This window comes from Pyrus communis, chromosome 15, assembly GCF_963583255.1.
Source record: "Pyrus communis chromosome 15, drPyrComm1.1, whole genome shotgun sequence".
Lineage (NCBI taxonomy): Eukaryota > Viridiplantae > Streptophyta > Magnoliopsida > Rosales > Rosaceae > Pyrus > Pyrus communis.
Window position 1 is genome coordinate 5,123,930 of NC_084817.1, and position 72,089 is coordinate 5,196,018.

At 36.8% G+C, this 72,089-nt stretch overlaps 3 protein-coding genes, 1 long non-coding RNA gene and 1 pseudogene across 31 annotated transcripts; 4 read left to right on the top strand and 1 right to left on the bottom strand.

Moving 5' to 3' along the window:
- Positions 1 to 4,976: 4,976 nt before the first annotated feature.
- On the bottom strand, positions 4,977 to 41,870 carry LOC137717524 (uncharacterized). Of its 23 annotated transcripts, none has more exons than XR_011065792.1 (11): positions 41,119 to 41,528; positions 40,647 to 40,821; positions 39,021 to 39,522; positions 7,671 to 7,840; positions 7,474 to 7,549; positions 7,327 to 7,395; positions 6,795 to 6,854; positions 6,627 to 6,688; positions 6,429 to 6,538; positions 5,278 to 5,498; positions 4,977 to 5,182 (listed from the first exon to the last, which is right to left on the bottom strand). It is a non-coding gene; the product is annotated as an uncharacterized lncRNA (long non-coding RNA). The 23 variants fall into 23 exon arrangements; XR_011065804.1 differs by lacking the exons at positions 4,977 to 5,182; positions 5,278 to 5,498; positions 6,429 to 6,538; ... (3 more) ...; positions 7,474 to 7,549; positions 7,671 to 7,840 and adding exons at positions 36,195 to 36,394; positions 36,490 to 36,710; positions 37,658 to 37,767; ... (2 more) ...; positions 38,556 to 38,778; positions 38,870 to 38,900 and having other exon boundaries at positions 39,021 to 39,081; positions 39,457 to 39,522; positions 41,119 to 41,538; XR_011065802.1 differs by adding an exon at positions 41,594 to 41,752 and having other exon boundaries at positions 6,627 to 7,549; positions 40,647 to 40,780; positions 41,119 to 41,162; positions 41,280 to 41,331.
- On the top strand, positions 14,670 to 15,456 carry LOC137717999 (WD repeat-containing protein ATCSA-1-like; annotated as a pseudogene).
- LOC137717344 (probable disease resistance protein At4g27220) lies at positions 18,568 to 30,601 on the top strand. Of its 6 annotated transcripts, none has more exons than XM_068456671.1 (9): positions 18,568 to 19,124; positions 20,299 to 20,477; positions 20,945 to 21,061; positions 21,641 to 21,790; positions 22,307 to 22,387; positions 25,433 to 27,813; positions 28,109 to 28,474; positions 28,601 to 29,263; positions 29,384 to 30,601. In XM_068456671.1, exons 6-9 carry the CDS (start codon positions 25,438 to 25,440, stop codon positions 30,188 to 30,190), a joined length of 4,212 nt encoding a protein of 1,403 aa, XP_068312772.1. In that variant the 5' UTR covers positions 18,568 to 19,124; positions 20,299 to 20,477; positions 20,945 to 21,061; positions 21,641 to 21,790; positions 22,307 to 22,387; positions 25,433 to 25,437; the 3' UTR covers positions 30,191 to 30,601. The 6 variants fall into 6 exon arrangements, with proteins under 6 accessions (XP_068312772.1, XP_068312771.1, XP_068312776.1 ...); XM_068456670.1 differs by having other exon boundaries at positions 25,436 to 27,813; XM_068456675.1 differs by having other exon boundaries at positions 21,641 to 21,737.
- A 5,603-nt stretch (positions 41,871 to 47,473) lies between the features above and the next one.
- Positions 47,474 to 48,429, top strand: LOC137716760 (WD repeat-containing protein ATCSA-1-like). Its single transcript, XM_068456141.1, has one exon. The coding sequence runs from the start codon at positions 47,507 to 47,509 to the stop codon at positions 48,095 to 48,097; it is 591 nt and encodes a 196-aa protein (XP_068312242.1). The 5' UTR covers positions 47,474 to 47,506; the 3' UTR covers positions 48,098 to 48,429.
- A 12,837-nt stretch (positions 48,430 to 61,266) lies between these two features.
- LOC137716815 (probable disease resistance protein At4g27220) lies at positions 61,267 to 71,191 on the top strand. The gene is made up of 2 exons (XM_068456187.1): positions 61,267 to 63,453; positions 70,412 to 71,191. Exons 1-2 carry the CDS (start codon positions 61,267 to 61,269, stop codon positions 71,012 to 71,014), a joined length of 2,790 nt encoding a protein of 929 aa, XP_068312288.1. The 3' UTR covers positions 71,015 to 71,191.
- The last annotated feature ends 898 nt before the right edge of the window (positions 71,192 to 72,089 follow it).

The following is a 72,089-nucleotide window of genomic DNA, read 5'->3' on the forward strand; positions in this document are numbered from 1 at the left end:
ATTTTGTCTCGGTGGCAGCTTATATGTATTTACATCAGTACTTGCATTAGTTACATAATCATCCACAATACTTACCTCAGGTTTATTCAGAGAAGAATCATTAGGCATCACCGTGGAGCTAGAGAGAGAGGGGGTTACACAAGTAGGCTCGACAATGAACTGTCCTGACTACGGATCACTCTCGGCATCTTTTGCTTCTGACCGCATGCTAGCATCTTTTGCTTCTGACGGCATGCTAGCATCTTTTGCTTCTGACGGCATGCTGCTCTCGGCAGCAACTTCTGGCACGGCATGTATGATCACTGCCGCATTAGGCACGGCACCAGCATGCACGGCCTCAACATTAACCACAGTATTTTCTCCCAAGTCCAACCATTCCAGATCACCACTAGAGCTCTCCCCCTGGTGATCTGAAGATGAAGATACGGGGGCATAAAAAAACTCCGATTCAGAAAAGGTCACATCCATAGTAACATACATATGCCGAGTCTCAGGGTGATAACATTTATATCCTTTTTGGTGAGATGAGAAACCAACAAACACACATCGAAGGGCACACGGATCCAACTTAGTGCGATGAATTTTCGGAATATGGACATAAGCCACACAACCAAATACCCGGGGCTTGAGAGTATGAGTAGACATCACCTGAACATGTTGAGTGAGAACTTGAAGAGGAGTTCGAAAGTCAATCACCCGAGAGGGCATACGATTAATCACGTAGATCGCATAAGTAACTGTTTTAGGCCAAAAAATCTTAGGAACAGACGCGCCCAGAAGTAGAGCACGTGCCGTTTCTAAGATATGGCGATTTTTCCGTTCAGCCACTCCATTTTGCTGTGGAGTATAGGGACAGGTTGTTTCATGGAGAATGCCTTGATCACAAAGAAACTCCGACAACTCACAATTAAGATACTCACCACCATTATCAGAACGAAGAACTTTAATTACAGATAAGTATTGTGTCCGAATCATTTGAGAAAAGGTTCGGAATACCATACCAACATCACTCTTATTTTTCACCACATATAACCACGTCATACGAGTGCAATCATCAACAAACGTAACAAACCACTTAATCCCAGAAGAAGTAACAACAGGAGATGGTCCCCAAACATCAGAGTGCACAAGTTCAAACGGTAAAGCTCTTTTATGCATACTAGGAGGAAACGAAGCCCGATGGCTTTTAGCAAGAATACATACTTCACAATGTAAGTCTGATTCATTTATTCCACTAAATAGACTAGGTAACATATGCCGTAAATACCCAAAAGATGCATGCCCTAACCGACGATGCAACAACCACACTTCTTGTAAATTACTAGACCGGGACGCTCGAACCGCATTAGCTCTGCCAGAAACGACGTCGTCCACATAGTACAACCCCTCTCTCTTAGTGCCACGCCCAATTATCTCCTTGGTCTGAATATCCTGAAGGAGACAAAATGATGGATACATTAGAACAACACAATCCAATTGTTCAGTAACCTGTGGTATGGATAACAGATGATGGGATAAAGAAGGAACAAGCAAGCAATGATGTAGGGGAAGTGTAGGGGTAAGATGCACAGTGCCGGCACCACACACGGGTGCCAAAGTACCATTGGCAGTTGATATATTTTTCCTGTGAGATGTGGTCATGTATTGAAACATATTTTTATCATATGTCATATGATCCGTTGCACCAGAATCTAAAATCCAACCTGTATTTGCCATTTAATAATACGCAAAATGACAATCACAAGTACACGGCAATCACAGCACCCTACCAATTACGGAACCACAATTTGCAAGAACAAACAAGCAGCAGCCACTCACGGCAATTACCCACGGCAAAACAGACAGCAAGCAGATTGCAACAGTAGAGCAATATTCCCACGAGGCACAATACGAAATATAATACACGACACACTTGCTGCAATAAATACAGCAGCAAAGACACAATACGCTGCAACAAAAACACACAGCACACACACAGCAGTTGTCTCTTCCTGCAGTCTTTGTTCTCCTTCGTTTCTCACGACACCAGCAGCACGCAATACACAGTAGCACGCAGCAAGTAACAGACACGGTACAATTGCAGAAAAACACAGCAATTTGTACACAACCCTCACGGCAGCAGCAAGGTATTGTGCTGCACAGCAATATACAACAACAGACTGCACACACAGCAGTACCACACCCACACGGGTCAACACAATACTTCGTACACGCAACCACACCACACAGACAAAAAACTGTGCAGAGAAGTTGCTCACCAAATCACCAAAAAACACCCTCACGGCCCACACCTGTTTTTGCAGAAAAAATTGCAGAAAAAAAAACCACAGCAGAATCGCAGCAATACCACACACACAGCAACACTGTTTGCTGCAGAAAAATTGCAGAAAAAACACTGCAGAAAACCACACTGCACTGCTGCACACGCAGCAAGATTACACACACACACGGTACCACTGTTTTCTGCAGAAAATTTGCAGAAAAACAGTCACCCAAGCACAGCGGAAAACAACTAGGGTTTCGGCGCTCTTGATACCAAATAGAACTTTTACGGAATCAATAATTCTATTACTTGTTTTGAAATATATATACATCAGTACTATTATAGTTTTACAAGGAAACAAATAACATATACACAAACCTACTTAATAAAGGACTCCTATTATTTACATTCCCTATTTTTCCTAATATTGACTCACGCTAACAATTACGTATGGCATTTTATCTCGTTTAGCCCAAATTCTCTTCTCAAAGTAGAATATCGTTAATGAAAAAAAACCCCTCAAAACATCACAAGAATTAAAAAGGGTCATACTAGAAATCCACATTGATACATAATCACGAGTTAGAAAGAATCGTTCTGAATAGAAAAGAAAAAAACATTACAGCCTACATAAATACTGCTAATAAGGCCACTTGATAATCTTCAACATCCAACAAATTTGGGTACTGAAACTGGATTTTTGGCTCTCAAACTCTCAATCTTAGACTTAAAACTCCCTGTGGAAAGACATAACCGACGTCTTCCGATAACCAAATGTGACACTCAACTGTTTGATTTTTTTCTTCAAGGTCTTTCCTTCTCAATAACTCATGATTCAAATCCTGTAGTTTCTGTCACCCATCCAATCCGACTCATCATTGCACCACTTCCACTAACTCATCATTGCCCCTTTAGTGAAAAAGTTAAATATTTGATCAAAATCCATGAAACATTATGTCCATGTATATTTATCTGTTCTCCCAATCCCAACTAAATTTGGTTCTTTCATGATTTCATTGGGTTCAACTAAAACTTAGCATGCCAGAGTGCACATATGAGTAAACTGCAAGAAAGACTATAAAAAGCAGACATATACACAAAAATATGAAACATAATAAGCAATTATAGCAGCTTGAATCATTCCCATACATAGATGGCATCCTAAAATGTCACAAAAATTTGAGTTTCTTTGGCTACATTGGAACCGATCGTTCCTATTCTGTCACAAAAAATCTTTTGAATATCCATTTAGAACCCTGAGAAGTTGACCAAAGTTTTAGGTCTAGGTATATAATTGAGTTTTTTGTTCTGTTTAAATTGTTCTTAAATTCTTAGTGAATGAACTTATTGAAAGCAGGATCCATATCTCGTATATCTTACACCAAAGCAAGATTTAGCTATCTTTAAATTAAAAAAAAAATTAAAAAATTAAAAAAAAAAAAAGTCTGATCTTATACCTATACTAAGATCATCTCCAAATAAAGGGACAAAAAAAATTAAGTTTTAACCCAAAAACAATTTTTCTGTTCCAACCGTTCTGAGTTAAATTTTTAACCAAAGATTATTAAGAAATTAATTTAGGCTCAATTATGTCCATTAAGCAACCTTTTAAAAAGTAAAAATTATGTAGATTATCCTAATTTATTTTTATGAACATTTTAACTTAAAAAGTTAGATTTCGATATATAATGAAAAATCACTAGACTGACTATTCTCTTGAAATGTCATCCTATACCTTCAACACCACCAAAAGCCACATTGCCAACAAGACGTCAGATGTGTCAGATGTGAGAGAGTACTTTGATGTCTATACAAGTATAGGTACAAATGTGTCCCACACTAGTTTCGGTATGAATGTATCCCACACAACGTAATTAATATTCAAAAATTACAATTAAATGCCAAGAAACTAGAGTTAGTGTCCCAGAAGCAGGCCCAGTTTTTCCAAACTTGGAAGTTCTACGAGTGGTGGATTGTTCTGCATTGAAGGATCTAGGGTCATCTGCTATTCCCTTCAAGAATTTAACAACTTTGAATGTAGTTGGTTGTCACAGCTTGAAATATTTAGCAACATATACGATAGCCAAAACTTTAAAGCGGCTAAGAGAAATGATCGTTGGGAGTTGTGAAAGAATGACAGAAATAGGGGCAACGACATCAGATGGAGATGATGCAGGAAATGATGGTGAGATTTCTTTTTGCCAGTTGCAACGTTTGAACCTTTTATCTCTACCAAGTCTGCAAGATTTCTTCTCTGGAAATTGCATTGTCAAATTCCCATCCTTGAAAACTGTAAATATATATGAATGCCCTAAGTTGAAGATTAACCACTTTGAGTGGAAGAGTTCCCCAGAACTACAAGGAGTGCAGATAACAGAGGAAGAAGTATATTATAAATGGTGGGATGAATTAGATGATGCTTTATTTTACCAAAAAAATGAAATAATTAGATGATGTTTTATTGTACCAAAAAAATGAAATAATTAGATGATGTTTACTAGTGTTGGTGTTGGAAATGATGTTATTGATGACGGAATCTTTGATGATTCTAAAGACGAGAGTGAAGGTGAAGGTGATGCAGATGTTGCTGATGGGTCGTGGTGGTGGTGATGGCAAAACTACACTCAATGTATATAAAGAAACAACAACTTTGCTGCATAGTTAGTTCTCTTGTTAACATGTCTGTTATTTTTGTGTGTACTGGTTTTGGGTTTGGGTTTTACTGAAGACAATTTTCTGCACATTTTAAATTAAATTTCGAATACTTTAAAATAATTGTTTGCTTATGATATTTAGTTTTCAAATTAAATTTCTGAATAGGTAATATTATATCCTCAAATAATGACCTAACAAATGCTCTCCCTGGACGGCCTCCAAGATCATCTTGACGCAGTATTCCCTCCCAGACGCCAATTTCAGCTTCAAAACGAAAAAATTAAATTCATCAAAATTAAGGATTGCTCACCTGACTGCCAAAGAAACACAGTACAAACTAAGCATTGCTCAAGCAGTACCAACAATTCTCCGCAACAAAAGTTCGGGAGTCTAGGAAGAGACTTCCGTTGTGGCTTCTTTGGATACACAGGAGAAGGCCCTCTAGCAGTGTTCTGAGGTACTTTCTCATCCAGACTAAACCTGCTAGACTGACCATTGATATTACGGTTTGCTTCAGAAACTGCAGGAAGTAAGCTCTTCTTACGTCCGAGCTTGGGAGATTGGCTCTTGTTGCTGGTATCTGCATCAATTGCACTAAAGTCGTCAAGGCCAAAATAAAGCAGATGCTGCCAAATAACACTATAACAGCCAAGTACAGTGAAGCAAGATTATCACAATGCAGTGCCAACTTAATTAATCGTAGTAGGAATGCGTGTTTAGACTACATATTAGTCAAGATACTTGACATCGATTTTTTTATAAGCTTTCAGTATACTAACAAAGTAAGAACTGTAATACACAGTGCAAATTTTGGTAAAACAGTTGTTGGCAGCATCAAAATACGCCTGCGGTGCCTCCTTTCCAATCAAATGGAGCATGGTAGCTGTAACTGTCAAAAATAACTCAGATACGACCACCATTCCGACCAACAGACTGAATGGGGTAGGATTGTGAGAGTATGATTAAGTGATTGATAACTTGAAGGATTGGCTTGATTAACATGTTCAATTTGCAAAGAATGAAAAAGGTGCATGAACTCAGAAGTACAAGTGATAAAAGATGCACTCTCTTCCTGTCGAACCTGAAGGAAAATTACCTGTACAATATTGAAGAATGGGAAAATAACTTAGGACCAGTTAAAAGTTGCACATCCTACTAAAATAAGAAATATAAGGGGAAAATCTACCAAAGGCATCCTACACAGACAACTGTAATATAAGAAAACATGCAACCAGCATGTGTCCAACAGGATCATGGCCTTCTGTGATCATGATGAAGACATGCTCAAGGTTAGAGAGCACATGCATCACAAATTTATAAACTAAACTAACCACCATTTAGAAGTCCATCAATACTGTACTTGCACGCCCCACCACTTTTCTATATATGACAAAAATAAGAGTTTTCCAAACTAAAGCGTGGAATCAGATTCACCAGAGAACTGGAAATTGCACATGAACAAAATAATATACATCATGCTATTTGTGATTTTGAAGGAAAAAAGATATACCTTCTTCAGGTCCGCTTTAGGAGGTGGAGGCTCCTGACAGAAGATTGGCATTGGAGTTCTTTAAATGTCAGTTTCTTCCTGAACATTCTAATCTCAGCTTCTAGAGTTTCCTGTAAAAGAACAGACAACATTCATAATAAGAACATAATTCACACACAGGTTTCGGTTGACCACCATCGATTGAATACCACCTCATACCTGGCTTGCAAATTATTCTCCATCTCCTTTGCATGTATCTTTTCCTGCAATTTAGTATAGAACTGCCCAAGGTAATTGTAAACGTTACTTCGATAACAGAGTTAGTGTTGCAGGACTCGGCATAAGGAAAAATTAGAAAGATGCAAAAGCAGGAAACTAAATTAGCACCTATAACACATGGCACCTCACTTTCTCACAGTGGCTTAATCTGTCCACCAATTAAGCAACCTGTTTAATTCCAGTTAGTATTACTTCCAAAATCCCAAATCTACATAATGGATAATTCAACATATCAAACCACATATTTATTTTTTGAAGCCTTAATAAGTAGAAAAATTTACAACCACCAAAATCATATCAGGGTTCAGAATCTGGAATTTAATAAAACTATAAAACGATCAAACGTTAACAACACATTTAAAAAATCAGTCATTTGTACAATTGAGATTTGACTTTGAGAAAAGATCTGTTTGACCATTATTTTTTCAGGTCCAAGTACTATCAGTGTGATCTAAGTAGTGTTGGTACTTCGTATAACTATTTGGGAATATATAAACATTTTGTAAAACAAAGAAGGTGTTCAGCAAGTACATAAAATTGAGTGAAATCGGAAGTTGAAACACGAAAGAAAACATATGAAGAAAAACCCCTAATTAGCATTGAACTTAATGAAAGCTAAAGGGCAAACCAAAATCTTCACCTTAACTTTGCTTTCTCCCATTAGAATTTTCTTTGCTTTCTCACATAACATTCACAATAGTAACACTGCCTGACGGTGTTATGATCACAAATTGATAAACAACATACTAAACGGAAGTGATGGCTTGAATCTGGAATCCATGCATACCTGAAAAGCTGATTTAATATTGGTTATGCCTTTCCCATGCTCGTAACATTTATCATTTGCGATCGGTAAAATTTTCCTGATACGGGAAATACTAGGAGAGTAAGTTATAAGCAAAGTTGACAGACAAAACAGATCGATGCACAGAGAGAGAGAGAGAGAGAGAGAGAGAGAGAGAGAGAGAGAGAGAGAGAACTTACATCAGCTGTGCTCTCAAATACATATGGTAATCTGCATACAAAGAAGCAGTTCTGAATCATCCATCAAACCATTAAAACAGTTAACATTATCTGCACCAGTGAAGCAAATTCTATAAAAGGAAACTTCAAATGAAATGTATATAGATTACCTTAATTTCAGATTCTATGATCTTAATTTCTGATTCTATGATTCTGCATTTGACTCCAACGAACATGCATGCGAGTAAAAAAGATATCATGCATATAATTCGTTTTAACAAAAATCTATTGTATACGTGTGTACTTTATCTCTTAAAAAAAATCAACACACACATAATATTTATTTCACAACACTACACACATGCATATAACTACTATCAAAGACAAATAGTATTTCTTAAACTGGTTGTTAACCCTTTGTACGTATTTTTGTTAAATTGTAACTTAATTGATGATTCAAGTACAATATTCTATCTGAAAAACACTTATTCTCAAGCCACCTGATTTTGGCATTTGGGTTGGGGGGCACAATTTTCCCAAGAAGGAGCCATCATGTTTTCCACGGGTTCCCCGTTATTAATAGAAGGATAAATGACAATTGGAGTCCTACAGTTCGTATCACTGAGTAGGACTGCCAACCAAATAATTTTGAAAACATCATGCTTTTCAGTCATTTGTCATTGTTCTTAACTAAATTTGGAATTCGGAGACAGTGAGTGATGTTGTAATTATGTATTATGAAATCATGTTGTAATTATGCATGAAACAAAGAAGAATGCAGAAAGACGGTTTTCTAGTGCTGTTAATAACAATTCTTAATCAGAAAAAAGAATAGTTTTCTCGAATAATAGGACTATAATGTTTGATTGAATAAATATAAATGAAATTGTATTTGAAAGTGTGCTCTTAATTCAGTTTAACATAAAATGTCAAATATCTCATGATTTCACAATCCTGCTTTTTATATTGGTAGACAATACTCTGATTCATAACTCTGAATTAGAACACAAAATGAGTTGATTGAGTAAAAGACACATACTTTTTTTTTACCTAGTGACAGAACAGATGTCAGCATGTTATCTTTCTTATTCACATTTTGAATTCATCCTTTACCAAAAAAAACGTGAAAATGTTGAAAAATTGTTGAATCGTATGATTATCTTCCATGACACAAAACTTCGGAAGCACACTTGATCACTTTCTCATTCTGAGATCCCTTCAATGGCCAGATTACATCATTGTAGAAATATGCAAAACATTATTTGGCGTTGGGTTAGGTAGGTTGGAGAAAACATTATTTTGGGGTTCTATTTATTATTATATCTTCGTAAAGTTATTCTCATTTTACATAATGAGTTTTAGTGATCGAAACTATGTTTATATTTAAACTTCATATTCAAGAGTTATTCTCGCAAACAATCATTCAAATCCTAAAATATACACAAAATCATGACTCAGTAGACAAAATTGTGATGAAAATGTCGAAACAATCGAACACCTAATCAATTGTTGGTTTAGCTGATTATTTGTATTCTTGAAAGAAAGTGAACAATTCGGATCATTGATTAACTACGCATTGAAAATAGGATGATCATTTTGTAGAAAACCTGTATATGGGTGAGTATGTGTATGAATTTTTTGTAAGTGATTTGCTAAAAGCATTCTTTCCTTTTCTAAAAAAATTGGTTTACTCAACAAAAAACTAATTGGTAAAAATATTACTCAAAAGGACTGGAAGCTCATAATCATTCGGCTTGTCCGCAAAGGAAGACAGAAGGTTTTATCGAATGTGCAATTCTACAGCTTTATTATTTACCGAATGTGCTACACATGCATCTAGAGAATTGAATATTAGTATCACTACTATGCATTTAGTTTCGTGAAAACAAAGCACATTGAATTGAATTACACAAAGAAATGGACAAATGGAAGCAGAGCATACCATCTGAATCTTCATCGCCGTCGAAAATTGAGCCAAGTCTCCAGATGCATAGAGATATTGTTGACGAACACGAGAACTTCCTGGGTCACAGCAAGAGCAGTACTAGCTGCCTCTGCCTCCTCTTCTGATCATAACTAAAGCAAATTCGAAGCGATTTTGGTGAACTCCCGAACCCCTCTTAAACATGCATTAAGAGAAATCAAATAAAAAATAAAATTCGAAATTTGAGGATTAATCTTACACGATTCTCCAACTACCTTCCATTGGTGGTGATTTGGGGACGCATCGTGCCCAATTTTGACTGGAAATTCATCGGAAAAGCGAGAGTGAGTAGCGATGAGAGAGAGAGAGAGAGAGAGGAAGGCTGAGAGAAGCAAATGGAAACCGAAAGAAATTTGGAGAGATCCAATTGAAGAAGACCTATCCAGGATGATCGACGCATGGCAAGACAAAGGAGGACGAGTGGGCAACGCTGTGCAAAAGAAGAAAAACAACGGGCAGCCCGGGCATCACGAATAAGACAGGAGCAAACACATAATTTCATCGCACAACAAAGAAGGGAACCTGAAAGCTGTATCTCACACGATGGAAAGTGATTTTCTGCTGGCTTTTAGTTGATAGTAATATGCCTTCAAGCATAACAGAGCCAGTAGACACTCATACCACCACCAGCACATACAAACTCAAAAATGCAAGTAGAATTTTGATAAAGCTCGGTAGTTATGAAATATCACCTGTGTTTCGTTCTCAGCAACATTGTCTTGTGAGGAATAGCAACTTTTATGGTTCCGCTCAAGAATTTTGATGGAGATTTGTAGCTACAATTCCGATAGGCTATTAGTTTATGTCATATGTTGGTTGCTTTGATTGCTAACACGTAACATTTTCATTACTTTTGCTGATTATTTCATTACTTTTGTTGGGTTTGAGGTTTTATGCGATTTGTTTGTTTGAGGTTTAGAATTTTCTTTCGCGAATTGTGAGCGACAGAAACGAATTTCTACCGGATGAGGCGAAGAGGGAGAGGGTAGAAGCGGTGAAAACCACGGATCACCATTCTGTTCTCCATTTGACAGCAAAGCAACATGGCAAAGTTGAAAAAACAAAAATGAAACGGGGGTAAAATTGGAAATCCACTGTTACTAAGCTACGGTGATTTTTCTAGCTGCCGATTTAGTCTCTAAATTATTTTTCAGAAAAATCAGTCTTTAAAAAGAAAATGTGTGTGTGTATATATATATGTATGTATCAAAGTATTTTTAATTTGTGCTTTACTCTAATATTTAATCTACTAAGTTCTTTTCTTCGTTAGTTAACTCATACATATATATTTCACTATATACGAGAATAAAGTAAGATCTACCGGAAATGTTTATTTGTAGACTGCATTGTTAGGCCTATTATTTATCATTTACATGCCAATAGAATTGATTCACCTTACTAGCCTTTTTATCATAGTTTAAAGTGTAACTAACAGCAACGGGCTAAGAGTTAAGCTTGAAGTGAAATAAATCTAGCTAGAATTGGTATGATATTTTAACCAAATGGTGAGGTGGCAAATTATGAGTTAATGTATGGTGATGATTACTCCCCAAAATTGGAAGGGTGAAATTCTATATCCCTTAGAGTAGGACGTGGCTTTTGGGTAGTTGTCCACATCCACGGTAATAATTATAAACATGATTAGTTACTGATGCTTTCAATGCTTGATGTTCCAAGTGTTGCAAAAGAATTGAAATGTGTCATTGAAGACTTAATTGAGGATTCCATTGATTTCTTCATAAAGGCAAAAGGAGGAAAGAACACGTACAGGAGGAACAACACCACACCAACAACAACGCAACAGCTACAAGAAAGATCTCTCATTCTCAGACCACCCACCCACCTTCCCTTTCTTTTACCTTATGTAAAGGCTCTAGACCATCTTCATTGTGTTTTGTAAATCTCCCTTATATAGTGAAATCCAAATGCATATGCAACTCTAGTGAACGTAGCCAAATTGGCGAACCACTTAAATTCGGTGTGTCACTGTGTTTTACTAGATTTATACTACTCTATGCCTCTATCCTTTAACCATGAAAACACACCACCAATCAACCAAAACTAGTAACTTTTGTGCAAGTAGATTAGACGTGAATCACAAACCAAAGGGTGAAGAAAGCATTTGAAACCAAAGAACCAACACCAACACATCAAATTCCTTACAATGGATTCTTCTTGTCATCACGTTACTTAACAAGCTCACCATGGCCAACCTAATTTCTTATATATCTTTATTCATCAACATAATCTCCTCTCTCACATAACAAATTTTTACAATCCAAAAATCATGAACCCACATATTGTCATAAAATGCCATCCTGCACCTTCAACGCCACCAAAAGCCACATTGCCAGCAAGACGTCAGATGTGTCGGGACTCCAAGCTACAACGACAACGTTGCCTTTGGCCAGTCAACCTCACTAATGGGAGTCATGACGGATGATGACGATGTCGTGATTAAGACTTGTACAACCGAGAAAGCTATATTCCAAGAGAATTGCTCTGTGGAACTCAAATTGAGTTATGCATCAATATTAACTAGTGAAGAGAGAGAGACACACAAGATTGTGTAGTAAGGAAGAAGGGGTGTGGAAGGTGAGTGAAAAAAGAAAAGAACTCCAAAAAAAAAAAAAAAAAAAAAAAAAAAAAGAAAGAAAAAGAAAGAGAGAGAGAGAGAGAGAGGAAGAGAAAAAGAAAGAGTGATGAATAGGGGACGGGTTGTAGAAAATAATGAGAATGGAGATAGTTCTTGGGGGAAATTGTACGAGAATATCAGTGGTGGGTTAAAATAAAAAATAAATAAAAGATGAGTGTGATAGAAGAATAGAGTGGTTGGATCAACACGAAGAAAACATAAAAGGAGTGTGATGGTGTACATACTTAAATTAGAGAAAATGAGTGAATTTGGAAAGATGATGTTTGTTTTGGGGGGAGGGGAATAGAAGAAGAAATATTTTGAAAATTACGTTATATTATTTATCTTTTAGGGTTTACAATATACAGGTATTTATATCTTATTTTATAAGGAAAGTAATTACAAAATACGAGGACACTAAATTCTAAAGATTACAGATCCTAATCCTTCTTCAAATAAGAACATTTACAATTAAGACTCAAATCAACACTCCCCTCAAGTTGGTGTATAAATATCATACATGCCCAACTTGATAATTGAGTATTGGAAAACCTTACTAGATACCGCATGAGTAAGAATATCAGCTAACTGCTCTCCTGAACTCATAAACGATATAGACACAATTTTCCTTTCAAGATTTTCCTTGACGAAGTGTCAATCAACCTCCACATTCTTTGTTCGATCATGTTCCGGATTATTAGCTATCTCCCTTTCACATTATTGTCACAATATCACTCCATAGCCTCCTTTGATTCAAAACCAAGACATCTCAAAAGTTTACGTAACCAAAGAAGTTCACATATTCAGTGTGTCATACCTCTATACTCAACTGTCGCAAACGACCTTGACACCACTTTTTGCTTCTTACTATGCCACGTAACCAAATTACCTCCAACAAACATAAAATATCCAGATGTAAACCTCCCAACCTTTAGATGTCCATGTTTTCCATAAAGTATTCATTTGACGAGTGCAGACTTCAGATATACCAAAATTCGCATTACCGCAACCATGTGATCTTCACTGAGCGAGTGCATAAACTGACTTACAACACCCACAACATATGCAATATCAGTATGAGTATGAGATAATAAATTAATCTCCCCACAAGTCTTTGATACCTACCCCTATCAACAAAAACCTAATCTGGGTAAATACTCAAGTGATGTTTTTCTACTATAGGACTACCCACAGGTTTACACCCTAATAAGAGTACTTCTATTGAAATTTATCAAGTGAAATAGAACATTTCTTTCTGCTCAAATGAATAAAAGTTATTGAAGACCCCATATTTTTTGCCATGCATGTTGTAAAACATCCCCACATTGGCCTGTAATGTTTCAAGATTCATTTCCCAAGCTAGGAAAGTTGAAGTTGCCCAGCAATATAGAGAGTTGGTGTGGCTCTTTTGCGAACTCAAATAGATTAAGTTTTATGGTGCATGCTCTAAAAAGCAAGTAGCTTTCCTTCGAGGTATTGGGCATGTAGATGCCACCTTTCCAAATTTAAGTGCTTTGAGGCTTGAGGAAATGCAGAACTCGATGCATCAGAGGAAGAAGAATTCCCCACAAGCAGACCCAAATCTAAAGGCCATTTGCAATACCGTTTCAGAATTTAACAATTTTGGAAGTTGTTGGTTGTCACAGCTGGAAACATGTAAAAGAATTGACTGTTGGGAATTGTAAAAGAATGATACACATGGAGGAAATTACATGTTGTTTGTTTCTTTGTAATGGTCCTCATTTTAAATTCTGCAGTCCTTACAAGCTGATTTTACTAGCCGATTTCACACAAATCAATGGTTCAAATATTTTTTTCTCTCTCTTCAACGACCTCGGTCTTTGAGTCCTTAAGCTCCAGCACAAAGATCCGAAGAAGATCTCAACTCCTTAATTCCAAATGATTTTGGTGCCTAGTGGATTCTAGGTTAAGCATTGAATGTAGAAACTACTTTACTACTGAAAGAATAGCAGGATCTTTTGTTGAATCTCAATCATAAATAGACACGTGTTCAAATAATTAAAACAAAATATTATAATTAGACATGTATTCATTTATGATTAGGAGTTCAACAATGAAGTAGTATTCTTGAATTTATCACAATAATCACATTCCTCACAATAGCCAATAGGCCAGTCCTATTTAAATATTGAATTCATCATTCGAGAACGGAAGTTGACACTCTCATTCACAACACAAACCCCAGTCTTCGATTTTGGAAAGGCTTACGCTGTCGTTTTGCTGACGCATCATTTGTCAGCCATTATAACCCGAACCCGAATCTGTCCGAGTTCGTCCGAGTTGACCAGGAAAATCAAAGCGAAGCCCGGAAGAACAGAAAACGAATTCATACTTCAGAGTGTGAGAGAGAACACTGCGATACGACATCGTTGCGTTGTGAACCTGTGCTTCGCTTTTGCATTTGGTACAAGAAGAAGAAGATGCTCCGAAAGTGTGGCGGGAAATCGGAGACAGGGAAGCGGGCAAGCTCCGCCCAAATTTGTTCTCGAATCGAATCAAGTCGACCCGGATCCAAACGCTCCTACTCTCCAATCACAAAGACATCATCTCCCCTCACCGCGGCTCCGTCAACTCTCTCCAGCTCGATTTGACGGAGGGCCGGTACCTGTTATCCGGCGCCTCCGATGCTTCCGCTGCCGTGGTCGATGTCCAGCGCGGGACCGATTACTTAGGCAACGGAGTTATCGCGAGGCACAAGTGCCTGTTTGCGGTGGATAAGCAGCACGAGCACGGGCATAAGTTCGCGGTGTGGTATCCCGTCGACACCGGACCGTTTGTGATGGGGTCGTACGATCATCACATCAATGTTTGGGATACGAATACGACGCAGGTGCTGATGGACTTGAAGATGCCGGGGAAGGTGTCCCGAACTGCAATGTCGCCGTTGGCAACTTCTCACATGCTCATTGCTGCCGGAACCGAAGATGTTCAAGTCCGCCTCTGTGATATTACCTCTCTGGGGCTATTGCTCACACCTTGTCTGGCCACCGCGGTATGTCCCAAAATTCACAGAATTCGACGTTTAATGCACACTTGATGCATAGAAAGTTAGAAAATTTAAACTTCTTATCATGGTTATGTGAACGCATGAAACATTTTGGATGACAATATTGAGGATGTAAGCAGGGATTGTTCTTGAAATTTAGGGTGGACAATCACGAATTTTGGATGATTGTGCAATGGTCTACTCCTAGCCAGTGGGTTTTGCTTACAGGTGAATGTGATGCTGCAATACCTCTTTGGGACATTAGGGGTGCCGGATGTTTTCTTGTTTTGGATCAATCTCAGTCTCAGCTTGTATGGGAGACGTCCACCCATCCTGGGACGCTCTGCCATAATTAAGGTTTTCTGTTTTTATTGGCTGAGCCAAAAGGGTTTGTTTTCAAATTACTTATCACGAATGTGTATTATTTTTCTAATAAAGATGAAACCCATAAGTATTGGTGGTTCTTATCAAATGGGTTAATTTGTCACTTTACTCGCACCCCATGTAAAAGTGTTTTAATCAATTTAAAAGTATTCTAAAACAAGTTCACAATCATGTTATCTTTAGCGATCATCACCACTTGAATCTTAAGAAATAGTCGTGTAATCCTTATTCCATTGTCATGTGAACCTTAAGGGTTAGTATGGCAGCCTAGGCTGGTAAGCCTAGAACAGAGTCTAAGCTCTGAATCCTATGAAGTCCCACTCCTATCTCTTCATGATCTAGCATTTTCTCTATGGTCAAATTTTGCCTAGAAAGATAGTTCCGTTTCCGCAATTCGTTCATTGTTTTCATTCTGATTAAATTAGAGTCAGTTTCCTGCACACTTGCAGTTTCTTCGTTGCAGCAACCTTTTTTTTTTCCCTTTCTGGTTAAATTACACATAATATAACACAATAATAACATAGTTTCTCGACAATCATTAGGATTAAGGTACCATCATTTGATTAGTGCCCCATTTCCGTGATTTAAGCTAAAATCATGGAGTTTGTTGCACCTAAAAGAGGGAAAAGGATCCAAGCCGGATCCTTTTTCTGAGGATCCTATGGATCTTGCGATTGTGACCGTTTATCGTACATCGTGCGGTCAATTTTTGTTAGGACTATTTATATTTAATTTTAAATTTTAAATTTTGAAATGATTTATGACAATATGATGTACGATAAACGATTACGATCGCATGATCCCTAGGATACCTAGAAAAAAGATCCAGCAATAATCCTTTTCCTTAAAGGAGGTTCACACTTCCTCAAATATTAAATGTTGTGATAGATTTTCTCCCAAAAAAATATAGAGAATTATCACTTTTTGTTGTTCTTGTGGGGGACTTTTCATGATGTGGATATCTCCATCATCGTGGGATGGTTTATGGGCCTCAATTTCCATTACAATCTTATCTCCAACCCTAAATAACCAAACTACTTACTGTTTGGGCCTAAACACCTTTTGAATAATTTTTAATATGTGAAGTGTGCCTTTACTTGTAGCCCACTACAGCACTACCAGTGTGGTGTAATGTAATGGGAAGATGGGGGAGTACACTCTAACAACCCCACAAATTTTATTTTTCTATTTTGTACTAGCGATATAGAAGATGAGGAAATTAGACTTGAGGTATTGGATACAGAGTAAATACTTTTAATCATCTGAACTACTTTGGCATCGCAAATGTGATTGCATTCGAACACCTTCTCTAGATAATAAAATATCAAGATAATCCCAACTATTCGAAAGATAATTATTATGATTATGATAATTATAATAATATAAATAATTGGAAGTCAACTTGATATTTTACTCATGTGATAATCTATAAATGACACAATATTAAAGTTGGAACGAAAGACGCGAAAACATAAAAACAATCTTTTACATTTGAAAGGTTCTAACGATCTTTGTAGATGTAGTAACACTATAATCCAATGATACTCTTCTATATTAGTAAATGACAAGTTTCATGTTCGACTAATATAAATGACAAGCTCAATACCTATTTATGTATGACATATTATCTAGTTTAGCCCAAATTCCCCCCTCAAAGTAAAGTATCGTTGTAGGAAAAAAAAAAAAAAACAACCCATCAAAATATCACAAGAATCAAAAAAGCCGGATTCATCATTGCACCCCGAACCCGAATAAATTTGGTTCTTTCATGATTTCTTTGGGTTTAGCTAAAATTTAGCATGCCAGAGTGCACATAAAGAGTAAACTGCAAGAAAGACTCTGAAAAGCAGACATATACATAATAAGTGATTATAGCAGCCTGAATCATCCCTCTATATATAGATGGCTTCCTAAAATGTCGCAGAAAATTGAGTTTATTTGGCTACATTGGAACCGATCGTTTCTATTCTTGTATACCCATTTAGAACCCTGAGAAGTTGATCGAAGTTTTAGGTCCAGGCATATAATTGCAGTTTCTTAATTTTGGACCGTTGAATTTTTTTTTTTTTTTTTTGTTGAATTTATCATATTCAATCTCATCCCATTAAATTTAATATTTTTATAAATTTTAAATTAAATAATTTTGAATTAAGACCGTTAGATCAACTAATAGTGCAGATAAATACGATCAAAAAAATAATGCAATTGGATTGCACATGGGCGACCGGCAACCCATCGGGCTGGACCCCACTTCCCCTCAACTGTTCCCTTTTTTCTTTATTTTTTTTTTTCAACTTTTAAAGAAATTTTTTATTATGACGAGAACACAGGTGATACATTACGTATCACTATGTAAGTGGTGAAAAAATTTATTTTATAAATTATTAATTTTTTTAAATATATATCTCACTATTTATATAATAACACGTGATGTACTATCTCGTAAGCTGATAAAATCTCCCCAACTTTTGGCGAGTTTCCTTCCCTCTTGGTCAGTCATGCGCGTTTCCATACCTTCTCTACAGTTTACACGCGTCCATCATCTTTTTTCTTTTTCTTAGTTGTTGTGCCGAGGCTGCCCTCCAGCTGGATCTCTGGAAGTTTCCTCTGATTTCTATCACCCATCCAATCTATCTGACTTTGCATTCCACTGATTTTGCTCCACCTGCTGACCACCCATTTCGATTCCTTATCCAAAAGATAATAACAAAATAATGAATAACAGCATGTAGGCATGCATGGTCTTAGGCCTAGTTAGGTGGCTTTGCATTCGAACACCTTCTTTGAATAATAAAATGTTAAAATAATTCCAATTATTCGGAAGATAATTATTATAATTATGTTAATCATAATAATATAAATACTTGAAAAGACATTTTATGCCCTCTCATTCCACGAGTCTGTCATCTTTTTCCTTTTTTTTCGTTGTTGTGCCCTCCAGTTGGACCTCTGGAATTTTCCTCTGGTTTTTATCGGAATTGGATTCTCTTCTGGGCTCAGAATTGGATTCTCTCCTGAGCACAAATTCAGAAGCTTGTTGATGATTTGTTGAATTTTGATTCACCGATTATAAACAGAGAATTTCTTTAAAAATTATAATAATTATAATTCTTAAATCAAAATCCAACGATGAGCAAGCTCCTGAGCTTGTGTACATAAAGAGAATCCAATTCCGTTTCTATCACCCGTCCAATCCATCTGACTCATCATTGCACTCCCACCAATTCCTCTCTCCCTCTCTCCCAGGCGTCATTTACTCTCTTATTAAACTCAGACTCCCCCATCTCCCAATACGGTCATTCTCTCTCATACCATCTGTCCCCCTCTGCAACTCTCCTTCTCCCTCTCGGCAAAACCGAGAACTACCACCGTATCACCTCCAAACACCACCCAAACTCACCCAAAAGCGAAGGGGTCAAGGCGGTGGAGAAGTGTGTTAATGGTTTTGTGTTCTTCTTGATAATTGTATGTGTCTATGCCCTCATGATATTATGAATTTATGACATATCACGGGATTGTTTGTGATATGATTATATACATAATAATAAAGATAATAGTTCATATTTTTAGTAAGGGTTAATGGTTCTATGTTTTTACGATGAATTGTCTAGTGTTAGAAGGGTATATTCAATTGAGAATTTGAAAGATTTTAATGAATTTTATAAATTCAAGTATTTTTATAGAGTTAATTGATTTGTAGAGATTTTATATAAATTTTAATTCAATTCTCTCAAAATTTCATAAGAAGATGTGAGATTTGTGTATACTTAAAATTCTCTCAAATTCTCTCAAATTCCTCAACTTTTTCAAATTCTCTAAAATTAATTTCTTAATTTCTGATTGAATACACTTAGAATGATATAATTTTTTTTTAAATCTTAATTGAATACTACTGAATTTCAAAGAATTTTAATAATCCATCTTAAAATCATAATTGAATACATGTTCAATTTCATATAATCACTTAAAAATTTAATTGAATACCCCTAAATTACATATTTGATCGTCCTCTAATCAAGATAATCTAATGTGTAGAACAAAGCAAAATCCATTGAAAAAAATTTCATCAAATTCGATTTCAATTAATTAATATTTTACTATAATAGTTACCAATCTATTTGTCCTGAGGTATTTCATCTTTTCTATACAAATTTACCAATCTAATTTTTATTTTAGGAAAATTAATGAAAAGAACTTGAAAACTTTGAGTTTTAATGATAAGGACAAAATAAAAAGTAAAATGAATAGTATCATGATTGACTTTTTAGTGTAAAAATGTGGTTTTTCGTTAAAGTGAACAGTACCGCGAGTTTTTCGTTAAAATTCCTTATAATTTTATCATTCTCAACTCACTTGATGATTAAGTTTAGAAAAATGTGTTTTCACCATGTTTTTATAGAAAATGATACTAATAAAAATCATCTAATCTAACAGTCTAAAATTAAAAAAGTGTGGGAAAAGTAAAAGAATTTATATGTTAAGTATATCATTGTGTTGTTCCACCATGCATTAGTTTTAGTAAATAAGATAGATATTTAATCTGCTTTAATTTGTATTTAATAGAAATAATTGTTTTGATAAGTGTGAAATATATTGTCTGCATGCTTAATATCAAATTATTTGCTCTTTTTGGTGCCAGCTATTCTCAACTCCATTGGTAGTGACACACAACAACAATTATGTGCTCCAAATGTTTGCAAATTCAAGAACACTGAAGCAAATTATTCTCTCCATAGTGCTCAAGTCGCTGACAGCTGGCATGCTAATGCTATTTTCCAACAAAACTTTATTTAAACTATTTTTTTAAACATACACAAGGTGATTGCTAGTGTTGTAGTGTAACACTAATCTGGGAATTTCACATTTTCTCCTTCTTTCGATTCTTTTTTGGGAAAAGGATCCCTTCGGATCCATTAGGTGATTCGTATAGATCTTCACATCCCAGCCGTTTATTATGTAATAGGTGATTAATTTTCGTCAAATACTATTTGTGTTTAATTTAAAATGATAAAAATTAAATAATTTATGACCGCACGATACACGATAAACAGTTGAAATGTAAAAATTCTTAAGATCTCCACATAATAAATCAGGAGGAGATCCTTTTCCTTCTTTTTGTAACTTCATGTGCCGTTTGGGACTGAAGTATATAATAGTATAAAAATTGAAGATATTTCTAAAAAAAAAAATTATCATTTATCATTCCTTTCATCAGATATGCTTTTTGGCATTATTACAAGTTTCAATTTTTTTGGAACTTATGGATAATTTTTTTTTTTTTAAAGGACAACTGGTGGCAAGTCATAGTTATTCATTCTTTTTGAGAACCGAAAAGATTCACAGAAGCATTTCAACCTCTTATCGCCACAATCAAGCAGACTCACCAGCTATATCAACATTGAGTAACTTATTTGACTTTAGTTTTCCTAGCCTAGTGAATATGTTAATTACTGCATTCTCTGCCTTTTTTTTTTGTTTCTTTTAAAAAAAATTGTTTTCTTATGAATTAAAATAAATAAAAATCTGAGAATAGAAATTTAGAAAGAATGAGTGTAAATATAGAACCCATATTATTCATTTATGTAAAAATTGATTAAAAAACTACGAATGTATCAATACATTAAATGAGTCATCAACTTTCACCAAATCAATAACTTACAACTAAGAATGTGAGTAAATTTTGGTATAAAGTGTTGTTTTACAACAACTGTATGTAAGTCTATTTTACTTGAGATTATAACGTAAAAAACACACATCTATGGAGTTTGTTTTGTTTAAATTTGAGAGTGCGATTTTTAGATTTATAAATATCAAAATTTTAATTTTTTTTTGGGTTCAATTTTTTAATTCAGATTATCTTGTACATTCTGATGAGAGAGTGAGTTGAAATTATGATTTGTTTTTTTTTTTCATAGTAAATAGGCAAAAGTTGGTTCAAGCTTGAATTAACAGTTATATCTTTTCAAATTCCATGTTTGTAGATAATAATGATGCCTCATACAACGTTCACTATCTAGCTAAGAATGTTGGTGGTGGTGAAGTCCTGCTGAATTGCTGAAAAAACGTCCTCTCCAATTGGTACAAAACCCGACTCCAATCCACACAACAATAAAATAAATAAATAAAACTAGGTAACCCTACTCTATCATTTTTTTTCTTTGTAGTATAATTCTATTGTCATATAAATTTGCTTCATGTGTTTCAATATTTTTATTTCCTTTCCTAGGATGCTTCCTTAACAATCAACAAATATTGGACAAAAGCTTTTAGCGTTGAAGCAAAATATTTTTGCCTAATTTGGCAAACTCTTTGCATCTTCGAAACACGATATCTCTTACAATTTTTAATCTCCCGGCAACTCGCAGGCATAACTTTATAGGCCATCCTAATTGGTGACCTGCATCTTTTTTTAATTGACCTTAGTGAAGTACACAATTTTACATGCAGTTTAGGGCCCATTTGATAACCTAGTTTTAGAGTACACAAGTTGTTAAATTAGAAGAAGAATATAAAACTTAGTGCTTTTAGATTTCTTAGTTGTTTTTGCTTTTGGTTAGCAAATTGCAATTCTATCCAAAAGAACTTTGCAAGAAAGAAAGAATTATTACTCCTCCTTCTTACTTCATTAGCTTATTCTTAATTTACAGAACAACCGATTTGCATTGGTGCTCCAAGGAACGTAAATATTGAAGATCAACTCACTTCATCCATAACCAATAGAGCTAAGGGTACGTTATTTAATTATAACCGTATTTGATTTGAGTTGGAATCTTGGATCTCATTTATGGCATTTGGTTTGCTTCCAAATATGGTGCCATGCAAGCTTGTACTTTTCAGTCAGTGTATTGATTATGCATCGTGTTTATGTTAAATCTGCAATAGTTTAGTGTACATAAGTGAAGAAATCTTGAAAAAGAATGAAGAACAAATCAGAGAATTTTAGAGATGAAATGCTTGAGCTAATAATAGCAGCTCAACATCCTTCATACAATTTTATCTCTTCTCCTTCACTACCAAACAAAGACAATTACTCTGAACCCTTCAATCTAAAAAAACTAATTTGGTGCATACACTCGTCTAATGAAACCAAGTCCACACCTAGTTCACTAACAACAAAGTAACACTAGCAGCTACATAACACTAGCCTAATGGAATTCAAGCAAACAAACACAAACAAATTTCTTGTGTTCCAAGTTGTAGGATCAAAACCAAATCTCATTTAGCTCCAACATTCCCTTCTAAATGGATTATGCTTTGACTCCAAGTAGTCCTCTCAGATAAACAAATATGTTTTTAGGCAGAGTTTTGCTGAAAATATCTGTAGTCTAATCTTCAAACTTGCAGTACAACAACTCAATTGTGTTTTCCAGCAATGCCCCTAGGATGAAATGAAATTTTCTTTTAATGTGTTTAGTCTTCTGATGGAACACATGATTTTTAGTCTTGGTTATTGCATAGTTGTTGTCACACATGAACGGTGTGGCATCCAATTGCATTTCCCGAAAATCGTTCAGAACAAATCTTAGCCATATAGCTCGAAATGTTGCTTTAGCAGCACTCGCATACTCAGCTTCTGTGATGGACAGTGCAAAACTTTGTTGCTTGACTGAAGCCCAAGAAAATATCCCATATCCAAATGTAAAGACATAACCTGAGGTAGTTCTTATATCATCCTCACTTCCACCCCAGTCACTATTACAAAAGCCAGTTAGATTTGCATTTTCACTTTGTATACTTGAGTCCAAAATCCAAGGTTCATGAGATGTATCTGAGGACCCTTTTTGCAATTTCCATGTGAATCTTTGTTATACTATGCATAAATCTTGATAGTAGGTTTGCTACAAACATGATATCAACTTTTGTTGTTGTCAAATAGAGTAGACTGCCAACAATTTTCTTGTACAAATTCTCATCGGTAACTTCAGTTCTATCATTTTTACACTTTTTCATTTGTAATCAATGGGGTAGTAACTGACTTGCATCATTTCCTTCCAAATTTCTCAAGTAAGGTCTGTGCATATTTTTGCTAATGTATGAAAATACTACTGGATTCTGGAATCACTCCAATTCCCAGAAAGTAATGAAGAAATCCCAAATTAGTCATTTCGTAATGCTTCATCATATCCTCTATGAGTTCAGAAACCATAGCTTCATTGCTTCCAGTGAACACCGCATCATCGATATAGATAAACACAATTAGCTTTTCTGAGCCTTTTCCCGTCTTTGTATAAATTGTTGCCTCACTTGAACTTTTTCTAAAACCTCTCTTGCTGAAGTAGTAGTCAATTTCACTATACCAAGACCTTGGTGCTTACTTCAGTCCATACAGTGCCTACCTTAATTTGAACACCTTCTCATCTTTATTTGGAACCACAAAACCTTATTCCAATATGCTATTGAAAAAGCTGAATTTATGTGTGGCCAAAGCAATTAAAGTCCTAATAGTGTCCAACCTTGCCATTAGAGCAAAGGTTTCATTGAAATTCATTCCAAGTTGTTGGAAATAACCCTTAGCAACTAGTCTTACATTGTTCTTTTGTACAAAGCCATCTAGATTCAATTTGGTCTTATAGATGCCTTTCACACCTATCACTAGTTTGTTCCTTGGTCTATTCACAAGTTCCCAAGTTGAGTTTTTCTCAATCATACAATTCCATCGTTCATTGCCTTCTGCCAAGATTGGTCATTCTCAACTTCTTCAAAGCTTTCAGGTTCCACTATACGATAGTTGCAGGTTGCATAAATCTCACTCAACCTCCTCATTCTTAATGAAGTTGATCCTAAGGGAGAGTCTTGCACTTCTAGGTCCTCTAGTGTTGAACTTAAACGTTGGGGAGACTAAATTTCAGACACAATTTCACTCTCAATTTGTGTTTCACATTCCACTTCATCAAGTCTAAGTGGTACTAAGATGATATCTTCAATCTTTTTATCCCAATTCCTAACAGCGTCTTTATTAATTATGACATCCCTCAAAATAATCACCTTGTAAGTTTCAAGGTTGAAAAATCTATACCCTTTCTCTTAACTTCTATATCCCACATAGATGCATTTCGTGGTGTTGTCTTCAAGTTTGTGTCTCAATTGTGTTGGCATCTGTGCATAACAAATAGAACACCCTTGGATGCTTCACACCAAGTTTCCTACCACTAAATGCTTCAAAAGGATTCATTTTATCAAGTGTCTTTATTGGATATCTGTTGAGAAGATAGACTATTGTTTTAACTGCCTCACTCCAAAATGAATGTGGCATCGCCGTCTAATTTTTCCTCTATGATGAGTAAGCAACAGTTAGTTGTTTCTGTAGTCCTATATCCTCACATAACTCCTTGAACTCAATTGAGGTATATTCGCCACCTCTACCACTTCTAAGCTTTTTTATTTTTAGTCCATGTTGTAGTTCAACCATTGCTTTGAACTTTTTGAAAACAAAAACGCTACTCTTACCACATAATTTTACCTTAACTTGTATCATTTCTTTAATAGAGATAAAAACCAATTGTGTTACTGGGCCCCACTTTATTAAAACGTAATTAATATTCGAAAATTACAATTAAATGCCAAAAAACTAGAGTTAGTTTCTAATCTTAGACAATGTTTTCTTCAAAAAGTAATCTTTTTCAAGAAGTGGAATAGAATTTTCCGTTTTTCATAATACGCTTTGAAATGTACTGTGTTTATTTATAAGTTGTTGAAAGATTACTCCTAAGTCAATTAGAAAAGCAAAGTATTTCTTGAGCTCCTTTTTTTCTAATTTATTTTGTATTCATCAGCAGGCATGGAGATTGTTAATCAAATTGTCGAAAAAGTTGCCGAGTATGCAGTTGAACCAGCTATACGCCAAGTGGGTTACCTACTTCACTGCAAAAGAAACCTCGAGAGTCTACAGACTCAAGTGAACGAATTGAGTGCCGCTAGAGAGCGGCTAGAGCGCGAGGTTGTTGGAGCCGAAGAAAAAGGTGAAAAAATCCACACTGACGTCCTGAACTGGCGGAAAAGCGTGGTTGAGATCACCGAGAAGGCGAACGAATTATGCAAGCCTGATACGCAAGCAAAGATGAGCTGTCTCCGTGGGGTTTGTCCAAATCCGGTGCTCCGTTACAAGCTAGGCAGGAGATCAACAAAGTTGGAGCAGGCGGTTGTTGAGCTCTACGCAAGAAGAGATTTCGCTATCATTTCGTACAATGTCCGCCCACAAGAGGTATCCATGGTTTCTCACAAACAGTATGAGGTATTTGATTCGCGGACTTCAATTGTAAAGGAAATCATGGATGAACTGAGAATTCCTAATACCGACCTGATTTTGGTGTATGGTATTGGAGGCGTGGGGAAGACCACACTGGTTGAAGAAGTCCTTAGGCAAGCTGTAAAAGAAAAGTTATTTGCTGATGCGGTTATGGTAAGAAGTGTGCAAAATCCGGACCTTGAAGGAATTCAAAAAGAAATTGCCAGAAAGTTAGGTATGGAAGTTTATGAAAGCGAAACTATGTCAGACAGAGCACTTCGTCTGTGTAACAGGATAAAAGCCAAGAAAGTTCTTGTAATTTTAGACAACATTTGGGAAAGCATTGACTTGCAGAGTGTAGGACTTCCTTGTCTGCCGACTTGTAGAATACTGTTGACATCCAGAACTCGAAAATTGCTATCCTCAGAGAAGCGGTTGCAAAAAGACTTTGCGCTTCAAGTTTTAAATGAGGAAGAAGCTTGGCGTTTATTTGAGACGAAGGCAGGTGGTGTTGTTAAAAATCCCAACATACAAACTATGGCAACTGAAGTAGCCAAAAAATGCGGAGGTTTGCCAGTTTTGGTTGTCACAGTCGCAAGCTCTATAAGAAATAGAAGTACTTTACCAGTATGGAGGGATGGCTTGAGATGCCTAAAAGTGTTTGACAACGAACACTCAAGCGAACAAGAAGCATACTCGGCTTTAGAGTGGAGTTACAATCAATTGGATGATCAAAAGCTTAAGCCCCTATTCTTGATATGTGGAATTTTGGTACGTCTTGGGGGAGCCTATGCTACTTTGACAAACTTGTTGAAATATACAATTGGTTTGGGTTTGTTTAATAGCATTGACTCAGTGGAGCACGCACAATATGCATTGCACTCGTGGATTGAAGAGCTTAAGGATTCTTGTCTGTTACTCGAATCCGAGGATAATACATCATTCACAATGCATGATATGGTACGCGATGTTGCCATCTCGATTGCATCCAAAGGCCAACGTGCCTTATTAAGAACATATGGAGATGAGTTGAAGGAATGGCCAAACAATAAGGATTTTTTGGAAAATTGCACAATGATCTCTTTGCCTTGCAAAAACAAGCCTAGGCTTCCTGAAGTTTTGAAATGCCAACAACTGGAGTTTTTTCATTTGCAATATGATGGTGACTTGCTTGAAATCCCAGGTAACTTTTTTGAGGAGATGAGAAAGCTTAAAGTTATGGATTTTACCAATGTGCATATTTGGTCGTTACCTCCATCTCTTTTGCTCCTAGAAAATCTTCGTACATTGTGTTTGGATCAATGCGTGTTGGGAGACATAACTCTAGTCGGACAGCTATCGCAACTAGAAATTCTCAGCTTTATATATTCCAAGCTTAAAGAGTTGCCGAAAGAAATAGGGAAATTGACTCGTCTTCGACTACTCGATTTAAGCTGGTGCTCTGAACTCAAAGTGATTTCACCTAATGTTATATCAAGTTTGAAAAGTCTAGAAGACTTGAGAATGAAAAACAGCTTCACCGGATGGGTGCCAGAAGGAGTCACCGGAGAAAGAAGTAATGCTAGCATTTTGGAACTGAAGGACTTGCCTCGTTTAGCTGCATTAAGCATACATGTTCCAGATGCTAGCAGTATTCCGACGGACTTGTTCACAGACAAGTTAAAAAGATACCAAATACTAATCGGCACTGCGCCAAAATGGGACGATGTGGATGAAACCCTCAATACATTGAAGCTCCACCTCCCAACTGGCTGTGAATTGGACCATGGTCTAGAAATGTTGTTGAAGAGATCATGTGAAGATTTGTACTTGGATGGGTCGGAGGGAGCTGATAATGTTGTGTACCACTCAGGTAGTGAAGATTTTCAACAACTCAAGCATCTCCATGTGAAAAACAATGCCCAATTTACACATATCATTACTGAGGAGGTATGCCTTTGGTGTCATTCTTTCCCATTTATGCCATTAGTACTTCTTATTTATTTATTTATTTATTTGAGCGATATAATTTACAAAGAAACATGAAACAAGCACCATAGAACTTCTAGATTTTGTCTGGCTAAATTTACATATATTTGATCATTTGAAGTGGTTCAGTTTTATCCAGTGCGTATTGAGAAATATCTATTGGTATAATTTTTTCATCTAAAGATACTATTTGACTAGATAATAACAATTAATGTGAGTTCTCTTCTCTTAAAAATGGAATGTACAAATACTGCAGGTTGTGTTGCCGAACTTAACAAGCTTGGTGGTGGATCAATGTACTGGTTTAACTTTTGTGTTATCGTCTCCCATGGCTAGGAATCTTGTACAACTTAAAAAACTAGAGATAACCGGATGTGAATCAATGGAAGAGATAGTTTCAACAAAAGGATATGGTGAAGAAAAAACGGATGGCATGTTTTGTAAGCTACAACATATGAAGCTAAGAGATCTTCCAAAACTCTCTAGATTCTGCTCAGTAAGTTGTAATGTCCAGTTTCCATCTTTGGAGAGTTTGAAATTGAAGAATTGTACAGAACTGAAGGGATTTGTCTTTGAACCTAAACTTGAGACTGAAGAACTATACTTTCTTTTTGACGACAAGGTAAAATTATTATACTATTGTTTCTCTTTTATTGATCATTATTCTTATGTCTAATATATTCACTTCGACAAAGAAAAAAAAAAGAAAAAAAATAGAATTTAACAATTTTGTATAATTCGAATACAGGTAGGGTTTCCAAAGTTGGAGATATTGTCCATCTTTAGGCTATCTACTTTGACTACAGTATGGCACAACCAACTTGCTCCAGACTCTTTCTACAAACTTAGAGATGTTGAAGTTATCGAATGCCATAGTCTAATAAGCATCTTTACACCTAGCATTGCAGGAAGATTGAATGCTTTAGGAAGTTTATTGATAAGTTCGTGCAGTTGTTTAGAGGTGGTTTTTGAGATCGAAGAAACACCTTACACCTCTACGACTCAGTTGAAAATGTCTGGTTGTGAAAATCTAGATTCGGTATTTATAGATGACTGTAAGAGTTTGAAATATATTTTTCCATGCTCAGTGGCTAGAGGTCTTCAGCAACTACGAGAGCTAAAAGTGAAGTTCTGTTCTGGAGTGGAGGAAATAATTTCCAAGGAAGAGGGACTAGAAATGATGCCGAAGTTTGTGTTTCCAAAATCAACAAATATTGAATTTATCTGTCTAGCCCAACTTAAGAGCTTCTATCCAGGAATGCATGCTTCCGAATGGCCGCTACTCGAACAAGTGGATGTGAAGGAATGTGGTAAATTGGACATTTTTGCCTCTGAAATTTCAAGTTTCCAGAAGCATGAGTTTGGAGGTCTTTACACTCCAATTAAACACTCTCTGTTCTTAATTGACAAGGTAAAAATACATTACATAATTTTCTTAAACGAAAGTTAGCTTTTCAAGCTAGTTCATAGAAAAAATCTCCTTCTGTCGTTATTTTTGTCGTTTATCATTCATGCGTTGGCAATATTGCAGGATGTATCATTCCCCAACTTGGAAAACATGAACTTAGGCAGAGACATGGAGATATGGTGTGGTCCATCCTCATCACAGTTGTTTAGGAAACTAAAATCGTTGGTGTTTGAGTACTCCGACCAGAAAGTTTCTTTATTTGAGAATAGTGTACATCCAGATGTGACCTTCCCACATTTAAGTGTTTTGAAGCTTAAGGAAATGCGGAAGTTGAGGCATCTACACAACGAGAATTTCCCAGGGGCAGACCCAGTTTTTCCAAACTTGAAAGTTCTACATGTGGTTGCTTGTGCTGCATTGAAGGATCCGGTGTTATCTGCTATTCCCTTCAAGAATTTAACAACTTTGGAAGTAGTTGGTTGTCATAGATTGAAATATTTGACAACTTACACTATAGCCAAAACTTTAAAGCGGCTAAGAGAAATGACGGTTGGGCATTGTAAAAGAATGAGAGGAATAGGGGCAACGACATCAGATGCAGATGATGCAGAAAATGATGGTGAGATTTGTTTTAGCCAGTTGCAAAGTTTGAAACTTTACTCTCTACCACGTCTGCAAGATTTCTTCTTTGGAAATTGCATTGTCAAATTCCGATCCTTGAAAACCGTACATATATACAAATGCCCTGAGTTGAAGATTAACTGCCTTGAGTGGAAGAGTTCCCCAGAACTAGGAGTGCAGATAACAGAGGAGGTAGTACGAGATTATTATTGGTGTCGCAAGGACGACGACGACGACAATGAAGGTGATGCAGATGGTGGTCTTGGTGATGGTAATGAATCTAATGATGATGTTTACGGTAGATGGTGATGATATTTCTGATGATGGAAGCTATGAAGATTCTAATGGCGATAGTGATGGTGATGCAGATATTGATGATGGGGGGTGGTGGTCGTCGTGGTGGTGATGACAATGCTACACTTAGCATATATGAAAGCAATAGTTTTCTTCTTAACGAGAAATTTTTCATAGGGACGGGAATACAAGTGGTATACCACATGTTTAAATAGAAGTGGTGAGAAATTTTATTTTTTAAGTTATTAACTTTTTAGCACACATATCCCACCATTTGTATAATGACACGTGGTGTATCATCCCGTGTACCGGTCATACTGAAATTTTCTCCTTGGTAACATGTTTGTTATTTTTATTTGTAAAGGTAATTGGTTTTGGGTTTTACAAAACACAATTTTCTCCCATAATTTTTATTCACTTTTTTAATTGAGGGGTTCATGTTGAGACACCCATGCTGAAGTACAAGAATTTACCTCCAATCAAGAGGCTAATCACAGTATGACACGTGTTAATGTCGGAATAAAGCTCCTAGAGCCCCACATCGACTGTGCATGAAAGCCGGAGACTTCTCAACTATAAAAGAAGATCACATTAGAGCTTGCTAATGATGATTATGCTTAGACCATTGTGTCATGTAAACTCTATATTATTATTGAAAAATCATCTACCTTCGCGGACGTAGCCCAACTTAGATGACCGGAGTAATCGTGCAAATGTCATAAACTTGACACTTTACTTTGTTCCAAAGTATCTCCAATTTTGTGCATCAAGATTTGGCGTCGTTTGTGGGAAACGACACTTATTCATACTCTCATCAGCTTTGTCAAGCTAGTATCCATTGTTTGGACACTCTTCTTTGATCATGTATCCCTCTCCAACATGGGGAGCCAAGGAAGCCACAACACCCAGAACGACACCCCTCTCGTGTCTAGCGTGAGGCAGTGACTGAAGGAAAGAAAGAAAGTTGCTCTTCAAGCTAAGTTCGAGGAGTTGAAAGCTTAGAACAACAAATAGTAATCAGGAGTGAGATCCTCTATGAACAACATGGGACGCTCTTTGAGATGTTCCACGAGATTTGACATACCTTGTCTTACGACCCTAGCCTAATTAAACCCTAGCCATCACATGGGCCTTCACATGAGTAGCTAAAGGACCAAAACAATATGGGCAGACAAAATAGAAGGCCCGAATAAAATTAAGCCACAAAATTCAACAGTGGATTGCATGTTGGGAGGCGTCCACCCATCTTGGAAGGCTTTTCCACAATTAAGGTTTTCTTTTTTTCTTGGCTAAGCCAAACATGTTTGTTTTCAAATTACTTATCACGCATGTGTACTGTCTTTCTAATAGAGATAAAACTCATATGTATTGGTTGACCCTACCAAATATTTGTCACCTGACTCGCCCCCCATGTGAAAGAATGTTTTAATCAATTTAAAACTATTTTAAAACAATTTCACAATCATGTTAACTTTAGCGATCATCACAACTTGAACCTTAAGAAATAATTTCGCAAATGTTATTCCATTGTCATGTGAACCTTAAGGGCTTGAATTGTAGCCTAGACTGGATGCAGACTTCAGATATGCCATAATTTCGCAAACGTTTTTCCATAAAGTATTTCTTTACTGGGTGCAGGCTTCAAATATGTTAAAATTTGCATCACCTTAGCTATGTGATCTTCACTAGACAAGTGCATAAACTAACTTACAACACTCACAACATATGCAATATCAGGACGATGAGATAAATAAATTAACCTCCCCACAAGTCTTTGATATCTACCTCTATCAACAGGAACCTAATTTGGGTAAATACCCAAGTGATGTTTTTCTACCATAGGAGTATCCACATATTTACAACCTAATAAGAGTACTTCTATTGAAATTTATCAAGCGAAATAGAACATTTCTTTGTGCTTAAATGAATAAAAGTTATTCAAGACCCAATATTTTTTGCCATGCCTGTCGTAAACATCCCCACAAAACATCGTTAATGAAAAAAAAAACCCCTCAAAACATCACAAGAATTAAAAAAGGTCATACCAGAAATCCACATTGATACATAATCACGAGTTAGAAAGAATCGTTCTGAATAGAAAAGAAAACAGCATTACAGCCTACATAAATACTGCTAATAAGGCCACTTGATAATCTTCAACATCCAATAAATTTGGATACTGAAACTGGATTTTTGGCTCTCAAACTCTCAATCTTAGACTTAAAACTCACTGTGGAAAGACATAACCGATGTCTTCCGACAACCAAATGTGACACTAAACTGTTTGATTAATTCTTCAAGGTCTTTCCTTCTCAGTAACTCATGATTCAGATCCTCTAGTTTCTGTCACCCATCGAATCCGACTCATCATTGCACCCCTCCCACTCATCATTGCACCCCTCCCACTAACTCATCATTGCCCCTTTAGTGAAAAAGTTAAATATTTGATCAAAATCCATAAAACATTATGTCCATGTATATTTATCTGTTCTCCCAAACCCAACTAAATTTGGTTCTTTCATGATTTCAGTGGGTTCAACTAAAACTTAGCATGCCTAGGGGTGGTTCGGTATGGGATCCCATACCGAAACCCTTGTCCCGATTTTCAAACCGAAAATTTCGGGAATCCCAAATTCAATACCAATCTCAAACCAAATTTTCGGGAATCCCAATTTTCGGGAATCCCGAAATTATTTCGGGATTTCGGGACAAATCGGGAATCTCGAAATGCTTTTGGGCTTTTGGACTAAAATTTGACATATTATGCTTTTGGGCTAAAATTTGACATATTATGCTTTTGGGCCCAAACTGCCAATTTGTTATTTCTACTAATTTGCCCACTACTCACTGCACAAATTTGACATAGTTTCATAAATTAAGTTTCAATCTACCCACTGCCCATTTGTGCACAAAGTTTCAATAATAACAAAGTTTCAATCTGCCCACTACACATGCATCATGCATGCAATAAAAATAAATTAGGTACCAAACCCAAAAGCAAAAATAATAGTTACAAGCCAAGGTTTTAAAATAAATAAAGTAACAAACTCAAAAGCAAAAATAATAGTTATAAGCCAAGCTGGGTGGTGATTCTGGTGAAGGAAGGCTGGTGGCACAGTGGCTGCGCTTCAAGCTCTTGATGGAACGGAAGTGAAAATTGAAATGGGGGATCTGACCTAAAAACAAATGAACGGCACAGATTAAATCTAAAACAATGAACGGTTGAAATAATTCTCTTATAATTAAAAAATAATATATATATATATATATAATATTTATTTCGGTTCGGTATGGGAATACCGAAAAAATGGAGATGCAATACCGAATCCCGTACCGAAAATTTCGGTTTGGTTCGGGATGACATACCAAAAATTTCGGGAATTTTGGTTTGGGATCGGGATTTTTTCGGTTTGGTTTGGGATTTTTGGGATTTTTTTCCAGCCCTAAGCATGCCAGAGTGCACATATGAGTAAACTGCAAGAAAGACTTTAAAAAGCAGACATATACACAAAAATATGAAACATAATGAGCAATTATAGCAGCTTGAATCATTCCCATACATAGATGGCATCCTAAAATGTCACAAAAAATCGAGTTTCTTTGGCTACATTGGAACCGATCGTTCCTATTCTATCACAAAAAATCTTTTGAATATCCATTTAGAACCCTGAGAAGTTGACCAAAGTTTTAGGTCTAGGCATATAATTGAGTTTTTTGTTCTGTTTAAATTGTTCTTAAATTCTTAGTGAATGAACTTATTGAAAGCAGGATCCATATCTCATATATCTTACACCAAAGCAAGATTTAGCTATCTTAAAAAAAGAAAGAAAAAAAAGTCTCATATTATACCTATGCTAAGACCATCTCCAAATAAAGGGACAAAAAATTAAGTTTTAACCCAAAAACAATTTTTCTGTTCCAACCGTTCTGAGTTAAATTTTTAACCAAAGATTATTAAGAAATTAATTTAAGCTCAATTATGTCCATTAAGCAACCTTTTAAAAAGTAAAAATTATGTAGATTATCCTAATTTATTTTTATGAACATTTTAACTTAAAAAAGTTAGATTCCGATATATAATGAAAAATCACTAGACTGACTATTCTCTTGAAACAAAGCATTGCATTAGCTGTTGATTTAATTTTGGACTACTTTTTTTTTCTTTTTTTTTTTTTACTGTTGAATTTGTCATATTCAATTTTACCTGTTAAATTTAATGTTTTTATAAAGCGGCTAAGAAAAATGAGGGTTGGGGATTGTGAAAGAATGATAGAAATAGGGTCGACCACATCAGATGGAGATGATGCAGGAAATGATGGTGATGATTCACTCCCCAAAATTGGAAAGGTGGGATTCTACATCCCTTAGAGTTGGACGTGGCTTGTGGATAGTTGTCCACATGCATGGTAATGATTATAATCATGATTAGTTACTGATGCTTTCAATGCTTGATGTCTAAGTGCTGCAAAAGAATTGAAATGTGTCATCAAAGGCTTAATTGAGGATTCCATTTCTTTCTTCATAAAGGCTAAAGGAGGAAAGAAAAGTATGAGAGGAACAACACCACACCAGCAACAACACAACAGCTAGAAGAAAGATCTCTCCTTCTCAGACCATCCACCTTCCATTTCTTTTACCTTATGTAAAGGCTCTAGACCATCTTCATTGTATTTTGTAAATCTCTCGTACATAGTCAAATCCAATGCAACTTTAGTGGACGTAGCCAAATCAGTGAACCACTTAAATTCGGTGTGTCATTGTGTTTTACTAGATTTATACTACTCTCTGCCTCTATCCTCTAACCATGAAAACACACCACCAATCAACCAAAAATAGTAACTTTTGTGCAAAGTAGATTAGACGTGAATCACAAACCAAAGGGTGAAGAAAGCATTTGGAACCAAAGAACCAACACTAACACATCAAATTCCTTACAATGGATTCTTCTTGTCATCACGTTACTTAACAAGCTCACCATTGCCAACCTATTTCTTATATCTTTATTCATCAACATAATCTCTAACAAATTTTTACAGTCCAAAACCATGAACCCACATATTGTCATAAAATGTCATCCTACACCTTCAACGCCACCAAAAGCCACATTGCCAACAAGACGTCAGATGTGTCAGATGTGAGAGAGTACTTTGATGTCTATACAAGTATAGGTACAAATGTATCCCACACTAGTTTCGGTATGAATGCATCCCACACAAGGTAATTAATATTCGAAAATTACAATTAAATGCCAAGAAACTAGAGTTAGTGTCCCAGAAGCAGGCCCAGTTTTTCCAAACTTGGAAGTTCTACGAGTGATGGATTGTTCTGCATTGAAGGATCTAGGGTCATCTGCTATTCCCTTCAAGAATTTAACAACTTTGAATGTAGTTGGTTGTCACAGCTTGAAATATTTAGCAACATATACGATAGCCAAAACTTTAAAGCGGCTAAGAGAAATGATCGTTGGGAGTTGTGAAAGAATGACAGAAATAGGGGCAACGACATCAGATGGAGATGATGCAGGAAATGATGGTGAGATTTCTTTTTGCCAGTTGCAACGTTTGAACCTTTTATGTCTACCAAGTCTGCAAGATTTCTTCTCTGGAAATTGCATTGTCAAATTCCCATCCTTGAAAACTGTAAATATATACGAATGCCCTAAGTTGAAGATTAACCGCTTTGAGTGGAAGAGTTCCCCAGAACTACAAGGAGTGCAGATAACAGAGGAAGAAGTATATTATAAATGGTGGGATGAATTAGATGATGTTTTATTTTACCAAAAAGATGAAATAATTAGATGATGTTTACTAGTGTTGGTGTTGGTGATGATGTTATTGATGACGGAATCTTTGATGATTCTAAAGACGAGAGTGAAGGTTAAGGTGATGCAGATGTTGCTGATGGGTCGTGGTGGTAGTGATGGCAAAACTTTGCTGCATATAAAGAAATAACAACTTTGCTGCATAGTTAGTTCTCTTGTTAACATGTTTGTTATTTTTGTGTGTACTGGTTTTGGGCTTTACTGAAGACAATTTTCTGCACATTCTAAATTAAATTTCGAATACTTTAAAATAATTGTTTGCTTATGATATTTAGTTTTCAAATTAAATTTTTGAATAGGTAATATTACATCCTCAAATAATGACCTAACAAATGCTCTCCCTGGACGGCCTCCAAGATCATCTTGACGCAGTATTCCCTCCCAGACGCCAATTTCAGCTTCAAAACGAAAAAAATAAATTCATCAAAATTAAGGATTGCTCACCTGACTGCCAAAGAAACACAGTACAAACTAAGCATTGCTCAAGCAGTACCAACAATTCTCCGCAACAAAAGTTCGGGAGTCTAGGAAGAGACTTCCGTTGTGGCTTCTTTGGATACGCAGGAGAAGGCCCTCTAGCAGTGTTCTGAGGTACTTTCTCATCCAGACTAAACCTGCTAGACTGACCATTGATATTACGGTTTGCTTCAGAAACTGCAGGAAGTAAGCTCTTCTTACGTCCGAGCTTGGGAGATTGGCTCTTGTTGCTGGTATCTGCATCAATTGCACTAAAGTCGTCAAGGCCAAAATAAAGCAGATGCTGTCAAATAACACTATAACAGCCAAGTACAGTGAAGCAAGATTATCACAATGCAGTGCCAACTTAATTAATCGTAGTAGGAATGCGTGTTTAGACTACATATTAGTCAAGATACTTGACATCGATTTTTTATAAGCTTTCGGTATACTAACAAAGTAAGAACTGTAATACACAGTGCAATTTTTGGTAAAACAGTTGTTGGCAGCATCAAAATACGCCTGCGGTGCCTCCTTTCCAATCAAATGGAGCATGGTAGCTGTAACTGTCAAAAATAACTCAGATACGACCACCATTCCGACCAACAGACTGAATGGGGTCGGATTGTGAGAGTATGATTAAGTGATTGATAACTTGAAGGATTGGCTTGATTAACATGTTCAATTTGCAAAGAATGAAAAAGGTGCATGAACTTAGAAGTATAAGTGATAAAAGATGCACTCTCTTCCTGTCGAACCTGAAGGAAAATTACCCGTACAATATTGAAGAATGGGAAAATAACTTAGGACCAGTATACCAAGTAAGCAATTGTTAAAAGTTGCACATCCTACTAAAATAAGAAATATAAGGGGAACATCTACCAAGGCATCCTACACAGACAACTGTAATATAAGAAAACATGCAACCAGCATGTGTCCAACAAGATCATGGCCTTCTGTGATCATGATGAAGACATGCTCAAGGTTAGAGAGCACATGCATTACAAATTTATAAACTAAACTAACCACCATTTAGAAGTCCATCAATACTGTACTTGCACGCCCCACCACTTTTCTATATATGACAAAAATAAGAGTTTTCCAAACTAAAGCGTGGAATCAGATTCACCAGAGAACTGGAAATTGCACATGAACAAAATAATATACATCATGCTATTTGTGATTTTGAAGGAAAAAAGATATACCTTCTTCAGGTCCGCTTTAGGAGGTGGAGGCTCCTGATAGAAGATTGGCATTGGAGTTCTTTAAATGTCAGTTTCTTCCTGAACATTCTAATCTCAGCTTCTAGAGTTTCCTGTAAAAGAACAGACAACATTCATAATAAGAACATAATTCACACACAGGTTTCGGTTGACCACCATCGATTGAATACCACCTCATACCTGGCTTGCAAATTATTCTCCATCTCCTTTGCATGTATCTTTTCCTGCAATTTAGTATAGAACTGCCCAAGGTAATTGTAAACGTTACTTCGATAACAGAGTTAGTGTTGCAGGACTCGGCATAAGGAAAAATTAGAAAGATGCAAAAGCAGGAAACTAAATTAGCACCTATAACACATGGCACCTCACTTTCTCACAGTGGCTTAATCTGTCCACCAATTAAGCAACCTGTTTAATTCCAGTTAGTATTACTTCCAAAATCCCAAATCTACATAATGGATAATCCAACATATCAAACCACATATTTATTTTTTGAAGCCTTAATAAGTAGAAAAATTTACAACCACCAAAATCATATCAGGGTTCAGAATCTGGAATTTAATAAAACTATAAAACGACCAAACGTTAACAACACATTTAAAAAATCAGTCATTTGTACAATTGAGATTTGACTTTGAGAAAAGATCTATTTGACCATTATTTTTTCAGGTCCAAGTACTATCAGTGTGATCTAAATAGTGTTGGTACTTCGTATAACTATTTGGGAATATACAAACATTTTGTAAAACAAAGAAGGTGTTCAGCAAGTACATAAAATTGAGTGAAATCGGAAGGTGAAACACGAAAGAAAACACATGAAGAAAAACCCCTAATTAGCATTGAACTTATTGAAAGCTAAAGGGCAAACCAAAATCTTCACCTTAACTTTGCTTTCTCCCATTAGAATTTTCTTTGCTTTCTCACATAACATTCACAATAGTAACACTGCCTGACGGTGTTATGATCACAAATTGATAAACAACATACTAAACGGAAGTGATGGCTTGAATCTGGAATCCATGCATACCTGAAAAGCTGATTTAATATTGGTTATGCCTTTCCCATGCTCGTAACATTTATCATTTGCGATCGGTAAAATTTTCCTGATACGGGAAATACTAGGAGAGTAAGTTATAAGCAAAGTTGACAGACAAAACAGATCGATGCACAGAGAGAGAAAGAGAGAGAACTTACATCAGCTGTGCTCTCAAATACATATGGTAATCTGCATACAAAGAAGCAGTTCTGAATCATCCATCAAACCATTAAAACAGTTATAACATTATCTGCACCGGTGAAGCAAATTCTATAAAAGGAAACTTCAAATGAAATGTATATAGATTACCTTAATTTCTGATTCTATGATTTTGCATTTGACTCCAACCAACATGCATGCTTAGAGGATACTAGAGATTTAGCCCGCGCGTTGCCGCGGGAGTGTCAAGCGAATTATAAGTACAGTATGCAAATAAGGGATTAAGTGTCGGTATATGAATATGTAGAAACTATTTATACAAAACACGTACCAAGTATTCACATAAAACCATATAGTAGTTGTTGATAACTTAACCATCTACACTGATACTATATACGTATTAAGAGTTGTTCAAAATATAACTGCTCTTATTTTACCGATGTACTCCAAAATTTGTAGTTTTTTTTACCACTGAACAGTAGCTGGTAGCTAAATTATATTTACACAAAAAAACAGGTTAGCATTCTACATTTAAACAATTGTTCAAAATATAGCGGCTTCTCGTATGAAGTAGGAGTTACCCAACTTGTTTGGTGCTGACCTTCAATGATTCTGCACTCTTGAGATTTACTCTTTTTTCTCTGTGGGTCCTCTGTTACAAATTTGATCACCCAAATAAAGAATCCAGCAAAAATTAGTCATAATTTTTCATAAGCTGCATGTGAATAATGACCATAAAAATTAGTAAGTAAAACAAAGAAATGATATTGGGTAGAAAAATTAGTTAATCCATCTACAACACAGATTGTTGTACAATAATGTGTGAGAAAGAATATGCTCATTCACAGTAAAAAAGATATCATGCATATAATTCGTTTTAACAAAAATCTATTGTATACGTGTCAGCATGTTATCTTTCTTATTCACATTTTGAATTCATCCTTTACCAAAAAAAACGTGAAAATGTTGAAAAATTGTTGAATCGTATGATTATCTTCCATGACACAAAACTTCGGAAGCACACTTGATCACTTTCTCATTCTGAGATCCCTTCAATGGCCAGATTACATCATTGTAGAAATATGCAAAACATTATTTGGCGTTGGGTTAGGTAGGTTGGAGAAAACATTATTTTGGGGTTCTATTTATTATTATATCTTCGTAAAGTTATTCTCATTTTACATAATGAGTTTTAGTGATCGAAACTATGTTTATATTTAAACTTCATATTCAAGAGTTATTCTCGCAAACAATCATTCAAATCCTAAAATATACACAAAATCATGACTCAGTAGACAAAATTGTGATGAAAATGTCGAAACAATCGAACACCTAATCAATTGTTGGTTTAGCTGATTATTTGTATTCTTGAAAGAAAGTGAACAATTCGGATCATTGATTAACTACGCATTGAAAATAGGATGATCATTTTGTAGAAAACCTGTATATGGGTGAGTATGTGTATGAATTTTTTGTAAGTGATTTGCTAAAAGCATTCTTTCCTTTTCTAAAAAAATTGGTTTACTCAACAAAAAACTAATTGGTAAAAATATTACTCAAAAGGACTGGAAGCTCATAATCATTCGGCTCGTCCGCAAAGGAAGACAGAAGGTTTTATCGAATGTGCAATTCTACAGCTTTATTATTTACCGAATGTGCTACACATGCATCTAGAGAATTAAATATTAGTATCACTACTATGCATTTAGTTTCATGAAAACAAAGCACATTGAATTGAATTACACAAAGAAATGGACAAATCGAAGCAGAGTATACCATCTGAATCTTCATCACCGTCGAAAATTGAGCCAAGTCTCCGGATGCATAGAGATATTGTTGACGAACACGAGAACTTCCTGGGTCACAGCAAGAGCAGCACTAGCTGCCTCTGCCTCCTCTTCTGATCAAAACTAAAGCAAATTCGAAGCGATTTTGGTGAACTCCCGAACCCCTATTAACAGATAGGAAAACCATAATATGCCTAACACAACCATCAAATAAAAGGAAGATTACTATAATTTCGGCTTCTTTACACGGAAAGTGTTCCAAATACTGGGCGACTTTGATTTTTATCCATTTTTTCTTTCAATAATCATGATTCTTATTAAGTTACTTATCTCTGCAATCCAGCTTGAAATCCATCTCAAATCACCTCCACGAACACTAATCTTAAACACGCATTAAGAGAAATCAAATAAAAAATAAAAATCGAAATTTGAGGATTAATCTTACACGATTCTCCAACTACCTTCCATTGGTGGTGATTTGGGGACGCATCGTGCCCAATTTTGACTGGAAATTCATCGGAAAAGCGAGAGTGAGTAGCGATGAGAGAGAGAGAGAGAGAGGAAGGCTGAGAGAAGCAAATGGAAACCGAAAGAAATTTGGAGAGATCCAATTGAAGAAGACCTATCCAGGATGATCGACGCATGGCAAGACAAAGGAGGACGAGTGGGCAACGCTGTGCAAAAGAAGAAAAACAACGGGCAGCCCGGGCATCACGAATAAGACAGGAGCAAACACATAATTTCATCGCACAACAAAGAAGGGAACCTGAAAGCTGTATCTCACACGATGGACAGTGATTTTCTGCTGGCTTTTAGTTGATAGTAATATGCCTTCAAGCATAACAGAGCCAGTAGACACTCATACCACCACCAGCACATACAAACTCAAAAATGCAAATTGAATTTTCATAAAGCTCGGTAGTTATGAAATATCACCTGTGTTTCGTTCTCAGCAACATTGTCTTGTGAGGAATAGCAACTTTGATGGTTCCGCTCAAGAATTTTGATGGAGATTTGTAGCTACAATTCCGATAGGCTATTATTTTATGTCATATGTTGGTTGCTTTGATTGCTAACACGTAACATTTTCATTACTTTTGCTGATTATTTCATTACTTTTGTTGGGTTTGAGGTTTTATGCGATTTGTTTGTTTGAGATTTAGAATTTTCTTTCGCGAATTGTGAGCGACAGAAACGAATTTCTACCGGATGAGGCGAAGAGGGAGAGGGAAGAAGCGGTGAAAACCACGCATCACCATTCTGTTCTCCATTTGACAGCCAAGCAACAAGGCAAAGTTGAAAAAACAAAAAAGAAACGGCGGTAAAATTGGAAATCTACTGTTACTAAGCTACGGTGATTTTTCTGGCTGCCGATTTAGTCTCTAAATTATTTTTCAGAAAAATCAGTCTTTAAACTAATAAAATTTGTCCATTACATCCTATTATTAGATTCGAAGTTGTAATACCTGTATTTAAAAAGAAAATGTGTGTGTGTATATATATATGTATGTATCAATGTATGTATCAAAGTATCATTTACATGCCAATAGAATTGATTGACCTTACTAGCCTTTTTTTCATAGTTTAAAGTGTAACTAACAGCAACGAGCTAAGAGTTAAGCTTGAAGTGAAATAAATCTAGCTAGAATTGGTATGATATTTTAACCAAATGGTGAGGTGGCAAATTATGAGTTAATGTATGGTGATGATTCACTCCCCAAAATTGGAAGGGTGAGATTCTATATCCCTTAGAGTAGGACGTGGCTTTTGGGTAGTTGTTCACATGCACGGTAATAATTATAAAGAATTGAAATTTGTCATTGAAGACTTAAATGAGGATTCCATTGATTTCTTCATAAAGGCAGAAGGAGGAAAGAACACGTACAGGAGGAACAACACCACACCAGCAACAACGCAATAGCTACAAGAAAGATCTCTCATTCTCAGACCACCCACCTTCCCTTTCTTTTACCTTATGTAAAGGCTCTAGACCATCTTCATTGTGTTTTGTAAATCTCCCTTACATAGTGAAATCCAAATGCATATGCAACTCTAGTGGACGTAGCCAAATTGGTGAACCACTTAAATTTTGTGTGTCATTGTGTTTAACTAGATTTATACTACTCTATGCCTCTATCCTCTAACCATGAAAACACACCACCAATCAACCAAAACTAGTAACTTTTGTGCAAGTAGATTAGACGTGAATCACAAACCAAAGGGTGAAGAAAGCATTTGAAACCAAAGAACCAACACCAACACATCAAATTCCTTACAATGGATTCTTCTTGTCATCACGTTACTTAACAAGCTCACCATGGCCAACCTAATTTCTTATATATCTTTATCCATCAACATAATCTCCTCTCTCACATAACAAATTTTTACAATCCAAAAACCATGAACCCACATATTGTCATAAAATGCCATCCTACACCTTCAACACCACCAAAAGCCACATTGCCAGCAAGATGTTAGATGTGTTGGGACGCCAAGCTACAACGACAACGTTGCCTTTGGCCAGTCAACTTCACTAATGGGAGTCATGACAAATGAAGACGATGTCGTGACTAAGACTTGTACAACCGAGCAAGCTATATTCCAAGAGAATTGCTCTGTGGAACTCAAATTGAGTTATGCATCAATATTAACTAGTGAAGAGAGAGAGACACAAGATTGTGTAGTAAGGAAGAAGGGTGTGGAAGGTGAGTGAAAAAAGAAAAGAACTCCAAAAAAAAACAAAAGAGAGAGAGAGAGAGAGAGAGAGGAAGAGAAAAAGAAAGAGTGATGAATAGGGGACGGGTTGTAGAAAATAATGAGAATGGAGATGGTTCTTTGGGGGAAATTGTACGAGAAGATCAGTGGTGGGTTAAAATAAAAAAAATAAAATAAAAGATGAGTGTGATAGAAGAACAGAGTGGTTGGATCAACACGAAGAAAACATAAAAGGAGTGCGATGGTGTACGTACTTAAATTAGAGAAAATGAGTGAATTTGGAAAGATGATGTTTGTTTTGGGGGGAGGGGGAATAGAAGAAGAAATACTTTGAAAACTGCGTTATATTATTCATCTTTTAGGGTTTACAATATACAGGTACTTATATCTTATTTTATAAGGAAAGTAATTACAAAATATAAGGACACTAAATCTTAAAGATTACAGATCCTAATCCTACTTCAAATAAGAACATTTACAATTAAAACTCAAATCAACATTCCCCTCAAGTTGGTGTATAAATATCATACATGCCCAACTTGATAATTGAGTATTGGAAAACCTTACTAGATACCACATGAGTAAGAATATCAGCCAACTGCTCTCCTGAACTCATAAACAATATAGACACAATTTTCCTTTCAAGATTTTCCTTGACGAAGTGTCGATCAACCTCCACATTCTTTGTTCGATCATGTTCCGGATTATTAGCTATCTCCCTTTCATGTTTATTGTCACAATATCACTCCATAGCCTCCTTTGATTCAAAACCAAGACATCTCAAAAGTTTACGTAACCAAAGAAGTTCACATATTCCGTGTGTCATACCTCTATACTCAACTTTCGCAAACGACCTTGACACCACTTTTTGCTTCTTACTATGCCACGTAACCAAATTACCTCCAACAAACGCAAAATATCCAAATGTAGACCATCTATCAGTAACATTGTTAGCTCAATCTACATCTTAAAACCTCTCAACCTTTAGATGTCCATGTTTTTCATAAAGTATTCATTTACTGAGTGCAGACTTCAGATATACCAAAATTCACATTACCGCAACCATGTGATCTTCACTAGGCGAGTGCATAAACTGACTTACAACACCCACAACATACGCAATATCAGGATGAGTATGAGATAATAAATTAATCTCCCCACAAGTCTTTGATATCTACCCCTATCAACAGAAACCTGATCTGGGTAAATACTCAAGTGATGTTTTTCTACTATAGGTCTATCCACAGGTTTACACCCTAATAAGAGTACTTCTATTGAAATTTATCAAGCGAAATAGAACATTTCTTTCTGCTCAAATGAATAAAAATTATTGAAAACCCCATATTTTTTGCCATGCATGTTGTAAAACATCCCCACATTGGCCTGTAATGTTTCAAGATTCATTTCCCAAGCTAGGAAAGTTGAAGTTGCCCAGCAATATAGAGAGTTGGTGTGGCTCTTTTGCACACTAAAAAGCAAGTAGCTTTCCCTCGAGGTATTGGGCATGTAGACCTTTCCAAATTTAAGTGCTTTGAGGCTTGAGGAAATGCAGAACTCGATGCATCAGAGGAAGAAGAATTCCCCACAAGCAGACCCAAATCTAAGGCCATTTGCAATACCGTTTCAGAATTTAACAATTTTGGAAGTTGTTGGTTGTCACAGCTGGAAACATGTAAAAGAATTGACAGTTGGGAATTGTAAAAGAATGATACACATGGAGGAAATTACATGTTGTTTGTTTCTTTGTAATGGTCCTCATTATAAATTCTGCAGTCCTTATAAGCTAATTTTAATGGCCGACTTCACACAAATCAATGGTTCAGATATTTTTTTTCTCTCTCTTCAACGACCTCGGTCTTTGAGTCCTTGAGCTCCGACACAGAGATTCGGAGAAGATCTCAACTCCTCAATTCCTAATGATTTTGGTGCCTAGTGGATTCTAGGTTAAGTATTGAATGTAGAACACTACTTTACTACTGAAAGAATAGCAGGATCTTTTGTTGAACCTCAATCATAAATAGACACGTGTTCAAATAATTAAAACAAAATATTATAATTAGACATGTGTTCATTTATGATTGGGAGTTCAACAATGAAGTAGTATACTTGAATTTGTCACAATAATCACATTCCTCAGAGCAGTTCCACTGGATACAAAATTGCCCAGCACCCTGTCAATCTGCTACAGCCCGTAAAACAGCCTGGCACCGATCCCAAGCCAGGCAATAGACCAGCCCATTTCGGACAGACCCAGAAGCCGGCCTATTTGGCTGGCGCGTGCAACACACTCGCGACTGGGCGTGAGTAGGAGACAAGGGTGCAGGCGGCGGGGCCCACTTGCCAGCCCACTTGTGTTCACCCGGATTAGGGGTACGTGGCCCTCCTCAGTGCCATTGGATTTCCAACGGCTAGTTTTTGTAGACCGTTGGATTTCCAACAGTAAAAAAAATTAAATTTGACTTTTAAAATGGACCATCCGATCACAGATCAACGGTCCATTTTTTTTCACCAAAAATAAAAATAAAATAAATAAAAAAAAGGCCCAACGGTCAAAATTATGACTGTTGGCCACATGGCAGCGCCTTGGCTCTTGGATTTGAATATTTTTCAAATCCAACGGTCCAGATTAATTAACTATATTAAAATTTATTAAAATTTATGAAAAAAATACAAAAAAATTATTAAAAAATACATAAAAAATTTTAAAAAAGTTATTTTTTTTTCTATAAATACCTAACCCTCATCTTCCACCTTACACCACATTTCAATATTTTCTACACTTTCTACCAAAGCTTTCATATACTTTTTGTGTGAAAAAAATACCAAAAAGCTCATCCTTAATTTTTTTTTGTCCATATAAACCATACATCCCTACATCCATCTTCATCGTTTTCAAATCTTGAGTTTTTTTTTACAATGTCTTCTTCAAGGAGAGTGCATAAACAATTTGTGGAGCAACAGAAAAGATTGTTGGCACAACAAGAAGAATTGATCAATCTCGAGGAATGTGGAGGTGGAGATGAGGCTTTCGCAATGGAGGAAGACTCAGAAGATGACCATAGAAGGCAGATGGCCTCACATTCCCGCTGTGTCATGGAAGCTGTGGGTCAGATAGCCGAACCCAGATGTGCTGCAAACTTCGATAGAAAAAGGGAAAAACGAGATAAAGATCTCTTGGAAGATTATTTTATTCGCAACAGCGTATTCCCTGATCATGTTTTTAGACGTCGTTTTAGAATGCAACGAAGTTTGTTCAACAAAATCATGAGTGCTATTTGCAACCATGATCCCGTGCAACATGAGCCATTGGAACGGGATGGACGTTACAATGAATTGATCGTTCAGCGGTACACTGATGTGCAAGAGCCATACTGGCACGTAACCCGCCAAAATGACTTGATTGAGCACCAGTGGGGATTGCAAGAATGTGATGATAATTAAAATAAGCTTGTGGTTGAAGAATAAAGTGTATTTGATGAGTTTATGTAATTTTATTTTAGTGTGTTTTTTTTTAAGTTTATTTGATGAGTATGTAACTTTATTTTAGTTTGTTTTTTTTTTTAAGTTTATTTGAAATTTTATCCGAAATTGGTTAAAAATCTTATCTGAAAATAAAACTATTTTTTTATTTATTCTTTTAAAAAAAATATAAAATATTTTAAATGGGCTGGGTGCCAACGCATTTTATAGGGATGGAGATTGTTTGTACCATCGCATTTTTAGACTGGGTGCCAGCGCATTTTTTTAGAGGTGGAGATGCTTTGGCCTATTACTGTTCACTGGAGTCTATTACTGTTTATTTGAGCGGATAAATGCTGGCGCAAAGTCTTTATTAGTGGAACTGCTCTCACAATAACCAATAGGCCAGTCCTATTTAAATATGGAATTCATCATTTGAGAACGGAAGTTGACACCTCTCATTCACAACACAAACCCCACTTTTCAATTTTGGAAAGGCTTACGCTGTCGTTTTGCTAACGCATCATTTGTCAGCCATTATAACCCGAACCCGAATCCGTCCGAGTTGACCAGGACGACAATCAAAGCGAAGCCCGGAAGTACAGAAAACGAATTCATACTTCAGAGTGTGAGAGACAACACTGCGATACAATATCGTTGCCTTGTGAACCGAAAATGTGGCGGGAAATCGGAGACTGGGAAGCGGGCAAGCTCCGCCCAAATTCGTTCTCGAATCGAAATCGAATCAAGTCGACCCGGATCCAAACGCTCCCACTCTCCAAGCACAAAGACATCATCTCCCCTCACCGCGGCTCCGTCAACTCTCTCCAGCTCGATTTGACGGAGGGCCGGTACCTGTTATCCGGCGCCTCCGATGCTTCCGCTGCCGTGTTCGATGTCCAGCGCGGGACCGATTACGTAGGCAGCGGAGTTATCACGAGGCACAAGTGCCTGTTTCTGGTGGACAAGCAGCACGAGCACGGGCATAAGTTCGCGGTGTGGTATCCCGTCGACACCATACTGTTTGTGACGGGGTCGTACGATCATCACATCAATGTTTGGGATACGAATACGACGCAGGTGCTGATGGACTTCAAGATGCCGGGGAAGGTGTACCGAACTGCAATGTCGCCGTTGGCAACTTCTCACATGCTCATTGCTGCCGGAACCGAAGATGTTCAAGTCCGCCTCTGTGATATTACACCTTGTCTGGCCACCGCGGTATGTCCCAATATTCACAGAATTCGACGTTTAATGCACACTTGATGCATAGAAAGTTAGAAAATTTAAACTTCTTATCATGGTTATGTGAACACATGAAACATTTTGGATGACAATATTGAGGATATAAGCAGGGATTGTTCTTGAAATTTAGGGTGGACAATCACGAATGTTGCGAAAATTCGCTTCTTTAAACAATCCGACCTAGTCGATTTTCTCAGCATTTTGGAATATGTAGCATTTGGATTTTCTGGTTGAACCCTGTAAGTGGCGGAATTCATGCTTAGAACCTTAGTATCGTAAAAGCTAGGTTTCAGCTCTTGGTAGATTTATGTTCTTCCTTTGGGTTCTCTAGGTTTTGTTTATAAAAGTGCAAGTGTTTTTAGCCTTGTTTCTTGGGTTTAAGTTTAACTTATGACCGAGAATAAAGTTCCGTGCACCTAGGAGGATCCTAGGTGCTGTATTTTTCGTGATCGCAGGTGGTGTGATTGTTGTGCGGAAGCTTCAAATATGAAACCAAAGCTAATACGGCAAAATATTACAAGACAAATAATCCAAAAGACACAAGGATTTATACTGGTTCGGCGTAAGCCTACATCCAGTTTCGAGACGGCGAGGAAATTCCACTAATGTCAAAAGGAGATTACAAATAGAGTTTTAACTCTCAAACCCAAATCCCACATACAACCAATAGCTCTCACTCAAACTAAGAAACAAATGGATAAGAAGAAACACATATCAAAATCCTTCTCTCCCAAAAGCTACACAAGTAGCACCAACATCTTTGATTGAGTGATTACTAACAAAATGGGATTATTACAAATGGTGGGAAGGAGCAGCTCATATTCAAATGGGAGAGCCGAATGCTCTCCCTGGTTTCTCTCATCTGCCACTCCCCCTTGCTCTCTACGAAATGATGAGCTCTCTTTCTCCTCTATTTCTTTTTCAAAAGCTCTTTCTTTTCTAAACCGAAATCATGAGCTCTTATTATTAAAAACAACTTTTCTTCTTCTTTTAGCCAACACCCACGGGTGTTATAGACAACATTTTGCTTTTCCCTTTTTTTTCCTCCTTGCTTTTCCCTTTTTTTCTCCCCAAAACAAGGAAAGATGTTTTCTTTCTTTCTTGAGCCGAAAGGTATTTTGGAGGATAGTCCACTTGGCCACAAACTCCAACAATCTCCACCTTGGCCAAGTTCCGAAAGCATCACAGAGAATCGAATCAACAATCAACATAAGCACCCAAAGTACACACTAAAGACAACGGGAACTAAATCAAATTCCCAAACTTACCAGTGCTCATAACAATTTCCACCTCGACTCAAACTGTACCAAAGCCAACAAAAGTAGTCCATTTCTCTACCGTCTTCTCCAAATTTGCAAACCATAAGTGCCTTGATCAAAACAAAAGGTGATTCAAACAAAGAACTGAAATTCTTCAATATCACCAACAAAAGATCAAGTACACCATACCAAAGTTGGACACACAATGAACTTCACCTGCTCACAAACACCATGGTCTTAAACTGCACCAATAGACTCATTCACATAGCATGGCACATTCTCCAAGTCAAAATTGATTACAAATTTGGCAACAAAGTCTCACATACCACATACGAAAATATGCCCTTCACTCAAGTTTACCATCATCACATGAGCACCAACAGGACAACCAAAATTTCAAATTCAAATAATCAGTAGGAGATCCAAAACCATACCTCAACTGGAGTCTTCAAGAAAACTAATTGCAGATGATGGAGACCAACAGACCAAATAGCAGTGGCAAACAAATCCAACCAAATGTCCATAAACCAAAGTTAGAAAGCATATAACTTGCCTTCTACAAGAGGGTTCCACACAAATGTTCTGCAGTGCATGTGGCGTATCCAAAATAGTGTGGTGTCTCACTATCCAAACTTTTGCAGAACTCGGCAAATTGGCCCTCACAAACTCCTCCAATGTTTCCAGCAACTTGCTCCAAAGTCAACCAATGGGAGTGGAAAAACAACCAAAAAGTTCTGCCGTTGAAAAATGCCAAAAAAAAGAAAACTTAGCCTTAGCCTTTTTCCCTTTTCTTCCAGCCAACAACATCATTTGTCATCATGATGTCCTTCTGCCTAAACAAATGCCGAAAGAAAAAAAACAACATTTTCTTTTCAATTTTCAACTGCTTCTACCTTTTCTCCTTCCCACTCAACTCGTCGACAACAGCCCACAAACACCTCTGGTGCAGCGATGACCAACGGAGAACCCACCAAAAGCAGTACACTACACCTGCAGCTGTCGAACACCAACACTTCAACAACATCGACGGCAACATTGCAGCAGACACGCTGTTTCTGAAACCATTATCCAATCTGCGAGCTCAGTGACTGCAACATAGTCCCTTACTATCTTTCTTCAACGCCACGCATTTTGCAGCCAGCATCTCCAATTGACCAAATGCCAAAGTCATTCCTCCTGTCGAATTTTTTCAAAAAAACATATTTCACCGTCATTCGAAGATTTCATAGACATACTAGTACAAAGCCTCCAAGTCGAAACCCAGAGCTCTGATACCACTTGTTGTGCGGAAGCTTCAAATATGAAACCAAAGCTAATACGGCAAAATATTACAAGACAAATAATCCAAAAGACACAAGGATTGATACTGGTTCGGCGTAAGCCTACATCCAGTTTCGAGACGGCGAGGAAATTCCACTAATGTCAAAAGGAGATTACAAATAGAGTTTTAACTCTCAAACCCAAATCCCACATACAACCAATAGCTCTCACTCAAACTAAGAAACAAATGGAGAAGAAGAAACACATATCAAAATCCTTCTCTCCCAAAAGCTACACAAGTAGCACCAACATCTTTGATTGAGTGATTACTAACAAAATGGGATTATTACAAATGGTGGGAAGGAGCAGCTCATGTTCAAATGGGAGAGCCGAATGCTCTCCCTGGTTTCTCTTATCTGCCGCTCCCCCTTGCTCTCTACGAAATGATGAGCTCTCTTTCTGCTCTATTTCTTTTTCAAAAGCTCTTTCTTTTCTAAACCGAAATCATGAGCTCTTATTATTAAAAACAACTTTTCTTCTTCTTTTAGCCAACACCCACGGGTGTTATAGACAACATTTTGCTTTTCCCTTTTTTTCCTCCTTGCTTTTCCCTTTTTTTCTCCCCAAAACAAGTAAAGATGTTTTCTTTCTTTCTTTAGCCGAAAAGTATTTTGGAGGATAGTCCACTTGGCCACAAACTCCAACAGTGATGATTGTGGAATGGTCTACTCTTAGCCAGTGGGTTTTGCTTACAGGTGAATGTGATGCTGCAATACCTCTTTGGGACATAAGGGTGCCGGATGTTTTCTTGTTTTGGATCAATCTCAGTCTCAGCTTGGTATGGGAGACGTCCACCCATTCTGAAAGCTCTGCCACAATTAAGGTTTTCTTTTTTTATTGGCTGAGCCAAAAGCGTTTGTTTTTAAATTACTTATCACGTATGTGTATTATTTTTCTAATAGAGATGAAACTCATTAGTATTGGTGGTTCCTACCAAATGGGTTAATTTGTCACTTTACTCGCGCCCCATGTGAAAGTGTTTTAATCAATTTAAAAGTATTCTAAAACAAGTTCATAATCATGTTAACTTTAATGATCATCACTATTTGAATCTTAAGAAATAGTCGCATAAACCTTATTCCATTGTCATGTGAACCTTAAGGGTTAGTATGGCAGCCTAGGCTGGATAAGCCTAGAACAAAGTTTAGGCTCTCAATCCTATGAAGTCCCACTCCTATCTCTTCATGATCTAGCATTTTCTGTATGGTCAAATTTTGCCTAGAAAGATAGTTCCGTTTCCGCAATTCGTTCATTGTTTTCATTCTGGTTAAATTAGAGTCAGTCTCCTGCACACTTGCAGTTTCTTCGTTGCAGCAACCTTTTTTTTTCTTCCCCTTTCTGGTTAAATTACACATAATATAACACAATAATAACATTGATTCTCGACAATCATCAGGATTAAGGTACCATCATTTGATTAGTGCCCCATTTCCGTGATTTAAGCTAAAATCATGGAGTTTGTTGCACCTAAAAGAGGGAAAAGGATCCAAGCCGGATCCTTTTTCTGGGGATCCTATGGATCTCGCAATCGTGACCGTTTATCGTACATCGTGCGATCAATTTTTATTAGGACTATTTATATTTATTTTTAAATTTTAAATTTTGAAATAATTTATGACAGTATGATGTACGATAAACGGTTACGATCGCATGATCCCTAGAATCCCCCAAAAAAAATCCGGCAATAATCCTTTTCCTTAAAAGAGGTTCACACTTCCTCAAATATTAAATGTTGTGATAGATTTTCTCCCAAAAAAATATACAGAATTATCACTTTTTGTTGTTCTTGTGGGGGACTTTTCATGATGTGTATATCTCCATCATGGTGGGATGGTTTATGGGCCTCAATTTCCATCACAATCTTATCTCCAACCCTAAATAACCAAACTACTTACTGTTTGGGCCTAAACACCTTTTGAATAATTTTTAATGTGTGAAGTGCGCCTTTACTTGTAGCCCACTACGGCACTATCAGTGTGGTGTAATGTAATGGGGGAGGACAAGATGAAACTCTAACAACCTCACAAATTTTATTTTTCTATTTTATACTAGCGATATTGAGGGAGAGGAAATTAGACTTGAGATTTTAGATACAGAATAAATACTTTTAACCAACTAAACTGCTTTGACATCGCAAATATGATTGCATTCCTTCTCTAGATAATAAAATATCAAGATAATCCCAATTATTCGGAAGATAATTATTATGATTATGATAATTACAATAATATAAATAATTGGAAGAGAGCTTGATATTTTACTCATGTTACAATCTAAAACTTTGTTTATTCAATGGTCCCAATTGCTTTGACCAATAATGTAAAATCGGATTTAAACACTACCCTTTTAAAAAAATAAAAATTATATAGATTATTCTAATTTATTTTTATGGAATTATCACTTTTTGTTGTTCTTGTGGCGGGACTTTTCATAATGTGAATTTCTCCATCATGATGGGATGGTATATGGGCCTGAATTTCCATCACAATCTTACCTCCAACCCTAATTAACGCATTAATTAGAACCAGGATCCTCTTCTAATCTAAGGATGAGGATCCTCATGATCAAGAGATGTGGACCGTTAGATTTTTATCCAACGGCTACAAATAGGGAGTCCCTTTAAAGTTATAATAATTATAACTGTTGGATTTTTATCCAATGGTCCACATCTATTGGTCATGAGATGTGGAAACGCGTGTAAACTGTAGAGAAGGTATGGAAATGCGCATGACTGACCAAAAGTGAAGGAAACTTGCCAAAAGTTGGAGAGATTTTTTCAGCGTACGAGATGGTATATCACGTATTACTATAGAAATGGTAAGATATGTATTTTAAAAAATTAATAATTTATAAAATAAAAATTTTCACCACTTGCACAGTGACACGTAATGTATCACCTGTGTTCTCGTCATAATAAAAAATTTCTCCAAAAATTAAAGGAAAAAGTAAGGGAAAAAGGGAACGGTTGAGGAAAAGTGGGGCCTAGCCTGATGGGTTGCTGATCACCCATGTGCAATCCCAATTGCATTATTTTTTTGATCGGGCCATATTTACCCGCACTATTAGTTGATTTAATGGTTTTAATTTAAAATTATTTAATTTAAAATTTATAAAAATATTAAATTTAATGGGGTGAGATTGAATATGATAAATTCAACAAAAAAAACAAAAAAAAATCCAACGGTCCAAAATTAAGAAACTGCAAGTATATGCCTAGACCTAAAACTTTGATCAACCTCTCAGGGTTCTAAATGGGTATACAAGAATAGGAACGATCGGTTCCAATGTAGCCAAATAAACTCAATTTTCTGCGACATTTTAGGAAGCCATCTATATATAGACGGATGATTCAGGCTGCTATAATCACTTATTATGTTTCATATTTATATGTATATGTATGCTTTTCAGAGTCTTTCTTGCAGTTTACTCTTATGTGCACTCTGGCATGCTAAATTTTAGCTAAACCCACAGAAATCATGAAAGAACCAAATTTATTCGGGTTCGGGGTGCAATGATGAGTCTGGATGGCTGATAGAAACGAGAGGGCTTTTTTAATTCTTGTGATATTTGGATGGTTTTTTTTTTTTTTTCTTTCTATAACGATACTTTACTTTGAGGGGAGAATTTGGGCTAAACTAGATAATATGTCATACATAAATAGGTATTGAACTTGTCATTTATATAAGTCGAACATGAAACTTGTCATTTAGTAATATAGAAGAGTATCATTGGATTATAGTGTTACTACATCTACAAAGATCGTTAGAACCTTTCAAATGTAAAAGATTGTTATTATGTTTTCGCGTCTTTCGTTCCAACTTTAATATTGTGTCATTTATAGATTATCACATGAGCAAAATATCCAGTTGACTTCCAATTATTTATATTATTATAATTATCATAATCATAATAATTATCTTTCGAATAATTGGGTTTATCTTGACATTTTATTATCTAAAGAAGGTGTTGGAATGCAATCACATTTGCGATGCCAAAGTAGTTCAGTTAGTTAAAAGTATTTACTCTTTATCCAATATCTCAAGTCTAATTTCCTCATCTTCAATATCGCTAGCACAAAATAGAAAAATAAAATTTGTGGGGTTGTTAGAGTGTACTCCCCCCATCTTCCCATTACATTACACCACACTGATAGTGCAACAGCGGGCAACAAGTAAAGGCACACTTCACATGTTAAAGATTATTCAATAGGTGTTCAGCCCCAAAAAGTGTGAGTAATTAATGGGATCAGGATCCTCTCCTAATCTAAGGATGAGAATCCTCATAATCAAGAGATGTGGACTGCGGCTACAAATAGGGAGTCTTTTTAAAGTTATAATAATTATAACCGTTAGATTTGTATCCAACGGTCCACATCTCTTAGTCATGAGGATCCTCATCTTTAGATTATGAGAGGATCCTGGTCCGCCCTCCAGCTGGATCTCTGGAAGTTTCCTCTGATTTCTATCACCCATCCAATCTATCTGACTATTCACTCCACTGATTTTGCTCCACCTGCTGACCACCCATTTCAATTCCTTTTTTTTTTTTTTTGGAAACATTTTCAATTCCTTATCCAAAAGATAATAACAAAATAATGAATAACAGCATGTAGGCATGCATGATCTTAGGCCTAGTTAGGTGGCTTTGGCATCTTAAATGTGATTGCATTCGAACACCTTCTCTGGATAATAAAATGTTAAAATAATTCTAATTATTCGGAAGATAATTATTATAATTATGTTAATCATAATAATATAAATACTTGAAAAGACATTTTATACCCACTCATTCCACGTGTCTATCATCTTTTTCCTTTTTCTTCGTTGTTGTGCCCTCAAGCTGGACCTCTGGAATTTTCCTCTGGTTTCTATCGGAATTGGATTCTCTCCTGAGTTCGGAATTGGATTCTCTTCTGAGCACAAGCTCAGGAGATTGCTGACCAACGTATGGAATCGGATTCTCTTCTGAGTTCGGAATTGGATTCTCTTCTGAGCACAAGCTCAGGAGCTTGCTGACCAGCGCATGTGGTCTGTTGAATTTTGATCCAACGATTATAAACAGAGAGTTTCTTTAAAAATTATAATAATTATAACCGTTAAATCAAAATCCAATGATACTTTGATCAGTAGGCTCCTGAGCTTGTGCTCATAAAGAGAATCCAATTCCGTTTCTATCACCCATCCAATCCATTTGACTCATCATTGCACTCCCACCAATTCCTCTCTCCCTCTCTCCCATGCGTCATTTACTCTCTCATTACACTCAGACTCCCCCATCTCTCAACGGTCACTCTCTCTCATACCATCTGTCCCCCTCTGCAACTCTCCTTCTCCCTCTCGGCAAAACCGAGAACCACCACCGTATCACCTCCAAACACCACCCAAACTCACCCAAAAGCAAAGGGGTCAAGGCGGTGGACAAGTGTGTTAATGGTTTTGTGTTCTTCTTGATAATTGTATGTGTCTATGCCCTCATGATATTATGAATTTATGACATATCATGGGATTGTTTGTGATATGACATATCATGTGATTGCTAGTGTTGTAGTGTAACACTAATCTGGGAATTTCACATTTTCTCCTTCTTTCTATGCTTTTTGGGAAAAGGATCCCTTCGGATTCATTATGCGGTGATCATAGAGATCCTCACATCCCAGCCGTTCAATATGTATTGGGTGGTCAATTTTTGTTAAATATTATTTGTGTTTAATTTAAAATGGTAAAAGTTAAATGATTTCTGATCACATGATAAACGATAAACGGTTAAAATGTAAAGATTCTTAGGATCTCCACGTAATAGATCCAGAGGAGATCCTTTTCCTTCTTTTTGTAACTTCATGTGCCATTTGGGACTGAAGTATATAATAGTATAAAAATTGAAGATATTTCTAAAAAAAAAAAAAAAAAAATATTATCATTTATCATTTATCATTTATCATTCCTTTCATCAGATATGCTTTTTGGCATTACTACAAGTTTCAATTTTTTTGGAACTCATGGATAATTTTTTTTTTTTAAAGGACAATTGGTGACAAGTCACAGTTATTCATTCCTTTTGGAAACCGAAAAGACTCACAGAAACATTTCAGCCTCTCATACCCATAGTCAAGCAGACTCACCAGCTATATTTGTTGATGCATTGAGTAACTTATTTGACTTTAGTTTTCCTAGCCTAGTGAATATGTTAATTACTGCATTCTCTGCCTTTTTTTTTCTTTTAAAAAAAATTATTTTCTTATGAATTAAAATAAATAAAAATCTGAGAATAGAAATTTTGGAAAGAATGAGTGTAAATATACAACCCATATTATTCATTGTATGTAAAAATTGATTAAAAAACTACGAATGTATCAATACATTAAATGAGTCATCAACTTTCACCAAATCAATAACTTATAACTAAGAATGTGAGTAAATTTTGGTATAGGTGTTATACAAGTGTTGTTTTACAACAACTGTATGTAAGTCTATTTTACTCAAGATTATAACATAAAAAACACACATCTGTGAAGTTTGTTTTGTTTAAATTTGGGAGTTTTGCAATTTTTAGATTTATAAATATCAAAATTTTAATATTTTTTTTGGGTTAATTTTTTTAATTCAGATTATCTTGTACATTCTGATGAGAGAGTGAGTTGAAATTATGATTTGTTTTTTTTTCATTGTATATAGGCAAAAGTTGGTTCAAGCTTGAATTAACAATTATATCTTTTCAAATTCCATGTTTGTAGATAATAATGGTGCCTCATACAACGTTCACTATCTAGCTAAGAATGTTGGTAGTGGTGAAGTCCTGCTGAATTGCTGAAAAAACGTCCTCTCCAATTGGTACAAAATCCAACTCCAATCCACACAACAATAACAACAATTAAAACAAAAAAAAAAAAAAAAAAAAAAAAAACTAGGTAACCCTACTCTATCATTTTTTTTTTCTTTGTGGTATAATTCTATTGTCATATAAATTAGCTTCATGTGTTTCAATATTTTTATTTCCTTTCCTAGGATGCTTCCTTAACAATCAACAAATATTGGACAAAAGCTTTTAGCGTTGAAGCAAAATATTTTTGCCTAATTTGGCAAACTCTTTGTATCTTCGAAACACGATATCTCTTACAATTTTTAATCTCACGGCAACGCGCGGGCATAACTTTATGGGCCATCCTAATTTGTGACCTGCATCATTTTTTAATTGACCTTAGTGAAGTACACAATTTTACATGCAGTTTAGGGCCCATTTGATAACCTAGTTTTAGAGTACACATGTTGTTAAATTAGAAGATGAATATAAAACTTAGTGCTTTTAGATTTCTTAGTTGTTTTTGCTTTTGGTTAGCAAATTGCAATTGTATCTAGAAGAACTTGGCAAGAAAGAAAGAAATTATTATGTACTCCCCCTTCTTACTTCATTAGCTTATTCTTAATTTACAGAACGACCGATTTGCATTGGTGCTCCAAGGAACGTAAATATTGAAGATCAACTCACTTCATCCATAACCAATAGAGCTAAGGGTACGTTCTTTAATTATAACCATATTTGATTTGAGTTGGAATCTTGGATCTCATTTATGGCATTTGGTTTGCTTCCAAATCTGGTGCCATGCAAGCTTGTACTTTTCAGTCAGTGTATTGATTACGTATCGTGTTTATGTTAAATCTGCAATAGTTTAGTGCACATAAGTGAAGAAATCTTGAAAAAGAATGAAGAACAAATCAGAGAATTTTAGAGATGAAATGCTTGAGCTAATAGTAGCAGCTCAGCATCCTTCATACAATTTTATCTCTTCTCCTTCACTACCAAACAAAGACAATTACTCTGAGCCCTTCAATCTAAAAAACTAATTTGGTGCATACACTCGTCTAATGAAACCAAGTCCACACCTAGTTCACTAACAACAAAGTAACACTAGCAGCTACATAACACTAGCCTAATGGAATTCAAGCAAACAAACACAAACAAATTTCTTGTGTTCCAAGTTGTAGGATCAAAACCAAATTTCATTTAGCTCCAACATTCCCTTCTAAATGGATTATGCTTTGACTCCAAGCAGTCCTCTCAGATAAACAAATCTGTTTTTAGGCAGAGTTTTGTTGAAAATATCTGCAGTCTGATCTTCAAACTTGCAATACAACAACTCAATTGTGTTTTCCAGCAATGCCCCTAGGATGAAATGAAATTTTCTTTTCATGTGTTTAGTCTTCTGATGGAACACATGGTTTTTAGTATTGGTTATTGCATAGTTGTTGTCACACATGAACGGTGTGGCATCCAATTGCATTTCCCGAAAATCCTTCAGAACAAATCTTAGCCATATAGCTCGAAATGTTGCTTCAGCAGCACTCGCATACTCAGCTTCTGCGATGGACAGTGCAAAACTTTGTTGCTTGACTGAAGCCTAAGAAAATATCCCATATCCAAATGTAAAGACATAATATGAGGTACTTCTTATATCATCCTCACTTCCACCCCAGTCACTATTACAAAAGCCAGTTAGATCTGCATTTTCACTTTGTATACCTGAGTCCAAAATCCAAGGTTCATGAGATGTATCTGAGGACCCTTTTTGCAATTTCCATGTGAATCTTTGTTATACTATGCATAAATCTTGATAGTAGGTTTGCTACAAACATGATATCAACTTTTGTTGCTGTCAAATAGAGTAGACTGCCAACAATTTTCTTGTACAAATTCTCATCGGTAACTTCAGTTCCATCATTTTTACACTTTTTCATTTGTAATCAATGGGGTAGCAACTGACTTGCATCATTTCCTTCCAAATTTCTCAAGTAAGGTCTGTGCATATTTTTGCTGATGTATGAAAATACTACTGGATTCTGGAATCACTCCAATTCCCAGAAAGTGATGAAGAAATCCCAAATTAGTCATTTCGTAATGCTTCATCAAATCCTCTATGAGTTTAGAAATCATAGCTTCATTGCTTCCAATGAACACCGCATCATCGATATAGATAAACACAATTAGCTTTTCTGAGCCTTTTCCCGTCTTTGTATAAATTGTTGCCTCACTTGAACTTTTTCTGAAACCTCTCTTGTTGAAGTAGTAGTCAATTTTACTGCACCAAGACCTTGGTGCTTACTTCAGTCTATACAGTGCCTACCTTAATTTGAACACCTTCTCATCTTTATTTGGAACCATAAAACATTATTCCAATATGCTATTGAGAAAAGCTGAATTATGTGTGGCCAAAGCAATTAAAGTCCTAATAGTGTCCAACCTTGCCATTAGAGCAAAGGTTTCATTGAAATTCATTCCAGGTTGTTGGAAATAACCCTTGGCAACTAGTCTTACATTGTTCTTTTGTACGAAGCCATCTAGATTCAATTTGGTCTTTTAGACGCATTTCACACCTATCACTAGTTTGTCCCTTGGTCTATTCACAAGTTACGAAGTTGAATTTTTCTCAATCATACAATTCCATCACTCATTGCCTTCTGCCAAGATTGGTCATTCTCAACTTCTTCAAAGCTTTCAGGTTCCACTATACGATAGTTGCAGGTTGCATAAATCTCACTCAACCTCCTCATTCTTAATGAAGTTGATCCTAAGGGAGAGTCTTGCACTTCTAGGTCCTCTAGTGTTGAACTTAAACGTTGGGGAGACTAAATTTCAGACACAATTTCACTCTCAGTTTGTGTCTCACATTCCACTTCGTCAAGTCTAAGTGGTACTAAGATGATATCTTCAATCTTTTTATCCCAATTCCTAACAGCTTCTTTATTAAATATGACATCCCTCAAAATAATCACCTTGTAAGTTTCAAGATTGAAAAATCTATACCCTTTCTCTTAACTCCTATATCCCACATAGATGCATTTCGTGGTGTTGTCTTCAAGTTTGTGTCTCAATTGTGTTGGCATCTGTGCATAACAAATAGAACACCCTTGGATGCTTCACACCAAGTTTCCTACCACTAAATGCTTCAAAAGGATTCATTTTATCAAGTGTCTTTATTGGACATCTGTTGAGAAGATAGACTACTATTTTAACTGCCTCACTCCAAAATGAATGTGGCATCTTCTTTTCAAGCAACATGGATTTTGCCATTTCAATCGCCGTCTAATTTTTCCTCTCTGTAATACCATTCTACTATGATGAGTAAGCAACAGTTAGTTGTTTCTGTAGTCCTATATCCTCACATAACTCCTTGAACTCGATTGAGGTATATTTGCCACCTCTACCACTTCTAAGCTTTTTTATTTTTAGTCCACGTTGTAGTTCAACCATTGCTTTGAACTTTTTGAAAACAAAAACGCTACTCTTATCACATAATTTTACCATAACTTGTATCATTTCTCTAATAGAGATAAAAACCAATTGTGTTACTGGGCCCCATTTTATTAAAACATAATTAATATTCAAAAATTACAATTAAATACCAAAAAAACTAGAGTTAGTTTCTAATCTTAGACAATGTTTTATTCAAAAAGTAATCTTTTTCAGGAAGTGGAATAGAATTTTCCGTTTTTCATAATACGTTTTGAAATGTACTGTGTTTATTTATAAGTTGTTGAAAGATTACTCATAAGTCAATTAGAAAAGCAAAGTATTTCTTGAGCTCCTTTTTTCTAATTTAATTTGTATTCATCAGCAGGCATGGAGATTGTTAATCAAATTGTCGGAAAAGTTGCCGAGTATGCACTTGAACCAGCTATACGCCAAGTGGGTTACCTACTTCACTGCAAAAGAAACCTCGAGAGTCTACAGACTCAAGTGAACGAATTAGGTGCCGCTAGAGAGCGGCTAGAGCGCGAGGTTGTTCGAGTTGAAGAAAAAGGTGAAAAAATCCACACTGACGTCCTGAACTGGCGGAAAAGCGTGGTTGAGATCACCGAGAAGGCGAAGGAATTATGCAAGCCTGATACGCAAGCAAAGATGAGCTGTCTCCGTGGGGTTTGTCCAAACCCGGTGCTCCGTTACAAGCTAGGCAGGAGATCAACAAAGTTGGAGCAGGCGGTTGTTGAGCTCTACGCAAAAAGAGATTTCGCTATCATTTCGTACAATGTCCGCCCACAAGAGGTATCCATGGTATCTGACAAACAGTATGAGGTATTTGATTCGAGGACTTCAACTGTAAAGGAAATCATGGATGAACTGAGAATTCCTAATACCGACCTGATTTTGGTGTATGGTATTCGAGGCGTGGGGAAGACCACACTGGTTGAAGAAGTCCATAGGCAAGCTCTAAAAGAAAAGTTATTTACTGATGCGGTTATGGTAAGAAGTGTGCAAAATCCGGACCTTGAAGGAATTCAAAAAGAAATTGCCAGAAAGTTAGGTATGGAAGTTTATGAAAGCGAAACTATGTCAGAAAGAGCACTTCGTCTATGTAACAGGATAAAAGCCAAGAAAGTTCTTGTAATTTTAGACAACATTTGGGAAAGCATTGACTTGCAGAGTGTAGGACTTCCTTGTCTGCCGACTTGTAGAATACTGTTGACATCCAGAGCTCGAAAATTGCTATCCTCAGAGAAGCGGTTGCAAAAAGACTTTCTGCTTGAAGTTTTAAACGAGGAAGAAGCTTGGCGTTTATTTGAGATGAAGGCAGGTGGTGTTGTTAAAAATCCCAATATACAAACTGTGGCAACTGAAGTAGCCAAAAAATGCGGAGGTTTGCCAGTTTTGGTTGTCACAGTCGCAAGCTCTTTAAGAAATAGAAGTACTTTACCAGTATGGAGGGATGCCTTGAGATGCCTAAAAGTGTTTGACAACGAACACTCAGCCGAACACAAAGCATACTCGGCTTTAGAGTGGAGTTACAATCAATTGGATGATCAAAAGCTTAAGCCCCTATTCTTGATATGTGGAATGTTGGCACGTCTTGGGGGAGCCTACGCTACTTTGACAAACTTGTTGAAATATACAATTGGTTTGGGTTTGTTTAATAACATTGACTTAGTGGAGCACGCACAATATGCATTGCACTCGCGGATTGAAGAGCTTAAAGATTCTTGTCTGTTACTCGAATCTGAGGATAATACATCATTCACAATGCATGATATGGTACACAATGTTGCCATCTCGATTGCATCCAAAGGCCAACATGCCTTATTAAGAACATATGGAGATGAGTTGAAGGAATGGCCAAACAATAAGGATTTTTTGGAAAATTGCAAAATGATCTCTTTGCCTTGCAAAAACATCCCTAGGCTTCCTGAAGTTTTGAAATGCCAACAACTGGAGTTTTTTCATTTGCAATATAATGGTGACTTGCTTGAAATCCCAGGTAACTTTTTCGAGGAGATGAGAAAGCTTAAAGTTATGGATTTCACCAATGTGCATATTTGGTCGTTACCTCCATCTCTTCTGCTCCTAGAAAATCTTCGTACATTGTGTTTGGATCAATGCGTGGTGGGAGACGTAACTCTAGTTGGACAGCTATCACAACTAGAAATTCTCAGCTTTAGATATTCCAAGCTTAAAGAGTTACCGAAAGAAATAGGGAAATTGACTCGTCTTCGACTGCTGGATTTAAGCTGGTGCTCTGAGCTCAAAATGATTTCACCTAATGTTATATCAAGTTTGAAAAGTCTAGAAGACTTGAGAATGAAAAACAGCTTCAACGGATGGGTGCCAGAAGGAATCACCGGAGAAAGAAGTAATGCTAGCCTTTTGGAACTGAAGGACTTGCCTCGTTTAGCTGCATTAAGCGTACATGTTCCAGATGCTAGCAGTATTCCGACAGACTTGTTCACAGACAAGTTAAAAAGATACGAAATATTAATCGGCACTGAGCCAAAATGGGACGATGTGGATGAAACCCTCAATACATTGAAGCTCCACCTCCCAACTGGCTGTGAATTGGACCATGGTCTAGAAATGTTGTTGAAGAGGTCATGTGAAGATTTGTACTTGGATGGATCGGAGGGAGCTGATAATGTTGTGTACCACTCAGGTAGTGAAGATTTTCAACAACTCAAGCATCTCCATGTGAAAAACAATGCCCAATTTACACATATCATTACTGAGGAGGTATGCCTTTGGTGTCGTTCTTTCCCATTTATGCCATATCATTACTTCTTTGGTATATCACTCAATTTTCAATGTATTACTCAATTTTCGTTGGTGAATTTACACATATCATTACTTCTTTTATTTATTTATTTGAGCGATATAATTTACAAAGAAAAATGAAACAACCACCATAGAACTTCTAGATTTTGTCTGGCTAAATTTACATATATTTGATCATTTGAAGTGGTTCAGTTTTATCTAGTGCGTATCAAGAAATATATGTTGGTATAATTTTTTCATCTAAAGATACCATTTGACTAGATAATAACAATTAATGTGAATTCTCTTCTCTTAAAAATCGAATGTACAAATACTGCAGGTTGTGTTGCCGAACTTAACAAGCTTGGTGGTAGATCAATGTACTGGTTTAACTTTTGTGTTATCGTCTCCCATGGCTAGGAATCTTGTACAACTTAAAAAACTAGAGATAACCGGATGTGAATCAATGGAAGAGATAGTTTCAATAGAAGAATATGGGGAAGAAAAACCGGATGGCATGTTTTGTAAGCTACAACATATGAAGCTAAGAGATCTTCCAAAACTCTCTAGATTCTGTTCAGTAAGCTGTAATGTCCAGTTTCCATCTTTGGAGAGTTTGAAATTAAAGAATTGTACAGAACTGAAAGGATTTGTCTTTGAACCTAAACTTGAGACTGAAGAACTATACTTTCTTTTTGACGACAAGGTAAAATTATTACACTATTGTTTCTCTTTTATTGATCATTATTCTTATGTCTAATAATTTAACAATTTTGTAATTCGAATACAGGTAGGGTTTCCAAAGTTGGAGATATTGTCCATCTTTGGGCTATCTACTTTGACTACAGTATGGCGCAACCAACTTGATTCAGACTCTTTCTACAAACTTAGAGATGTTGAAGTTATCGAATGCCATAGTCTAATAAGCATCTTTACACCTAGCATTGCAGGAAGATTGAATGCTTTAGGAAGTTTATTGATAAGTTCGTGCAGTTGTTTAGAGGTGGTTTTTGAGATCGAAGAAACACCTTACTGTTGGAAATTCAACTCAAAACAAGTTGGTGCTAGCTATTGTTGAAAATCAATGTCAAAGTTAGGCATGGAAAGTTAGGCAATGTTAGGTATGGTTGAATAAAAATTATTAGGTGCAATTAATGTGTTTTGTGTGGTAATAAATAATCTTAGTTTAATCATTTGGTTTGCTATAAATACCCAAGTTCTCAAGCATTGTAAATCATCTCATCAAAATCCCACTTCCAATCGTGAAGAAGCTTGTAAGCTTTCTTATTCCAATAGTTTGTAAACCTTTTCATATATCAAAGTCCAAGTGTTTAGCCAAAGCTTGTTGCTTCCCTCCTTTCTCTATTTCTTTCTTTGTCCAATTTTATTTGAGAGTGCAAAGTGAAAGAGGTGTGATAGAGTTTGTAAACTTATCACCCACATATTTTGGTATTGAGTTAGTAAACTGTAAAATACCAACAATTGGTATCAGAGCCAGAATACCATTCTGGCAGGTGCAGCAGTTATGGCGTCCAACTTAGTGCAACTCCAAGTTCCCACATTGAAGAAAGAAAATTATGAAAGATGGTGCATCCAATTCAAAGCATTGTTTGGATCACAGGAGCTATGGGAAGTTGTCAGTAGTGGGTATGTTGTACCCACTGCCGAGCAAGAAGCCGTATATACTGCGGATCAAAGGAACACTCTCAAGGACTTACGAAAGAAGGACCAAAAGGCGCTGTATCTTCTATACCAGGGTTTGGAAGATTCAACGTTCGAGAAGGTTGCAGAAGCAACAACGAGCAAGCAAGTATGGGATACACTCAGTACAATCTACAAAGGAGTAGATCGAGTCAAGAAAGTGAGGTTACAATCACTTCGAGCAGATTTTGAAACTGCTCATATGAATGAAGGGGAGAGCATCTCCGACTATCACTCAAGGCTCATTGTGATAGTAAATCAGATGAGGAGAAATGGCGAGAGACTCGATGAAGTACGAGTTGTGGAGAAGATACTCCGGTCACTCACATCTAAGTTTGAGCATGTGGTGACTGCCATTGAGGAATCCAAGGATTTGGAGGTGATGAGCGCAGAAGAGCTACTAGGATCCCTCCTAGTTCACGAGCAACGCATTCAGAAGAATGCAAGCCCAACAACGCTAGAGCAAGCTTTGGAGTCAAAGTTGAATATTGACAAACCAAATAAAGGTCGTGGGCAGTGGAACTCACGTCGTGGGAGCTCATCCAACCGTAGCCGAGGACGAGCCCGAGGAAGAGGTCGAGGCTATGCACAAAATCAAGGTCAGTCTCAGGAGTGGAGATCTACTCGAGGAAAGACGCATATCCAGTGTCACAACTGTAAGCAATATGGACATTATGCCAATGAATGTTCACATAAAAATGGTGAGCATGTCAACATGGCAGAATCAAGTGGAAATACTAATGAAGAACTTACAGTCTTACTAGCACACCATGATTCCAGTAGCCAACAAGATGTTTGGTATTTGGACTCTGGTGCAAGCAATCACATGTGTGGAAAGAAGGAGTTTTTTGCCGAACTCAAAAAAGGGGCCTATGGATCTGTAAGTCTTGGTGACTCCTCAAAGTTGCCAGTTGAAGGCAAAGGGAAGATCAAGATCATCCAGAAGGATGGAAGAGAAGAATACATCTCCGATACCTACTACATACCAGGTATGAAGAGCAACATTCTGAGCATTGGTCAACTGCTCCAGAAAGGGTACATTATACATATGGAGAACATGCTTCTCACTCTCAGGAATGCAAGGAGAAAGCTTATTGCACGTGTTCGAATGTCAAAGAACCGGATGTTTCCGTTGAATTTGAACACAAAGATTGGAAGCTGCAACATCGGTGTAATGGAAGATGAGTCATGGAAATGGCATCTTCGATTTGGCCATCTTAATTTCAATGGCCTAAAGTTGCTGTCAAGTGGAGGAATGGTTCGTGGTCTACCCCAGATTGAAGCCACACGCCAAGTATGTGAAGGTTGTGTGCTTGGCAAGCAAGCACGACTATCGTTCCCTGTTGGTGATACATGGAGAGCAAAGGCACCACTGCAGTTGGTGCACACAGATATATGTGGTCCATTGGATCCCATGTCTTATGGAGGTAATAGGTATTTTATTACCTTCATTGATGATTTCAGTAGAAAGACTTGGGTCTATTTTCTCAAGGAGAAGTCAGCTGCCCTAAAAATTTTCAAGGAGTTCAAGGCACTCACAGAGGCAGAAAGTAACCACAAGCTTGTGGCTGTGAGATCAGATAGAGGTGGAGAGTACACCTCCAATGCTTTCCAAGCATACTGCAAGGAGCAAGGAATTAGGCATCAACTTACTGCTGCCTATACCCCACAGCAAAATGGGATAGCCGAAAGAAAGAATCGAACCATCCTTGACATGACAAGGTCCATGCTTAAGGAGAAGAATTTGCCAAAAGAGTTATAGGCAGAAGCTGTAGCTTGTTCGATTTATTTGTTGAATCGATGTCCAACAAAGAGTGTCAAGAGGATGACACCACAAGAGGCTTGGAGTGGATACAAGCCGAATGTTACACACCTAAGAATTTTTGGGTGTGTTGCATATGCTCAAGTTCCAGAAGCCAAGAGGAGGAAACTTGATGATAGAGGTGAGAAGTGTGTGTTTGTGGGCTATAGTGAAGAGTCCAAGGCATACAAGCTTTACAACCCACTAACTGGCAAAATAGTGGTTAGTAGAGATGTCATCTTCAGTGAGGAAGAGACATGGACGTGGAACAACAAAGAAGTCAGTAAAGAGAAGATCGTCTCCACTGATTTTGAAGAACCAGAAGTTGTACCACCGATTGAGCAACAGCCTGCTCAAACAATCACAACAACTCCAGTGCACAGAATTGCAAGGAGTGGTCCTACATCTAGTGAGGAAAGCAGCTCCTCAACTCTAGTGAGGTTAAGGAGTCTCACAGAGATTTATGGACAAGAAGAAGAAGAAGAAACCAACCTTTTCTGCTTGTATGCAGACCACGAGCCTTTCTCATTCAATGAAGCTGTGGAAGAAGATTGTTGGAAGAAAGCCATGGAAGAAGAGATCCATGCCATCGAGAAGAATGACACTTGGGAGCTGACAAAGCTCCCACCAAATCAGAAGGCTATTGGTGTCAAGTGGGTTTACAAGATCAAACGCACTGCAGATGGGAGTGTGGATCGATACAAATCAAGGCTTGTAGCAAAGGGCTACAAACAGAAGTATGGAGTGGACTATGATGAAGTCTATGCTCCAGTTGCGAGACTTGACACGGTAAGATTGCTAATCTCTCTTGCCGCACATCATAAATGGAAAATTTATCAACTAGATGTCAAGTCAGCCTTCCTTAATGGAGTACTTGAGGAAGAAGTGTACGTGGAACAACCGGAAGGCTTCCAAGTACAAGGAGAAGAAGATAAGGTGTATCGTTTGAAGAAGGCTTTGTACGGCCTCAAGCAAGCACCACGAGCTTGGAACTCAAGGATCGACAACTACCTTCACCAAAATGGATTTCAGAAATGTCCATACGAGCATTCAGTTTACATGAAGAATGGTGAAAAAGGGGAGTTCTTAATTATTTGTCTCTATGTAGATGATTTATTGTTTACAGGAAACAATGAGGCAATGTTCCATGAGTTCAAGCAATCCATGTTCAGTGAATTTGAGATGACTGACAATGGATTAATGTCATACTTTCTTGGCATAGAAGTGAAGCAAGAAAGTGATGGTATCTACATCTCTCAACAAAGGTACATGAGAGACATATTGAAGAAGTTCAATATGGACAAGTGCAACACTGTCAATACCCCAGTCGCAACTGGATTGAAGCTGTCCAAAGGAGGAGAGGGTGAGTTTGTAAACTCAACAGTGTACAAAAGCCTCGTTGGAAGCCTAAGGTACCTTACAATCACAAGACCTGATATAGTTTATGGTGTTGGACTCGTGAGTCGATACATGGAAACACCAAGGGAGTCTCATTGGCTGGCCGCCAAGAGAATTTTGAGGTACATAAGAGGTACTCTAAACTATGGTCTATTTTATAATTTTGGTGAAGATGCAAAATTATTTGGTTATTCAGATAGTGATTGGGGAGGTGACCAAGATGAAAGGAAAAGCACAACTGGCTATGTGTTTTTTCTAGGATCAACAGCTTTCTCATGGACTTCAAAGAAGCAATCAATTGTTGCTTTGTCATCATGTGAAGCCGAGTATGTTGCTGTAGCCTCAACCGTGTGTGAGGCAATTTGGTTAAGAAATCTGTTGAAGTCAGTGTGTCATCCACAAGTGGAATCGACTGTGATTCACGTAGATAACGTGTCTGCAATCAAACTTGCAAAGAATCCTGTTCAACATGGAAGGAGCAAGCACATTGATACCAGGTTCCATTTTCTAAGGGACCATGTGAAGCAAAAGACAATTGAACTTGTCTACTGTCACACCAAGGAACAAGTGGCAGACATCTTCACAAAGCCATTGCCAATTGAAACATTCCGGCTACTGCGTGAAATGCTAGGAATGAAGGCGTTTTGATTTGAGGAGGTGTGTTGGAAATTCAACTCAAAACAAGTTGGTGCTAGCTATTGTTGAAAATCAATGTCAAAGTTAGGCATGGAAAGTTAGGCAATGTTAGGTATGGTTGAATAAAAATTATTAGGTGCAATTAATGTGTTTTGTGTGGTAATAAATAATCTTAGTTTAATCATTTGGTTTGCTATAAATACCCAAGTTCTCAAGCATTGTAAATCATCTCATCAAAATCCCACTTCCAATTGTGAAGAAGCTTGTAAGCTTTCTTATTCCAATAGTTTGTAAACCTTTTCATATATCAAAGTCCAAGTGTTTAGCCAAAGCTTGTTGCTTCCCTCCTTTCTCTATTTCTTTCTTTGTCCAATTTTATTTGAGAGTGCAAAGTGAAAGAGGTGTGATAGAGTTTGTAAACTTATCACCCACATATTTTGGTATTGAGTTAGTAAACTGTAAAATACCAACACTTACACCTCTACGACTCAGTTGAAAATGTCTGGTTGTGAAAATCTAGATTCGGTATTTATAGATGACTGTAAGAGTTTGAAATATATTTTTCCATGCTCAGTGGCTAGAGATCTTCAGCAACTACGAGAGCTAAAAGTGAAGTTCTGTTCTGGAGTGGAGGAAATAATTTCCAAGGAAGAGGGACTAGAAATGATGCCCAAGTTTGTGTTTCCAAAATCAACAAATATTGAATTTATCTGTCTAGCCCAACTTAAGAGCTTCTATCCAGGAATGCATGCTTCCGAATGGCCGCTACTCGAACAAGTGGATGTGAAGGAATGTGGTAAATTGGACATTTTTGCCTCTGAAATTTCAAGTTTCCAGAAGCATGAGTTTGGAGGTCTTTACACTCCAATTAAACACTCTATGTTCTTAATTGACAAGGTAAAAATACATTACATAATTTTCTTAAACGAAAGTTAGCTTTTCAAGCTAGTTCATAGAAAAAATCTCCTTCTGTCGTTATTTTTGTCGTTTATCATTCATGCGTTGGCAATATTGCAGGATGTATCATTCCCCAACTTGGAAAACATGAACTTAGGCAGAGACATGGAAATATGGTGTGGTCCATCCTCATCACAGGTGTTTAGGAAACTAAAATCGTTGGTGTTTGAGTACTCCGACCAGAAAGTTTCTTTATTTGAGAATAGTGTACATCCAGATGTGACCTTCCCACATTTAAGTGTTTTGAAGCTTAAGGAAATGCGGAAGTTGATGCATCTACACAATGAGAATTTCCCAGGGGCAGACCCAGTTTTTCCAAACTTGAAAGTTCTACATGTGGTTGCTTGTGCTGCATTGAAGGATCCGGTGTTATCTGCTATTCCCTTCAAGAATTTAACAACTTTGGAAGTAGTTGGTTGTCATAGGTTGAAATATTTAACAACTTACACGATAGCCAAAACTTTAAAGCGGCTAAGAGAAATGACGGTTGGGCATTGTAAAAGAATGAGAGGAATAGGGGCAACGACGTCAGATGCAGGAAATGATGGTGAGATTTGTTTTAGCCAGTTGCAAAGTTTGAAACTTTACTCTCTACCACGTCTGCAGGATTTCTTCTTTGGAAATTGCATTGTCAAATTCCGATCCTTGAAAACCGTACATATATACAAATGCCCTGAGTTGAAGATTAACTGCCTTGAGTGGAAGAGTTCCCCAGAACTAGGAGTGCAGATAACAGAGGAGGTAGTACGAGATTATTATTGGTGTCACAAGGACGACGACGACGACAATGAAGTTGATGCAGATGGTGGTCTTGGTGATGGTAATGAATCTAATGATGATGTTTACGGTAGATGGTGATGATATTTCTGATGACGGAAGCTATGAAGATTCTAATGACCATCGTGATGGTGATGCAGATATTGATAATGGGGGGTGGTGGTCGTGGACGGAAGCTATGAAGATTCTAATCACAGCACGACATATGTCAACGTCGGAATAAAGCTCCTAGAGCCCCACATTGACTGTGCACGAAAGCCGAAGACTCCTCAGCTATAAAAGATCATTTCCCTACATAGAATTAATCCCTAATGCCATTATAATACTTAAACTTGTCATTAGAACTTGCTAATGATGATTATGCTTAGACCATTGTGTCATGTAAACTCTATATTATTATTGAAAAATCATCTACCTTCGCGGATGTAGCCCAACTTAGATAACCAGAGTAATCGTGCAAAGGTCATAAACTTGACACTTTACTTTGTTCCAAAGTATCTCCAATTTTGTGCATCAAGATTTGGCGCCGTTTGTGGGAAACGACACTTATTCCTACTCTCATCAGCTTTGTCAAGCTAGTATCCATTGTTTGGACGCTCTTCTTTGATCAGGTATCCCTCTCCAACATGGGGAGCCAAGGAAGCCATAACACCCAGAACGACACCTCTCTCGTGTGTAGCATGAGGCAGTGACTGAAGGAAAGAAAGAAAGTTGCTCTTCAAGCTAAGGTCGAGGAGTTGAAAGCTCAGAACAACAAATAGTAATCAGGAATGAGATCCTCTATGAACAACATGGGAGGCTCTTCGAGATGTTCCACGAGACTTGACATACCTCGTCTTACAACCCTAGCCTAATTAAACCTTAGCCATCACATGGGCTTTCACATAAGTAGCTAAAAGACCAAAACAATATGGGCTTTGAGACAAAACCGAAGGCCCGAATAGAATTAAGCCACAAAATTCAATAGTGGATTGCACGTTGGGAGACGTCCACCTATCCTGGAAGGCTCTTCCACAATTAAGGTTTTCTTCTTTTCTTGGCTAAGCCAAACGTGTTTGTTTTCAAATTACTTATCACGCATGTGTATTGTCTTTCCAATAGAGATAAAACTCATATGTATTGGTTGGCCCTACCAAATATTTGTCACCTGACTCGC

Excerpts from the sequence above, each read along its gene's own strand:
- LOC137716815 (XM_068456187.1), top strand. The coding sequence starts at position 61,267 with ATGGAGATTGTTAATCAAATTGTCGGAAAAGTTGCCGAGTATGCACTT. Across the intron at positions 63,454-70,411 it reads TCAATACATTGAAGCTCCAC|GAAATGCGGAAGTTGATGCA; the intron begins CTCCCAACTGGC and ends TTGAAGCTTAAG.
- LOC137716760 (XM_068456141.1), top strand. The coding sequence starts at position 47,507 with ATGTGGCGGGAAATCGGAGACTGGGAAGCGGGCAAGCTCCGCCCAAAT.
- LOC137717344 (XM_068456671.1), top strand. The coding sequence starts at position 25,438 with ATGGAGATTGTTAATCAAATTGTCGAAAAAGTTGCCGAGTATGCAGTT. Across the intron at positions 27,814-28,108 it reads CACATATCATTACTGAGGAG|GTTGTGTTGCCGAACTTAAC; the intron begins GTATGCCTTTGG and ends CAAATACTGCAG. Across the intron at positions 28,475-28,600 it reads ACTTTCTTTTTGACGACAAG|GTAGGGTTTCCAAAGTTGGA; the intron begins GTAAAATTATTA and ends ATTCGAATACAG.